Source organism: Phaseolus vulgaris, chromosome 6, assembly GCF_000499845.2.
Source record: "Phaseolus vulgaris cultivar G19833 chromosome 6, P. vulgaris v2.0, whole genome shotgun sequence".
Taxonomy (NCBI): domain Eukaryota; kingdom Viridiplantae; phylum Streptophyta; class Magnoliopsida; order Fabales; family Fabaceae; genus Phaseolus; species Phaseolus vulgaris.
Window position 1 is genome coordinate 11289224 of NC_023754.2, and position 72089 is coordinate 11361312.

Here is a 72089-nt window from a genome sequence, read left to right on the forward strand (position 1 = left end):
GACATCAGAGGTGACAATTGTGGCAGAGGCATTACATACTTTCGTTGCCTGGCCTAGACATCTCGTCAGACCTATAGACTCTATGGTATATATTTGCACTAATACTAATACAATTATGATATATTACATTCTAACTAATTTAAGTATTTTTTGTTTTGATGAGTAGCAGGAACCTAAGACAAATTTGCCTCTGGGAAAGAAGAAAATAGTCTCCATTGATGATCCTCTGGCGGCATTGGTGGAAGTTGCTACAGCTTTAGATACAACCGTCTTAGAGGTTCCATGGAATGCCAATGTTTTTGGAAGGCATAGTAATCTACCGTTGTACGTTCACATGTCTGATTTGTTGGACCTTGCATCCGGAGATCAAGAGATTAACATAACAGTTCTGCAATTATGGATGATGTAAGTTCAAATTTTAAATTCTTTATACTTTTGATTTATTAAATATATTAGTACTAACTTATTGAAATTTAGGTATCTTTCTGGATTATGCTTTGATGAGGGGAAACATAATATATATGGGTTTTTAGACCCTCAAATCACTCAATCAATTGGAAACAAGAAGTCGGAAACACAAACATACATCACCACTGCCTTAAAGAATGGTGGAAAACACATTTATTTTGCTCCGTACATCCATGAGTAAGTTCTTATTTATTAAATAAGTTTTAATAAATTATTGAAATAAGAGAAACTAATTAACTGATTTGTTATACAGGCGTCATTGGCAACTATTGATCATATCTGTTCAAGATCATACCGCTGCATGGTTTTGCTCCTTGCATAAAAAACCTCCTGCCTATTTTAAAAACATTATAGATAGGTACAACAGTTTCATTTAACATTGATTATTACTTATATATTATATAATGTTATGTATTCTAACATGAAATCTTATTATTTTAGTGCTTACTCTGGATATAATATGTTGTGTGGGAGGAGAACTTCAAACGCACAAAAACTCACTTGGATGTACCTTAAGGTATTTAAAGTATATTTCTTCACTTAATTTAATGTGTTTCACTCATTCATTTAATACATTTATTTTCACATGCAGTCCAACAGGCAACCTCAAAATTATGAGTGCGGTTATTATGTTATGCAGTGGATGTTGACTATTTTGCAAGCTGAAATTAAGAAAGGTTGGGATAAGGTAATACTTCAATACAATAAACACTTTAAAATTTGAGATTTATTAATCATGCACTAATTCAAAATATTTCAAATGTCACAGTTGTTCAACGACCAACACCCGCTAGATTTAGAAGCATTGGAGTGTGCCAGAACAACATGGTCAAAGTATTTTGTAACCATGTATAACACTCTAGTATAGATAAATCATTACAATGACAAATTTTTTCATATATTACCAAACTTTTTTGTATTATGTTATAATTTGTTGTATGTAATTTTTATATTTAAATTATGATTTGAAATGTTTTTATTTTCTGAAATTGAAAACTTTATGCAGGTTATTTGAGATTTTTTTAAAAATAAAATTTTTTATTTTTTTTTAATCAATACATATAACGACGGTTCCACTTGGAACCGTCTTTAAAAGGCACACTTATAACGACGGTTCCTAGAGGAGGAACCGTCTTTGAATGTCGCGTAAATTTTTTTTTGGAAAACAGAAACCTCCTTTAACGACGGTACCCGTCGTTATAAGTCCATACCTTTTAACGACGGTTCCCAGAACTGTCGTTAAAAATTCATACCTTTTAACGACGCCTGTAATAACGACGGTTCTGGAACCGTCTTTAAATGTCGATTTTAACCGTCGTTAATTTACCTTTTTGTACTAGTGAAACCTAGGGCAAAACCGCGGAGACTCCGTTTGCGTTCTCACGGTGGCACGCTGCTCAAGCTCAAGCGTTAACGGTGACTACTCCCCTCTCTATATGGACAACAGTGGCACGCTGCTCACGCTCAAGCTAAAGGCTATGAACGACGATGACTTCTCCCGTATCAAATGCAATCCTCTGAAAAAGGTTTAAATTTTTTTCAAAATATTCAAAACCTTAATAATTAAGAATTTTCAAATAAACAAAAATTAATTGTTTGCGTGGGTTTCACCTTTAGAATTTAATTCTTTATTTAAATTTAATTTAAAATGTTTAGCGTGGGCTAAACCTTCAAACTTTTAAATTTTTATTATTTTTATATTTTCAATAGTGGTCGTTTCAGCCACGCAACTTTTTTTTTAAAGTTTGCGTGGGTATAACCCACGCTTTCTCACATTTTATTTAAATTTTGTGAATAACGTAGGCTTATTTGACACTATTTAGTGTCGACCTAAGACCTTCGTTTTTTTTTTTTTGCAGCTAAATAAGTAATTTCTTGTAGTGCTTTTTCGTTAGTATTAGAGTCAAATGTTTTGAGATCTTCTCTTGATTCTTTCTGACAAAGATAAATAGTCTCTCATATTTCTTTAGCACTCGTTAATACAATAACTTTGGATAGTTCATTTTCAAACAATGCCCACAAAAAAATATGCCTAACTTTGGCATTAAGTTGATATTTGTTCTTTTGATGTTCGTTCCAAGATTCTTTTTGTAGCAGTTCTCCATAGGAGTTAAGTAGAGAAGAAAGGCCTTCTTCAATAATAAACAACATATCTTCATCCATGTATTTTAGGAAATCAATCATTTCACTTTTAAAAAATGATACTTCTCTCATTTGAACAAGGGTGGCATGTTGATGATTCTTGTCACAAACTCAATTGAGTTCACCAAGATCATGCCTCAAGTCCTGTTAAGAATTAACCCTTGAGGTTAGCTCTAATACTAATTGAAGGTACAATTGCCTCCAAAAGGGGGTTTAATGGAGCCTAACTCAATTTGTGGAGTATCAAACCATTAAAAATAGCATCTAAACAAGAGTAGAGTGAGAAAAGTAGACAGAGATTTACACTGGTTCACCCACTCATTAGGGCTACTTCCAATCCCCTCAAGAAACCCGCTTAAGATCCTTTTATTAACACAATTATTCTCCATCTCTCTAGGTTCACAAGTATTCTTACAACTCTTCAGGTTCAGAAATATTCTTACACCTTTTTGGGTCACAAAGTATTCTCTACCTCTCAAAGCAACCAATCCCAATGTCCTTCTAAGATCAATACCTCTTAACAAGAAGAGAAACCTCTTTACAGAGAAAACAATGAAATCTTACAACATATGCTTCACAAAGTGAAGGATTTACGAAAGCTTAAGCACAACACCCAATCTCACAATTTGCTCTACAATAACATATGTAAGTTGTATAAGCATTATTTTAATCACACAACTGAATATCACTTGATAATTGCATTTCTTTCTCATTCTATGTACATTCATTGTTGTGCTATTCATCTTTAAGGTCTTTATATGGCCTTCAAAAATGTAACCGTTGAAGCTTTGCGTTCTTTATTTTTCAATATAGTCATTAAACGCTCAATATAGAAACTTCGACTCTGATTGATCTTTGTGCGTCTTTGAATTGTGAGACATTTCAAATTCTTTCTTTATATTCTTCATATATAAACCTTGTAGCTTTAATCCTCTTTACTTCAATATCTTGATTAATCTGCCACATTGACCTTTTTCTTCAATGAGTTAAAAACTAGAAATGGAAACTTTAGCTCTGATGCATTATTCGCATCTTTTAACAATTTCTTGCTCCTCAAATACTTTCTTTATCTATAATAAATTGAACGTTGAATCTTGAATAATCTTAATTCAACTTATGAGATTTGCCACATTGCTCTTCCTTTATTTGTAGTACGCTCAAAAATAGAAATAATGGTGTTGATGTAATCTTCGTGTCCTTAAACATATATTTACTCTTCGAAAAATCTATTTATCTGAATGGACAGTCAATGTTGATGCATTAGCAATTTTGGACTACAATCTTTCCTTTTTTGTACTGTTCATCTTCTTCTTTGTATAAGACTCTCAATATGGAATGTTCAAATATGAAGCTTCATTGCGTCAAATCATTTGTTTATTATTGGAATCTTCTTTCTCTTTATAAATCTTCATTCGTAGCTGCTTGATTACTTGAATCTTCATCTGTGTGAATCTCGCTCTTTGAATCATTGTTTTCTCATTAGACGCTTGATAAGGAAACTTTGACTATCAACTTTATTTGCATCTTTATGATCATTTGATAATTTATGGAAATAATAATAGTTAGTGAACATTATAGTTAACCGAATAAATCATAGGTATCACTGAAATAATATCTTATAAAAGAATTGAAGTTATTGAGATCTTCTAATCTCACATATTTCACTTTAAATATATTTTCAAATTCGTTTATGTTAACACAAGATTTAAACGTTGTAGCATAGTCATATTTTAACGAGGATATCTTTTCACCAAACATATTTCGAAGAACTATTTTATATGAAAAATGTGTGAGCTCTGTTTTTCGAAAACTTTCTAGTTAAAGCACCGTTCATTTGAGAAACTTTCCAATACATGTTTAAACTTAATTGTGATTGCATAATTGTATTCGAAACCATTTATAATCAATATGGAAAGTATTTTTCATCCACCAAATATTAAAGCACATGATATTTGAGATTTCCAGTTTTTTCTATGTTAGTTCTCAAACAGGAAAACTTTCCAAAAGTATTTAATCATTTATCTTATTTGAAAATAGTATTTTGAATTAAAAATATCAAATAAGATTCGAAAATATTAGAGCAATGTCAGAAAACATTTTAAGAATGTGAATGTTAAGTATGGACATTTCCCTAATGTAGTAATTGTTTGATGGGTAGAAGATAATAAGATCGTCTGATATGTTCAACCTTTAGTGACCTGATGTTTTCATAAGCACTGTTTAGTTGGGCTTTTCACATGCTTTGAGATCGTCTGCCTTGTGATGTATAAAGGAACCGTTTAGCAAGATCTTATGATATACCCATGAGCACTAGGATCGTCTATAAAGACCTTCTAGCAAGATTGTTTGGTCCAATTCTTTGAGATCTTCTAATGAGACCTTCTTATTAAGATCGTCTGGTCCATTTCTTTTGAGATTTCTGACGAGACCTTCATATAAATATCACTTGATCCCTTTTGTTTGGACGACTTTCCTTCTTTAAGTGTTATCTATATAAGTTATTTGATATTTGTTCAACATTGAGATCAATGTTAGATTGTCTGATGTATCTTTACTAGACTGTCTAACCGATATTTTCACTGTAAGATCGTCCAACGAGTCTTCTTCAATAAGATCTTTTGATGAAATCTTCTAAGTGTTGTAGGATCGTCTGATATGTTTAAGATAACACTTCTTTTTGACACATCATACTTAAAAATCATCTAGTGTTGAATGTTTGTCAAGATTTTCTATATTTAAGTCTTCAAAAGTTGTCTTAGACTATAGACCTTCTAACATGTTAAATCTTAGGGAATGTCCTGATAAACCATCTGATGTATTTTATTTACCAGTATCGTCTAACACTTAATACAAAGCTTGATCGTTTGATAAACTTAAGCAACTTAGAACATTTGATGGGTATATAACTAAATATGCACACTTAGTAGCTTCGTTGGTCATCTTAACACACCTTATAGTATTTGTTATCATGAAAATATATAGATGGTCGTGTTACGAGACTATCTGATGAGGTGATAATGTCTTGCGTCTTAACAATATAAGTGTTATATTTTTAGATTAACCACAATGTCGTTTTATATTAATCACAAAATTTCACATTTCTAAACACGTGGAAACAAGTAAGCAAGATGACTAGACAAGATAACATTCTACCAAGGAACCGTCACCAACACATTTCCATGAAAACAATAAAAGTTATTTGTTATTTTACATTAACGATAAAGTCATATTATATTAACTACAAAGCCTCAAATTTTTTAACACATGAAGACAAGTAAGATAAAGAGATAAGATAACAATCACATAACTCAGTTAATGAAAAAATTAAACGATAGGAACTCAATTGAAAATATAAAAAATTCGAGTACTCAGTAGACCAAAAAAGTTTAATATATAGTCAATTGAAAATACTCAAATTTATGAAGAAATTGAAACTTGATTAAGCCTAAAATTATTTTTCAATGTACAAGTAGTGTCAATAAAATGATCTAGAACCATTGAATAAAAATAAAATGAATAAGAATAATAAGAAATTAAGAGCAAATATAAAACTTAACTGCTTTGCAAGTAAATCAGCTCTGGTCTATATATTTATAAATATTAAAAAAAGTTTATACAATAAGTTCAGATTCGCATGGCAAGCAATGCGAGGTTCATATGAACATGGGTAGGGTTAACCTATACATTTTCTTCAAAAAGTTTCTCTAAGCAAATTATTTTACTGTCTCTTTGCCAATGTCTTCCTCAAGCCTTTGATAATCTTCGCAAACCAAACCAAGTTCATAACTGATAGCACCACTGGCACAGCAACAACTAGTATCTGCCCAAAGGGCTGCATCTGCTCTACCTGTTGAATAATTCGACTAAGCTGTAATTCTTACTCTTACTAACCACATTGTTTTTACCAGAAATAAGATAAAAATTGTTTTCACCTGTCTCCAGATACAAAAAAGGGGCCATTTATTTTTATTTTTATTTCCTGTTCTCACTTTTTGATTATAAGAATGTCATTTTATTTTCAATTTGGTTCCTGTTTTCTAAGATTTTTACTAGAAACATTGAAAGCAGCTTTTTTTCCTTAAATTTGCTGTTTCCTAAGAAATCTTTGTAAATAGACATAAAATGTAAGTGAACACTCCCTAAGTTATCCAACAAGGTTCCAAAAAACCTAAATTCATTACACCAACTTTACCATTTGGCCTCATTAGATTCAACAATCCTCCTTCTCTCCAAATGGAAAGCGTAATTACAATTTTAGTTGATAATGACAAGTAGAGTTTAGAAATTATCAATGTGAAACAAATAGATCCATGATGAAGGCCAGTAATCATCCAAGACAATAATGTGCAGACATATTTTGAGTTTTAAAAGGCCAAGAATTGAATGTCAAAATCTGCTACCAAGAAAGCACTACACAGCAGATTCAGGGTGCCAACAGTTATTATTACCTGATGAAAGTGCAAGTAGACGTGGTAAAACATGTATATGAACAGAAGTATTCTGGCAACCTGCAGATGAACCATTTTGGTAAGCAACCCAATAAGACAAGAACATGAATTCTACCAAACCTTAATAAATGTGATGCCAATGTAAAAACTTTTACTGTTAGTATACTTTAATGAATATGTGTTTCAAACTATTGACTCACCAGCCAAGCAATGAATATTACAATCCCATTGATAAGATAAGCTCTGGACTTTTTCATTCCAGCTACATCAAGATACCTTCGTAAACACCACAACGTTAACAAAGAAAAATAATTGAGTTACTAGAATTCAATTAAAAGAGAAAAATTTACCATCTCAAATTGATCCCTGGAGTAGTTGTCTCAGAGATCAGGACCATGAACGTGTAAAGCTGTCCTTCCCCACTAAACATTGCGTATGCTACTGCTACTAAAGACAACAGATGATGAATCACCTGAACCAATGTTAATATGAAGTCAGGTTAAATCCCGACCATAATCATCTCCACCATGGTTCCTATCAAGTGAAATATCTTAAAATTTGAATAAGATAGTTCAACTTTATAAGACAGGTTGGATGAAACTTTGCACGTCAAAAAGATATTATCCTTACATACTCATATCCACCAAGAGAAGGAAAAAACCATAATATCATCCCTAGATCAGAAACGAAGTACCCAACAGAAGCCTGTTACAATAATAAATATCAAACATAAGAAATAACGACTTCACCAGATAAAACAAAGTGATGCAGATCACAAAATGGTTATTGAATGTATCAGGATAACCAAGAAGATAACAATTCCAAAGGTCGATCTCAATCATTTCAAGTATAAAATATAATGAATATCTGAAAAGGGAAATATTAGGAGAATACTAACACCAAGAAACTGAGAAGAGCTACGCAAAAGAGACTATAGAAAAGACAGAATAGTAAAAAGAATATGTCTCACAGGCTTCTTATTGCATGATTAGTTATGTAACAAATGTATAGAACCATAGCAGGAATGCTGTGTTCCATTGCCAAAGTTTATTTCTCTTTGGATTTGGACTTGCAATTATAAATAAACCTTCTCCAACACTTCCTGTGACGGGGGTTTGGAAATTGCACATATATGAAATTAGGCAAAAATCTTGTTAATCTGGACAAACAATGAATTTGGAGTTCTCTTGTTACATTTTCTATTTGACATTCAATAAATTTTGTTAAGAATGTTTTCTAAGCATAATAAACTTATAGTATCTCCATCCAATAAAAACCTTTAGGAGGAGGAATACGCTGGCAGCTAGGAATCAATGGGCATCATTCAGTGTAACTGAACAGAATATTAGCTATAGTTATTCAGGTAACAAACTAGAGGGGAGTTTGTTATAAAAGAGAGGAAAACAATGAGAGAAGAGTAGCTTATATTTTGAGAATTCATTGGTAGGGCAGCGGTCAAGGTCTCTCAATTTCCTGGAAGCTTACTATCTTGAGAATTATACCCTATTGAGTCTCTATTCAGTATCACATTTATAATAAGAGAAGAAATTTCTGAAATGAAGGTTTCCAATGTGTTTCTGAACTAGCATCTATTACAAACCATTTATATTGATTGGTAATCTGTGGTCTTTAGATGTTATGTGTTGTTCTTTTGTGCCTTTAGATGTTCTGTCATGGAGCAAGCTTTTCTTGTATATGAAACCAAGGTCCGTCATTGGAGAAGCTGCTAAATAAACTGTGCTTGAACGTGTGGCTTCATTGATGCAACATGCATTATTTTCTCAGCTATAGAATGCGACTTCTTTATCATCTCAGGATGAGATTCTTTTGTTTTTTTTCCCACCATGTGAATTTACAATATTTGAATCTGCACTCCAAGTTACTAACCAAAATGTTAGACACGATTGTTTAAATTTCCATGGAAAAAAAATGCTAATCAACTGATTCTAATTATGTACAATTCTGTTGGTCATATAGATTAAAATCAAACTAAACTATATCCTTGTTCTATTCATTACTAAAATTACCTTCAAATTGACATAACCTCAAGGCCTTATACATTATCATAAGTCAGACTTGTAGTGGTAAATTGCATATATTTAATAGACAATCTACCATTAATCTTAACAAATCCTTCTTTATAGAGAATTTAGTTTTTTCTTTTACTATCACAATCAAGCTATATATAAAGCTCACCAAGTGAAGTAGTTTTTTTTGTGTGTGGAGTGGAAAGAAGTCAGTAGCTTGTCTGCTTTTCACTTTACTAATTCTGTAACCTCGAAACTTAATGAAAAGCAAAAGTTACACTGGACTCAACTCAAATACTTGTACGTACAAAATCACTTGAAATGATCCGATGCCCATAAAACAAATATATATAGTTTCTAAACAAAGCCCCATCTAAAGATATGAAGGAATAAGAATATAGATTCCATAGTTCAACTCTGATACCACAATAGTAGGAAAAGAAATTCAGATTGCTCATACCCCCAGTGCAAAAGTTGACAATGAAGAGCTTCGAACAGTAATAAATTCAGGAGAATGGCTGTCCCAAAACAGATTTGAGCAAAACACAAAGTACAATGATATAGTTGTTATAAAAATGGCATGCGTAGTTGATGCAGCACTGCACAAAGAACAAAATTTTATTAACATCATGTTTCACTGAGCAAAGAAGAAGAGCTTTTCTACTCTATAGTATCCAATCACCGGTTATTCCACTCAATACGTTGGACTTTGGAGAAGCTGGAATAGATCTTAAAGTAATTAGAACCAATAAGCTGAGTAAGATCGAAGACCTGAAACACAGGAAAGGAAATTATTAAAGATAATGAAACCATGATTACTTTAATGTGTCTGACATTGTTGAAGAAATCAGAATGACAACATTTTACAAAAGTAGATACCATCTTGCAAACTAACATGCCACTGATAATAGAAGTATATGGAATCAGAGAGTCTGCTAGTAAATATTCCTTCACAAACAAATTAGCCCTGTTCTGGTATAATTTGAATGTCATGTTTTCTTCGGAAGCCATTGCAACACTACTCTTTGATTGAGAAGCCTCTTCAAAAGAGTATACGCTTTCTTCTTTCCACCTCCACTCACCTATTACATGAACAAATGCAGTTTGAAGACAAGATATTGAAAATAGGATACATCAAAACATGGAGGTTAAGGATCACAACAAGCTCCAGAAAAGTTATCAGTGTCCATGGAAAAAGACAAATGAAAACAGGAGAGTGGCACGTGGTTAAGCACTGGAAGAGCTTTAGACACGTCACAATTCTTTCAAAACATATTTTTTCACAAAAATGACAATTTGTAATTTTAAACATGGCCTCCCCAAGATTCCACAAGATTTTTTCTTTTCTACTCTCGCACTGATAGAAAATTTCTACTTACAAGTTACAAATCTGTCTAAAGACACCAATTAAGTGATTACTTAGAAAAAGCTTAAGTTTTTTCTAGATGAAATAAGGTAAGCAGGGAATAACAGGATAAGGTATCCTCACTATAGAAAACAACCAGAAAAATTAGCATTAGTGAGAAAGAGCTTTACAATATCTCTCAGCCTGCTTAACAAGGTGATTCCCAGGACGAAACCACCCAAGCACATCAAAGAGAATAAGCCATGAAAACTATCTTCTCCTTGATCCTGACTGTCTGTACACAATAAATTTTCACCAAAAGATCAAATATCTAAATTCCATTTTCCAAATGCAGCTGCTCAGCATTGTGAAAATAAATAACAAAAACTAACAGCAACAATATCACTAATCCTCCAACTAACAAAAGCATAGGAAAACCATTAAAATCTCATTGCAAGAGAATGAATTATTCATTTTGAGATGCTAGAAGGAAAAGGAGACTCTAATGTGCTTCAATCATGAACTCAGTTTATAAAAAAACAAAAATCAAGTATGATTAGTCACCACTCCAAATAACTACGCCCATAAATGAATCAAGCTAGTGCTCTGAACATCAGTTAATAGTAAACTATGCAAAGCAGATAATTCAAAAATGAATAAATAACAAAAATGATCCACTCAAAGTTACGGAACCATGGAAAAAAGATAAATACATGTTCAAATCAATAAATCTCAAGGCCAAAAAATCATATAGTAATAAAACTTCAACGTTTTAAATTGACATTTTGCAATTAATAAAATCGTAAAGAAATAAATCACAAACAAAATCGACCTTTTAAACTACAGCATTACTCTCCAATTTAAAACCCTTTTAGGATTCCATTATATTCCAACAACTTGCACCATCTGAATGTCCCAATCAACAGAACATGAAATGTGAAATTTCTGCATTTGGAACAAGGATCAAAACATCGTACCCTGTGGAACGATGCTGTGCAGTGGAGGAACCCAAGCTATGGAAGAATCGAGATCTTATACTGCGTGTTTTGAGATTCATTCAGAAACGCGTAAATTAATTTGGGGAATTATAGAAACCCTAGAAAGACGAACATGATCAAGTTATTAGATTGAGATGCCCAACAGAATCGTTACATAACCGCCAACCGTTATTTTTGTGTTTTTTTTAATATTTTCGAGAATAATAGAATACTAAATTACTAAGGCATTTTTATTTATTTATTTTAATCCCTAATTTTTAGTTTTACCCATTTTAGTATTTTTTTAGAGCAAAATGACCTTTGCCCTAATGATAGGTTTATATATAGTTTGATGCAGAATTGGAATATAATATAAGGTTGAATATTACATATTACAATTGTTAATAAGCATTGTTTCTACCAAAATAGAATAAAATTACATTTAAGATTGAAAAGGACTAGTCAATCAAAAGATATTTTATTTTTGTTTGAGTTTAATATGATCATTGTAGTAAGATCATAATTGGATATTGCTAGATCTTTCCATTATCACAGTGTGATCACTGAACATAGTAAAGCTATAAATAAAAGTAAAATCATATGTGTTGGCTTAAATATTTGTATATTATTAATCAGAAACTATTTTAATCATATTTATCCAAACTAGTTAATATAAAATTCAATAAACTAAACTAATATTAATTAATTATAAACTCTAATATTAATTATAAAATTTTATTAATTCTAATTATAAACCCTAATATTAATTATTAAATTTTATTAATCTTAATTATATAACTAAAATAATATTAATTGTAAATCCTAATATTAATTATAAAATTTCATTAGTATATTAATTAATAATATAACTAAAATAATACAAATTATGAATTCTAAAAAAATTCTAAAAATATTTCAACATTAATTATAAAATTAAATAAATAAAAACTAACGTGGTAGAGTGCAAACACATAATAACGAGGAGGGCAAGAACGGAGAAATCAAGGATAGTAACGGAGGAACCAATGACCGCGGAGGAAATAAAAAAATAAAGAATTATGAAGTTTTAACTAGAGATAAACAACCTATGACAACTAAAACACAATATTAGTAAAAAAATTGAAAGAAAAAACAAATAAGCGCAGCAAATGAGTGGCAAAGGGTGTACCACCAGCGACGGATCAAAACTCAAAAAACCAGTGAAAATATAGGGAAAGATGAATTCAGAGGGTGAATAAAAAAGTTCATAGACTACGATTGTCCACTAAAATGATCGTGTCTTTAGTGGTGACGATTCCCTTTATAACTATTGTCTATGCCCCTCAAATAGGTGATGGTTCTCTCATATAATCGTTGTTTATTCTCTCTCGCTTAATATAGATGATTGTCCTCTCCACAATCGTCACCTATATATTCACATTATTTACAATACTGCAGTTTTTGGACGACATATGGCTTTAAACATTTATATTGTCAGAATACATTATCTAATCATCAATTATTACTTATTGTACATGTGTGGTCTAATTTCACACAAATACCTAGTCATCAAATTGTTTATACCCTAATTCATTGATATATGACTTACTTAAGTTATAACTGAAGTTTACATATATCATTATCAAAATATTCTTCTAAAACTCAATACCACATTATACTTTATTAATCATAGCTCTTGATAATAGTTATTTCAACAAATAATTCTAATTATTTCATATCACTATCATCATCATTATTTCTCACCTTTTTTTTCATCTATATTCATATTATTATAGAAATTTATTATAATGAAAATGGAATAACATGAGAATTACTTGTTCAAAAGACTAAAACAAGTAAAACAATGTTTTAAACATGGAAGAACATGGCTTGAGCGACATCTTTCTACGTGAAAGAAAATTGATATGTCTACAAGGAGATATCATTTGAACGACAAGACTTATCACTCACTACAAGAAAATCATGAAATAAAAACCAATCTTTAGAGACAAAAAATAATTAGTTGTTATAGTGACTAAATTAGAAACCATTTTAGAGATTAAAAAATTTTTAGTTTCTAAATTAGTTTTTATTACTGTTAAATGGTTTCTAAACTGGTGTTTAATTAGCAACCAAGGTTTTTGCTACTAAATTTAGAATCTAAATAATTGGTAGCAAAAACCTTGGTTGTTAATTAGACACCTATTTAGAAACCATTTAATAATAATAGAAACTAATTTAGAAACCAAAATTTTTTTAGTCTCTAAAATGGTTTCTAATTTAGTCACTATAGCAACTAATTATTTTTTGTCTCTAAAAATTGGTTTTTATTTCATGATTTTCTTGTAGTGACTTTATCAAAATTTTAGCACATGAATGTGGTATTCCTAGAAAAAAAAAAAGCAATTGACTTTCATCGTTTAAAAGACCAATATGTTATTTGAGTAATCACACCAATATGTCATTTGATCAATGACACTATAAAAGGAGAAATAATTTATATAACTTATTTCTCACTTAAACTAACATTTGGTTGCTTAAGCCGGGGAGGTTTGGGTAATTGACCTCTTACAATGTGTTAAATGTAATCACATAGGTTTAGTTACACCAAACATAACAAACTAGAAATAATATATTCAACTAAACCAAGACTTATAATTTTATTCAAAACATATATATCATGATCATTTTATAAAAAAATTCTAATAATTTCTTCTTTAATAAAAGATTAATTTGATTTTAAATGAAGTTACTTAAATTTACAATTAATTATAACTCAAACAAAGTTTCAATCATTCAACCCAACTCAATTATTAAATTCAAACTTCACATTGTTAAAACATCATATGAAATAGAAATACTCTAATAAAATTGTCAATATAAATTAGGGTTTGTCGTTTACTTGTTATTGTTACACCAATTAAGATAAACGTGAGTTAGATTTATAGACCTAAAAGTAACTTGCTTCATAAGGAATCTACTCTAAAACACTACAAAAAAGTATGTATTTGTGGTGGTTATTTTTGTATAAAGTGATGTTTATAACTGGCACAAAGTATAATATGACGGTCTATTTTAAACCGCCACAACACACGTCATATAATACCTTGTATAAAGTGAAAATTTCAAACGAGTAATATATGTTAGTTATAAATGTCGTAATTTTCTAACGTAAAATAAAGAGCTTTTAAGCACTACTTTATACGTTATAGTACAATGTTTGTAAGCACCAGTATTATATTTATTGAAGATGAGAAGCTTTGATGTGCCAAATTCAAGTGAAGCCTGAAGCTATGTGATGTTTTAGGTTTAGGTTTTGCTTTGGGGTTTAGAATCTTTGTAAGATCAGTTTTGAATCTCAGACAAAGCTCATTTTAAACTGTTTTTAAAGATTAAAGTGTTTTTCCATGCAAAGGGAAAAACAACTGATTAAAGTGTCGAGATAATTAGTTGTTTGTAACTTAGCTAGCAAAGAAGGTTTTGAAACTATTTTATAACTAACAAGAGCATTAAACCAGTTAATTCGTGGTTTTAACCGATTAAATGTGTGTCCTTGTAAACAGCATTTTGAAAATCTGTTTTAACTGATTTGATTGTTTAGATTTTCTTTAACGTTAGCATTTCAAGGATTATAAATATGTTTTTGATTCAAACATTTAAAGATTGATGAAACAGAAACATTTGAAACTCTGAGTTGAGATTGATTTGAGAGATTACAAAACTGCATGTGAAAGGTTTTTAGCAAGATTGCTTTGTGCTTTGCTGTCTTTCAAAGAACTGATCAATAGGGTGTTGGTGTATTGTGTTTTACCAGGTGTTTTCTAATCTTGTTCAAGTTCTTGTATGTTCATATAACATTTTGTATAACTGTGTGAAATCCTGTAAAGTCAGTGTGATTCTGGCTTGAGGTGGTTCTTGTGTACAAGGAGGGTGAGTAGGCTTTGTGGGATTCAAAGTCACTTTCTTGTGTGTGGTGTTTGTGTAATCTGTGATTGGTTGCATAGTGAAAACTCAGTGGTTTGACTGAGGACTGGATGTAGCTGTGTGATAGAGTGAACTAGTATAATGCCTGTGTGTGACTCTCTCTATCCCTTCTCTCTATATCTGTTTGTATTTTTTTCACTGTCATAAACAACCGGTTAAACTGCTATTTTAACCGATGATAATTATGCTTCTGTTTCTGTTTGATAATTTGATTAGCTTTCTGAATTGCTTTTCTGGATTGATTGAAAAAGTTTTATTCTAAGCCAAGTATTTGTGAAAATAGTTTGAAAACAATTCACCCCCCCTCTTGTTGTAGCCATCAAATCTAACAATTGGCATCAAGAGCAAGGTTCTTGAAAGTTATTCAAGTTTTTTTATTTCTGGTTTTTGAAAATTTTGATGGCTGATAAAAGTTTTTTTTGGGGAAGGTGCCTCTTTGAACAAACCACCTTTGTTCTGTGGTCAAAACTATCCTATTTGGTGCATAAGAATGAAATTCTTTATTCAATCCTTAGATAAGAATATTTGGAATGTTATTTCAAATAATTCCTAAGTGCATATGCCTGAAATTAATTAATCTTCTAAAGAACATCTTGATTGTGTGGCACAACATATTATTGTGTCTGCTCTAGACTCTGATGTACTGCTCAAGATTTCAGAATGCACTACAGCTAAAGGAATGTGGGACAGACTTGAGGAATTGCACACAAATCCAAGGAGTGACTTGGTAGATAAAGAAGAGTCATTTGCTGGCTCAATCTCTTCTGAAAATAAAGTGGAAGTCTGCTTAATGACCAAGGGAGAATCAGAATCAAGTCAAGTACGTACAACCTCTTCTAATAAGTGTGAAAGTTATTTTCAATTGCTTGATGCTTTCCCAGAAATACATGAAGAAGCTAAGAGATTAACTTTTTCAAATAACCGATTGAAATGTGAAAACAACAAGTTGAAAATGAAAATCACAATTTTGGAAAAAGACTTGAATCAATCAAAAACTGATTTAGAAAATTCTAATTTGATGCATGAAAAATCCTTTTGCAAATGTGATTCAAATTTTTGCAAAAACTGTGAGTCTCTTCAAGAAAAAGTTTTATATCTTGTGAAAACGGTTGATGCTATTTTGAAAGGAAAAACAAATTTTGAAAATGTGTTGGCATCCCAAACATGTGTCTTTGAAAAATCTGGCTTGGGTTTTAACCCCCAAAGCAAACAAAGTGGGTGCACAAAACCTTTTTCAACCTTCACTCAAAAACAATCGGTTAAAGCATCGAAACAACCGGTTGTTTGTTGTTTCTATTGCATGAAAAAGGGATATTCTGTTAGGTTTTGCAGAATCTGAAATTTTTCTGTACCTAAGGGTATTCTGAAATGGGTTCCTAAAGAGACTAATGATTCTTGGAAACACATTAACACCTATGGGCCCAAATTCACAAGGGGACCAGATTTGGCAACTGGATTTTGTTTCTTTTGTAGGGATGTTTGGAGAGAAAACAACACCTATGGTATCTAGACAGTGGTTGTTCAAAACATATGACAGATGATGCATCCAGGTTCATCATCATTTCTCTTAAACCAGATGGTCATGTAACCTACGGTGACAATAACAAGGGAAGAATTCTTGGCAAAGGTACAATCGGTAACGAAGGTAGTTTGCTTATTCATGATGTGCTCTATGTTGAAGGTTTGAAGCACAACTTGCTTAGCATAAGTCAGCTTTGTGATAGAGGTTATCAAGTGACCTTTAGGACCAACTCATGTGAAATTCGCTTACCTAATTCAAAGGATGTTCTTCTCATGGGTAAGAGATCTGACAACATTTATCTACTTGATATATCTAGTCATGCTTCATTAGATTGTTTCCTATCAAAGCATGAAGAATATTGGTTGTGGCATAGAAGGTTTGCTCATATTCATATGAATCATCTAAATAAGCTTGTATCAAATGAATTGATTTATTGCTTACCCAAACTCATATTTGAAAAAGAACATATGTGTGAAGCATGTCAAAAGGGGAAACAAACTAGAAAATCTTTTCCTTTGAAAAGCTGTGTTTCAACTTCAAAACCCCTTGAACTTTTGCACATGGATCTTTTCGGTCCTTCTAGGACTATGAGTCTTGGAGGAAATCTATATGGTCTTGTTGTTGTAGATGACTATTCCAAGTACACTTGGACACTCTTTCTACATACAAAGAAGGATGCATATTCAGAGTTTAAGAAGCTTGCAAGGAAACTTCACAATACATGCTGCAGCAACATAGGAGCTATAAGAAGTGATCATGGAGGGGAGTTTCAAAATGAAAAGTTCATTAGCTTCTGCAACAAATTGGGGATTTCTCATAACTTCTCTGCACCAAGAACACCCCAACAAGGAAGAACAGGTCTCTATAGGAGCTTGCAAGGACATTCTAAATGATTCTGGTATACCGAAAATGCTCCTGGGCTGATGCTGTGAGCACTGCATGTTACATGATGAATAAAGTGTTGATTCGACCTATACTGAAGAAAACACCTTATGAGTTGCTGAATGGGAGAAAGCCAAATGTGAGCCACCTAAAAGTCTTTGGTTGTAAGTGTTATGTCCTTAACAATGGCAAAGAAAGCTTAGGTAAGTTTGATGCTAAATCAGATAATGGTATATTTCTGGGTTACTCTCTTAATATCCATGCTTATAGAGTCTTCAATAAAAAGCTTATTGCTGTGGAAGAATCCATTCATGTTATTTTTAATGAGACTAAAAATTGTGAACAAGTTGCAGCTAAGATCAATATAGAGGAGGATGATCAAAACTTATTTTTAAAGAATCTTGACAACATCACAGAAATTCAACCGATTGAATCCTCGATTCAACCAATTGAAACTCTGCAGCAGGAAGATCTACCAAAAGATTGGAAGGTTCCTAAGGATCTGTCCATTGACTACATCATAGGTCAAATCGACCGAGGAGTTTCAACCAGAAGGCATGTAGCAAAGTTCTACAATCACTCTGCATTTGTTTCAAAGATTGAACCTCAATCAGTGTGTGAAGCTTTGAAGGATGAATTCTGGACAACAGCTATGCAAGAAGAGTTAAATCAGTTTGTAAGGAATGAAGTCTGGACTCTTGTTCCGAGAACCAATCAAATGAATGTGATCGGTACCAAGTGGGTTTTGAGAAACAAATATGATGACTCGGGCGTCATTACAAGAAACAAAGCGAGACTAGTGGCCAAAGGATACAATCAAGCTGAAGGCATCAACCTGTTGGAAGTGGGGGAGTTCGAAATGTCAATGATGGGAGAACTCTCATTCTTTCTCGGCCTACAAGTTAAGGAATCTGAAGGAAGGAATCTTCATATGCCAATCAAAGTATTGCAAAGAAATCCTTAAGAAGTTCGAGATGGAAGCTTGCAAAGCAACATCAACTCCAAATGTCAACTAACTGCTACTTAGAAGCTGATGAAGCTGGACTAGAGGTTAATCAAACCATGTACAGGGGTTTAATAGGTTTACTTCTTTATCTAACTGCAAGGAGACCAAATATTATGTTTGTTGTGTGTCTATGTGCTAGATTTCAGTCTTGCCCCAAGGAATCACATCTCAAGGCTGCAAAGAGGATCCTGAAATATATGAAAGGCACAATATCCATGGGCTTATGGTATCCCTCTCTTTCTCCTATACATTTAGTAGGTTATTCTGATTCAGATTTTGCAGGTTGCAAATTAGATAGGAAGAGTACAAGTGGAACATGCCACTTGCTTGGTTCATGCCTCATTTCATGGCATAGTAAGAAACAAGCGTGTGTAGCCTTATCCATTGTTGAAGCTGAATACATAGCAGCTGGTAGCTGTTGTGCGCAGATTCTATGGATCAAACAACAACTTGAGGATTTTGGAGTAAAGATGAGTAAAGTTCCTCTTCTATGTGACAATACAAGTGCCATTAACTTGACAAAGAATCATATTCAACACTCGAGGACAAAGCACATTGAAATAAGACACCATTTCATTCGTGATCATATAGCCAATGGAGACTGTGAGGTCAAGTTTGTTTCCACAAAAAGGCAACTGACTGCTATCTTCACCAAGCCTTTATCCAAGGATAGGTTACACTCTTTACGAAATGAATTGGGAATTCTTGATATGCATGCTTTATCCTAGTTATATTCTATTATGTTTTGTCTATTTGATGAGATAAATAGGGGGAGAAGAGTTGAGAAAGGTTGTTGGAGCTGTAATGTTCTTCTGCTATTGTATTCTGGTTTTCAGTAGAATTTCAACCGGTTATCTCTGTATTATTACTGTACCGACCAGTACTTGAGCATTGTTGACCACTGGTAATGTTGGTACCACGTAAGCGGGTCCCATGAGCGGCGTGGGCCAGTATCTCGCAAAGAACGTGCGCCAAGGAGCCAAGAGTGGTCAGACATCGGTCATCAGGATGTACCGACATGCCACTAGACAGTGTGGAGAGATCGGACATCGGAAACCCAAATAGTAGAGCTGGGCCACGAGAGGTGGACCCCAGATCACACGCCAGTTATCAGTAAGGGAGAAGCTTAGATCACGAGGGCCCATGCGTGTAGAGTGGATGACGCATTCAGGCGTAACACAAAGTGTAGAGCCACTAGAAAGATATGACCTATGAGGGTCACGTCCAGGGGTGAGCTGCATGCACGGCACGTGAACAGCTAGGGCACTCCCAGAGGCGAGTGACCTTAAAGATCAGGTGCACGAGGAGGCACCCAGGTGGCCATCCCGTCAGAGGTTGCACTCCAGTTAGGGAACCCACGTGCTAGGTTATCCTGAGAGTAAGGTAACAACATTGTTGGGCCCGCCCCATCAGAAAAGCCCATTTCGGGTAAAGAGGAAACCCTAGTTTCAGTTTATAAATAACAAGGTAACAAACTTGACAAGAGACAATTCCCTTGCGTCGCTAAACACACACACAGTAACAGTTACACAGTTTTGGTGTTTCCTAGCCCTAGTACTAACTTGAGTGTCGGAGTGCAAACGACCTCTAGGGCGCCCTTTTTCTTTGTGTTTTCAGGTGTTCATCACAAGAAAGGCACGTGCAAACACAAGGATTCTGGACGTAGGAATGACGTAGGCGCACGAAGGCGTTTCGAGTCAACCGGCAGGAACAATTACCGATTGTCCTTATGCAGTTTTTGCTTATTTTGAAATCTGATATATAGTGCATATCTTTTTGGACTAGTCTATTCTATGTTTGTTCAGTGTTTGCAGGTTTTAACAGATTCTAAACAAGGAACATTTCTAAAAGCATCCCAGGGATTTGTCTCAATCAAATAGGGGGAGATTTTTGAAGATGAGAAGCTTTGATGTGCCAAATCCAAGTGAAGTCTGAAGCTGTGTGATGTTTTAGGTTTAGGTTTTGCTTTGGGGTTTAGAATCTTTGTAAGATCAGTTTTGAATCTCAGACAAAGCTCCTTTTAAACTGTTTTAAAGTTTAAAGTGTTTTTCCATGCAAAGGGAAAAACAACCGATTAAAGTGTCGAGATAATTAGTTGTTTGTAACTTAGTTGGCAAAGAAGGTTTTGAAACTGTTTTATAACTAACAAGAGCATTAAACCAGTTAATTCGTGGTTTTAACCGATTAAATGTGTGTCCTTGTAACAGCTTTTTGAAAATCTGTTTTAACTGATTTGATTGTTTAGATTTGCTTTAACGTTAGCATTTCAAGGATTATAAATATGTTTTTGATTCAAAGGTTTAAAGATTGATTAAACAGAAACATTTGAAACTCTGAGTTGAGATTCATTTGAGAGATTACAAAACTGCTTGTGAAAAGGTTTCTACCAAGTTTTTAGCAAGATTGCTTTGTGCTTTGCTGTCTTTCAAAGAATTGATCAATAGGGTACTAGTGTATTGTGTTTTACCATGTGTTTTCTAATCCTGTTCAAGTTCTTGTAATTGTTCATATAACATTCTGGATAATTGTGTGAAATCCTGTAAAGTCAGTATGATTCTGGCTTTAGGTGGTTGTTGTGTGCAAGGAGGGTGAGTAGGCTTTGTGGGATTCAAAGTCACCTTCTTGTGTGTGGTGTTTGTGTAATCTGTGATTGGTTGCATAGTGAAAACTCAGTGGTTTGAGTGAGGACTGGATGCAGCTCTGTGATAGAGTGAACCAGTATAATGCCTGTGTGATTCTCTTTATCCCTTCTCTCTATATCTGTTTGTATTTTTTCCGCTGTCATAAACAACCGGTTAAACTGCTATTTTAACCGATTATAATTCTGCTTCTGTTTCTGTTTGATAATTTGATTAGCTTTATAACTTGCTTTTCTGAGTTGATTGAAAAAGTTTTATTCTAAGCCAATTATTTGTGAAAATAGTTTGAAAATAATTCACCCCTATTGTTGTAACCATCAAATCTAACAATATCAAATTATGAATTATTGTACATTAGTTATAATTGTCAAAATTCAAGTATTAAATATTATAATTTTTAATATTTATTGAACTTGTTTTTATAATTTAATTAAACTTGTTTTCATAATATAATTAAACATGTTCTCATATAATTAACCATGTTTTCATAATATAATTAAACTTCATAAATGTTAATAATTGAGTAATATAAACAAATTTATAATCAAAACAAGACTTCATTCATTTATTGATATATCACTACAAGAAAATCATGAAATAGAAACTCATTTTTAGAGACCAAAATAATTAGTTGCAATAGTAACTAAATTAGAGACCATTTTAGAAACTAAAAAAAAATTGGTTTCTAAATTATTTTTTATTATTGTTAAATAGTTTCTAAATTGGTATCTAATTAGCAACCAAGGTTTTAACTACCAATTATTTAGTTTCTAAATTTGGTAGCAAAAACCTTGGTTGCTAATTAGATACCAATTTAGAAACTATTTAACAATAATAGAAACTAATTTAGAATTCATTTTTTTTAGTTTCTAAAATGGTCTCTAATTTAGTTACTATTGCAACTAATTATTTGGTATCTAAAAATTGGTTTATAGTTCATGATTTTCTTGTAGTGTATCAAAGTTCATATGTCATATCAAATATATGAAACTACAAGTTCATGAAAATGATAACTTCAAATTTTCAAAATAACAATTGTTCCATATTGGGCATAGTACAAGCACATCTTAATTTGTCTTGCTCCCTTTGCTTGATTAATGTGAGTTGATTTTAGGATTGCACATTTTAGAGGTTTCACTTTTGTTTGAGTTTGAGATTATCAATTATGCTGAGAAACCCAAAGAAGATTCCCACTTGACACGAACTTAACCAAGTGGTTTAAGTAAGTTTGAAAGTTCACTTCTAAAGGGCAAAGAGAAAAACACAAATATAGGGACAATGATGAAGATAACTTGCAGAAATAAATGAACACAAAGATGAAGATAACAAGATAATGACCGAAATTAAAGGACATGAGTTTATGTAATGTGAATTAATGAGCTGAAAATATTATGATGTCATTGTAAAGTTCATTGATATTTTTAGAAGAAAAAACAAACATCTCTTCAAAAACTGAATTTCCAAAATACTATACTCAAGAAAGTCAATAGAATAACATGACAAGGAAATGAAAGTTTAAATAAAATAGATACTCAACAAAGTTGCTCTGTTTGAACTAAATAATACACAAATAATTTATAGAAACTCTTGAAATATGTTTGTTATTATGGTTAAATATAGAAAAACTAATGCAGAGAAAATTCTGACAATGTGTTTAATTGTTTTATTTATTACTATATATCTGTGTGTGAGTGTGTATGTTTAAGAACATGCACTCACTTTTTCTTTTCACCAATCCATATGAGATCTGAAAATCCTAATGTAAAATATAAATATTCCCAGTTCCTAAAATCACCCAAGAAAACATATCAGAAATGCATAAGCACGATCCGTCATATCCAATCTCCATAAGCTCAAATTTTTCAACAATTAATATACACAAGTTATGTTATTCATATTATGATCTATTTAAATTTTCTACATTAAAAAATATGTGAATAGAGAAGAAAGAACAAAACAAATTATCAAAATTTCCTTTCCTTTTTATCACTGGTTTCAATTTAGAAACCTATGGATTATGGGTTTAGGGTTTAGGATTTAGCATTTAACGTACTTGCAACTACCAAAATCTCAAAAGCATACTTTCTTTGACATATATGGATACCTTTCTTAGTTCTAGCTACTTCTAATGCTAAGAAGAAAGGTCTTTGATTTCAAAAGCATCATTTGGAGAACTTTTCACTTTATTGACCTCATTCATATCATTTCCAGCAATAAGAATATCATCAACATATATGAGGAGAGCCATAAAGGAGGTTTCAGTGTTTTTTTATAAACATTGAACTATCAGCTTTTGAATGAACAAAATTAATGGTAAGAAGAAAGGAAATGAGTTTATTGTACCACTGTTTATTAGCTTGTTTAAAGCCATATAAAGACTTGGTTAGCCGACAAACCTGATGAAATTTCTTAGTGATGACTCCAGGGGATTATTCCATATATACTTCTTCTTGTAGATCACCGTGTATGAAGGCATTGTTTACATCTAACGGTTCTAGATGCCAATCCATGATAGATGCAATAGCTAAAATACTTCGTATGGTAGTAAGTCTAGTTACTGGTGAGTATGCTCCATATAATCAGTTCCTTCACGATGCGTATATCCTTTCGTTACAAGCCTTGACTTGTATCTCTCGATGTGTCCATTAGCTCTTCGTTTAATTTTATATACCCATTTGCAACCGATGAGCGTTTCATTAAGAGGAAGATCCATGGTTTCCCAGGTCTTGTTGACTTCTAGTGCCTTAATTTCCATCTCCATAGCTTTCATCCATTCAGGGAATTCTTTAGCTTCTTCATAACATCGTGGCTTAGTTTGTGTTGAAATAGATAAAGTATACTTTAGTTTCCATTTTGACAGTTTTTAATAAGAAATAATAGAACTGAGTGGGTAGAGTACCTGATGTGATTCCACTAGCCATATAGAGAATGATTCTTGACATTCTTAGGAATCACCTTGAGTTGGACATTATAGAGGCACTTTTCTTAGAGTTGGATCATTGTTCTAAGACAAGAACTCACCAAAAACTAGTACCAAATCCCAAACTCATTTGGATGTTCCACATATTGTCAAATTGAACCAACAAAAAGAGGTAACACTAAGAAGTACCGAACAGAATTGCATAAGAACACATTTGAACCGAACAAAGTGAAAATTAAAAGGCAAGAACAGAAAATAGGTGCTGGAAAAACAGAATAGCCGAACCAAACAACAAGACAACAAGCTTAGAACAAAGAATTAACAAAGAAGAAAGGAAGGAGAGAAGAAATGCTCATGAAGATGGAAGGATGATGGATGATCTCGCCACTAGAAGTGTGGAATGCTCCTAGATGAGAGTGATGCCGCCACTTGAGGACTCCATTGATCCATCAAGATAAGACTAGAGAAGAAGGCTCAAAGCTCTCCAAAGTTCACTCAAAATTTGAGTAGAGTTTTCTTAGATTAATTCCAATATGAAATTTACAAAGAGAGCACCTCTATTTATAGCCTAAGGTGCTGAAATGTAAGCTACACAAATTCAAAAACTCCCTCCCAAAAAGCTTCTAGAATTTGCGCCTAAAACAAAGCATGAGGAAGGTGTGATCCTTTCTCTCACTTTGGCACCTCCTTATTTACTCCTACACCTATCTACTAACACACCCCCCCCCCAAGACTCTTAACTAAAGACTAAAAGATGCTTTAACAATAGAGGTTTCTAATGTTTCCCTCTAAGCACCTTTCTAAACAATATTTATTTAAAACTTGGCCTTGCCCTTCATGGGATGGTCTTTGGGCTTTTGTGGGCTTTGGCCTTCTTGGGCTTGGGCTTGGGCTTTATCTTTGGCAAAGATTAACAAGAAAAACTTTAAATGTGAAGGCGAATGATCTTGTTCTTCATTATAAAAAGCCACCTTTAGTTGATTCTCATCAGTACCTTATCATTGTTTCTGAGAGTCTTGTAGCATGGTGTTGCCATGATTTGATGATGGTAATCTTCCATATATGTAGGTGTTTTTCTTTCTCTCGTAGATCGTCTCAGAGTCTCATGTTCAACTTGTTCTTGGCTTTGTCTTTGTTCTTCTTGTTCTTTTAAGTTCTTCTCAATTGCAATCTTCTCAGGATCATCACAGTGATACCTCATTGGATCATTGGTATCTTGTTCAATGACTTGCTTATCCCTTTCTTTTAAATCATAAAAGTAAGTCTAAAAAAAAATCACATTTCTTGATATAAAGGTTTCTCTGGAATGCACATCCTTGACAATATAACCTTTTGTTCCTTGTTTGTAACCAAGAAAGATGCACTTTTGTGCTAGGATCAAGTTTGCTTTTTGTTTTGTTCAAGAGTTGAAGCAAAACACAAACAACTAAACACTTTAATATCAAAAAGATCAGGCACACAGTTATACAGAAGCTTGTAAGGACAAATATTTTGAATAACAAGTGAGGGTAAACTTTTTATTAAATGGACAACATGCACAACAACAAAGGACCAAAAAGCACTAAGCAAATTCGATTAAAACAGTATGCAATGAGTAACATTAAGAACATGCTGGTGTTTTCTTTCAATAGTAGACTTTTGTTGTGGCGTTTCATTACATGAAGTTTGATGCATTTTGTCATGCTTATCTTAGAAATCCTTCTAGCAAAATTCTTTTTCGTTATCAGTCCAAATAGTTTTAATATCTTTATTAAATTGACTCTTAGCATAAATGACAAAACGTTGCATATGCTCTCTAGTTTCACTTTTGCTTTTCATTAAGTGTATCCACGTGTATCTGCTAAAATCATCTACTATAGTTAAGAAGTACATGTGTCGGTGTATGGAGGAAACACCTAGAGGACCCCATATGTCTATGTTCACAAGATAAAAAAACGCATTGGCTACCAGTTTTGCTAAGAGGGAAAGGAAGCTTATGTTAGAATATATGGCCTTAAACGAGACGGGGGTGAATGGTTTAAGAGGGGTTTTTGAAAACTGTTTCAGGTTTAACAAAATTCTTTGTGTAAATCCAGAACAGGAATCAAGTTATCCAAGAATTTAAGCAATTATACAGCAAAGCAACAAAAAAACAATCAGTTGTTTATTCGAAACAATCGGTTGTTTATATTAGCAAAGCTTAAAACAAAATTTAAATGAGTTCAGGGTAAGAGAGAAATACACCAACAGTTTATACTGGTTCACTCTTAAGCCAAGAGCTACATCCAGTCCCCAAAATACCACTGGGTAATCCACTAAGCAATCAAACCAGATTACAAAACACAAACCACCAATGTAGTGTGACCTTGAACCCTTCAAGAAACACACTATCTTTGGCAAACCACACCAAGAGTATTGATCTTGAACACCTCAAGAGCACGCAATACTCCTTGGCAACACAACACCAGAAATACAATAGGTTTAGAAAGGATTACACCTGATCACAGTACAAACTGAATTGAATACAATTGCAATCATATTCCATTCTCTCTTGAAAACCCAAAGCTTGATGTGAATCTTGAAATCTTAGAATCAAATCTCTCAAACTGAATTTCTCAAAACTGTTTTCTTTCTTGTTTGAAAACATAAACAAACTATTTATATTTTCTAAAGATTGGTCAAAGCAATTAATGAAGGAGCGTATTCAGTTGAAAAACATTTAAAGCAAATTCACCATTCAAAACATAATTCTATTAGGATTTTCAAAGAAACAATCGGTTGAAACCACGAAACAACAGATTGTTTGGCTTGATAGTTAAGTCAACCAAACCAAAACAGTTTTCAACCTTTTCAAAACTCCTAAGAGTAAAACAACCGGTTTATTCAACAAAACAACATGTTGTTTTTCACTTAGTTGGAAAAATACTTGATTTCAAAAAGGTTTTTAATCACATCAGTTTTAGATTCAACAAAGGAGTGGATCACACTTTATTCTACCCAGATCCCACCCAAACACAGCAGCAACACCGACCTTTCATCAAAAACCTTGGATTTGGATTCTTCAAAGCACTTGATCACTCTTGATCAACAATCTCCCCCTATTTGATCAAGACAAATCCCTAGTTCCTTGTGTTGATCCTGATTGAATCTGAAACATCACCTGCAAAACAAAAAGCTATGCAATCCAGAGCATCTCTCATAGCAGGTTATGATCATACATCAACTAGTTTTCTGCATAAATCCAAAAGCAGAAAAACCAGCCAAAACTAAACAAAAATCAGCTCCATACAAACCAATAATGCAGTAGAAACTTAAAACAAAAATATAGCAGAGTTATAACAGTTTGTAGGACAACACAAAAACCATATTCTCCCCCTATTTGTCTTCACAAATAGACTTTAGGAAGAGATGAAAACAGAATAGTCCAAAATAAAGCAATACACACATAGAAAGAACAATAAAGACTTGACTTCCAAGCTTTTCAATCTGTTGTTTTGTGATATCAATCGATTGTTTTTCTTCAATCTTCTTTCCCATACTGCAACTCAAAAATCTGATTCTGAACAACTTCAATAAGTTAATCAAAGGTCAGAAAACGTGTATCCATGCTTTGAAATTTGTTGTCAAAGTTCTGAAAATTTGTAACACAAAGATCATGAAGATTCCTTTGGTTTTCAACAAAGCTATCTAGCCTATTGACCATGTAACTCTCAAAGGAAAACATTGAAGGAGTCCTATTTCCTTGATGTCCAACACTTGTTCCAGCACCTAAGTCAGTAGCAGGTTGATCTTCATTTTGAACATTCATATCAGCACCTTCAGCAACTTCTTGATCTTCTTCATCATGTTTGGCATGAGCACCACTTGAGAAACCACCATAATCACCATCCTTACTTACCCATCTTCCATTGATCTTGGTAAAACCCATCTTGCTTAGTGACCCATTGTTCACTTCATGTGTTGATTTCACCAACTCAGATGTTTCATCATCAAGATTCACTTCAAAATAGTTTAAGAATTTAGAAATCAAGATAGCATAAGGATAATAATAATCACTTAACCTCATAAATTTTTGCATGTGTTCCTTGATGATATGGATCCAATTGATCTTGACTTTGCTCATTATGCAGTATATGTAGACAAGATCTTCCTCAGTGAAAATAGAATGGTTGCTCCCTCTTGGTGTTAGAATCCAAGTGACAATGAGAGCCAACAATCTTTCATTCAATTTCAACCCTCCAACCGAACAAGTTCTTACTTGTGCATGAGGATTCTTCAAACAACTTTTGTAATATTGAATTTTGTTGAAGTCTTCCACCACACCATTGTTCCCTTAGTGGATTCTCAAACCAGCATACTTTAGGCCAGTCTCAATAGCCCACACTTCATGAGTGATCTCCATATCCACACTTGTGAAATGAGAGGCAAGATTGTTACCTTCAAACTTTAAGTTGGTGTAGAAAACCCGAATAAGATCCGGATAGATGTTCCCTTTCATGTCTAAGAACCTCTTCAACAGTTGTTCTTTCAGAAGACTTCTCACATCAGCCAACTTTTGACTCTTCAACCAGCTAAAAGAGACAACTTTTGGATTGTTTATCACTTTTCTACTTGTTTCAAAGCGATATTTCTCAATCAATTCATTGTCTCCTGAAAACCAGCCTTCAAAACGTCCTCTTGATCTTACAACTCCGGTTTTAATCCTTTTTTATGATGGAGGAGTAGGATCCATGAAACCAAAATGTGAGAAATCAGAAAAACAGAGGAAGATATGAGATGCAGCAAGAGATATGCCAATGGGTTGTTTTTGTGTAGAAAAACTGTTGTAAAGGGTTTTATAGCAAAACAGAAATCCTCTTTCATCCTTTGGTTACAGTGGGTTTCAGTCTTCAAGAAGAGGAATCTAGTCCAATCTTTGCACAGAACCACGTCAGCCCTTACCAGAAAATCACATGGTCAGCACATGTGGATTTGACTAGTCATAAAGGCACTTGAATTTCCTAGATATGGAATATATTCCTTTTATGACAAGAAGCAACTTTCTCCTTAACCAAATCAAACCTCATGACTGCTTTATTGACTCATAATCCCTTTAGAAAATAAATTTGTAACAGATAAAATTCATAAATAAATTAAATCAATTTTATGCAGTGCTGTCAGAGAAGAAACAATCGGTTGTTTCGAGAAAACAATCGGTTGTTTTTCTGCAACAGCAACAGTGTTTGAGATTTAAAACAAAACACTATGAAGAATCAAAATGTAATTGTACATATACACATAGATGAAGATTTTAGCATGAGTTTATAAGAAAAAACAAAGACAAAGAAAGTCTTATCCTTTTGTCATGAAGTCCCTTCAATGAGTCATTATTTATGATCAAGAATGCTTCTTTTGGCTTTCAAGACACCTTGAGCTGGTACAAAACCTTAATTTAGTTCTAGAAAAAATCATTTTCTTTCAAAAGCTTGATCAGATAACTCAAGACCCCATGCTTCTTTTAGTATCCCTGCAACACAATGAATTCAAGCAACAAGATTTGGTCCCCTTACAAATGTGGGTCCTTTGGATTCAGTTTTATTATTGGAAACATCAGAGTCTTTGGGAATCCATCTCATAATACCTTTAGGAACAAAATATTTCCTAATTTTACAAAATCTAACTGAGTGGCCTTTCTTCATGCAATAAAAGCGTGTAACAACCGGTTGTTTCGATCTTTCAATCGGTTGTTTTTCTGGCACTTTTGAAAAAGGCTTTGAAATCCCATTTTTCTTGTTTTGAGGATTAAACCCCAAACCAAATTTTCCAAAAACACATTTTTGGGATGCTAAGAAAGTTTCAAAGTTGGATTTACCCTTTGAAAGTTTATCCACAGTTCTTACAAGATAGTGGACCTTACTCTCAAGAGTTTTACAATTTTCACAAGCTATAGAGTCATACAAGTGAGAAGAATTTTTGCAATGCATTTCAAGATTTTCAAAATCTGTTTTTGACTTTTCCAATTCTTTTTCAAGAGTTTTGACTCTATTTTCAAGCCAGTTATTCAACCCTTTCAATCAGTTGTTTGAGAGAGTCAATCGGTTAGCTTCTTCATGAGTTTCTTTAAAAGCTTGAAGTAATTTACTATAGTTTTCAGCATTTAAGGAGGCACAAGAACTTACACTGCCTGAGCTGCTTGAATCGTCATCTCCTTCAGCAATCAAACACAGATTGGCTTTTTCATCTTCACTTGATGAGGAGCTTGATGAAGAGACTTCATTTTCATCCCAAGCAATATAGGCTCTTTTTGACTTCCCTTTCTTTTCTTTATTGCTTGACTTCTTTTCCTTGCCTTCTTTATTTGGGCAATCAACTTTTATATAACCAAGTGTAATTGTTAGAATTGAAATCACTAGTTTTCTTGTTTCCATACCTTTCTTTTTTGGATTTCTTGTTGCAATTTCTCTTCAAGAATTTGCTGTACTTTTTGGACAGCAAGCTAAGATTTTCTTCCTCACTTTCATCACTTGAGTCTTGCTTATTCTTATGCTTGGCAGCTTTCAAAACAATGTTCCTTACATACTTGTCTTCACTTTCTTGAACATTGAGTCTATTCATCTCTAATTCATGTTCTCTAAGCTTTCCAAACAAGGAGGTTGTAGTCAAAGATGTCAAGTCCTTTGATTCCGAGATAGTCGTGACTTTAGGTTGCCATGATCTATCAAGACACTTAAGAATCTTGATGTTCAACTCCTCTTTGTCAAAGGTTTTTCCAAGACTCATTAGATGGTTGATAATGTGAATGAATCTCTTTTGTACTTCAGTAATTGATTCTCCCTTGAGCATTCTGAACATTTCATACTCTTGTATTAGAGTATGTTTCCTTGCTCTCTTCACATCATTTGTTCCTTCATGGGTGACCTCTAGAGTATCCCACATTTCCTTAGCAGATGCACATTGTGAGATCCAGAAAAATTCATCCGAGTTCAAAGCAGAAGTTATGATATTTTTGGCAATGCAATCAAACTTGGCTTTTTTATTTTCAGCATCAGTCCATTGGGACCATGGTTTTTCAATAGAAGATCCATACTTTTCAAATTTAGGAATAAAATTGTCATTTTCAATTGCATCCCAAATTCCTTTATCAAGAGATTCAACAAAGATTTTCATTCTAACTTTCCAAAACTAATAATTCAAACCACAAAACAAAGGTGGCCTGTTAATTGAGGCACCCTCCCCCAAAGGTAGTTTTTCAGCCATAGAAAAAAGATTTTAGGATCAGACTTGAATATTTTTCAAGTACCAAGCTCTTGATGCCAATTGTTAGAATATATGGCCTTAAACGAGAGGGGGTTGAATTGTTTAAGAGAGGTTTTCGAAAAGTTTTTCAGGTTTAACAAAATTCTTTGTGTAAATCCAGAATAGGAATCAAGTTAGCCAATAATTTAAGCAATTATACAACAAAGCAAAAAAAAAACAATCGGTTGTTTCTTCGAAACAATCGGTTGTTTATATCAGCAAAGCTTAAAACAGAATTTAAATGAGTTCATGGTAAGAGAGAAATACACAATAGTTTATACTGGTTCACTCTTAAGCCAAGAGTTAAATCCAGTCCCCAGAATACCACTAGGTAATCCATTAAGCAATCAAACCATATTACAAAACACAAACCACTAAAGTAGTGACCTTGAACCCTTCAAGAAACACACTATCTTTGGAAAACCACACCAAGAGTATTGATCTTGAACACCTCAAGAGCACACAATACTCCTTGGCAACACAACACCAGAAATACAATAGGTTTAGAAAGGATTACACATAATCACAGTACAAACGGAATTGAATACAATTGCAATCCCATTCCACTCTCTCTTGAAAACCCAAAGCTTGATGTGAATCTTGATATCTTAGAATCAAATCTCTCAAACTGAATTTCTCAAAACTGCTTTCTTTCTTATTTGAAAACATAAACAAACCATTTATAAATTCCAAAGATTGGTCAAAGCAATTAATGAAGGAGCGTATTCAGTTGAAAAACATTTAAAGCATATTCACCATTCAAAACAGAATTTTGTTAGGATTTTCAAAGAAACAATCGGTTGAAACCACGAAACAATCGATTGTTTGGCTTGACAGTTAAGTCAACCAAACCAAAATAGTTTTCAACCTTTTCAAAACTCCTAAGAGTAAAACAACCGGTTGATTCGACAAAACAACAGGTTGTTTTTCACTTAGTTGGAAAAACACTTGATTTCAAAAAGGTTTTTAATCACATCAGTTTTAGATTCAACCTAAGAGTGTATGCCTCTCTTACCTATACTATTTTTTTTTATGGAAAACGAATCACCTATGGTTTTTTTATCACCTTATCTCTGTTCTTTGAATCTTGAATCATATTTATCAGATGTTGAATTTGCCTCGATCCAAAAGCTTAAAAAATTTGCTCATTGAGAGTTTCATTGTGTGTTGGTTTTCCTATCTCAGTCACCAAATCTCCCTCCTTCTCAAGAGCTTTTGCAGTGTAATTCATCTTCTGCTTCATCCAAGGTGGAAACTTGTGTTTTTATAACATTCGTCAGCAGTGTGATTCATCTTGTGATAGTAAGAACACTGTTTCCCATAATTTTTTCCTCTTCCTCTTCCATATCTACATCAGCCTTGATTGGTGTTGTTGGTCTTGTTGTTGATTCTTTGATTGGCACTGTTAATCGTTATCTTTGTATCCAACCCCATGCCTTCATTCAAGTGACGTTATTGTTGAAGAACCAAAGAGAAGACCCGGTTGATTCCTGGTAGAGGTTCTGTCAAAAGAATTTGTGTTTTAATAGCATTATACATTTCTCCCAATCCTTTCAAGAAGCACATTACCCGTTCAGAGTCCTTGTAGTTGGACATGGTCTTCATCATGTTAGAAATGAACTTTACTTTAGAGATACAAGTAGGTAGTAAGGGTTACTGATCAAGAGTTATCAAGTGCTTTGAAGAATTCAAATCCAAAGTGTTTGACGAAAGGTTGGTGTTGCTGCTGTGTTTGGGTGGGATCTGGGTAGAATAGAATGTGATCCACTCCTTTGTTGAATCTAAAACTGATGTGATTTAAAACCTTTTTGAAATCAAGTGCTTTTCCAACTAAGTGAAAAACAAACTGTTGTTTTGTCGAATCAACCTGTTGTTTTGTCGAATCAACCGGTTGTTTTACTCTTAGGAGTTTTGAAAAGGTTGAAAGTTGTTTTAGTTTGGTTGACTTAACTGTCAAGCCAAACAATCGGTTGTTTCGTGGTTTCAACCGATTGTTTCTTTAAAAATCCTAAAAGAATTCAGTTTTGAATGTTGAATTTGCTTTAAATGTTTTTCAACTGAATACGCTCCTTCATTAATTGTTTTAACCAATCTTTGGGAAATATAAATGGTTTGTTTATGTTTTCAAACAAGTAAGAGAAATAGATTTGAGTTTTTGAGTTGTGTCAAAGTTGATTCTAATTTTTGAACATTCATATCAAGCTTTAGGTTTTCAAAGAGAGTGGAATAGGATTGCAATTGTATTGATTTCAGTTTGTACTGTGAACAAGTGTAATCCCTTCAAAACCTACTGTATTTCAACAATATTGGCTCAATAAGAAGTGATCATGGAGGGGAATTTCAAAATGAGAAATTCAGCAAATTCTGTGAGAAGACAGGGATCTTGCACAATTTGTCTGCACCAAGAACTCCTCAACAGAATGGTGTAGTGGATAGAAAGAACAGATCTCTTGAGGAGTTAGCAAGAACCATGCTAAGTGAATCCTCCCTACCCAAGTATTTTTGGGCTGATGTTTTTAGCACTTCTTGCTATGTGATGAATAGAGTGCTAATAAGGCCAATTTTAAAGAAAACACCATATGAACTCTTCAATTGAAGGAAACCAAACATTAGTCACCTAAGAGTGTTTGGATGTAGTTGTTTTGTTCTGAATAATGGGAAAGAAAATCAGGGAAAGTTTGATGAAAAAGCGGACAATGACATCTTCATTGGATATTCCTCAAATAATCATGCTTATAGAGTCTACAACAAGAGGCTCATGATTGTAGAAGAATTTGTTCATGTGGTATTTGATGAAGTTGATCACAAAGTCTTAAAACTTTCAAAGAACAGCACTGAAAAGGATGAACAGAACCTCATTATGCAGAAACTGGATTGTTGTCTAGAAAAACAACTGATTGATTCATCGAAACAACCGGTTGAAATTCTGCAGCAAGATGAGTTGCCTAAAGAATGGAGAATTCCAAGAGATCTGTCAGTGGAGAACATCATTGGGCAGATAAAGGAGGGTGTTTCTACATGTAGTTCTATCTCAAACTTCTGCAGGCACACTGCTTTTGTATCTCAAGTTGAACCAAAGTTAATTGAATAAGCTCTTAAAGATGAAAAATGGGTGGATGCAATGCATGAAGAGCTGAATCAGTTTGCAAGGAATGATGTGTGGTTTCTTGTCCCCAAGACAGATGAGATGAACATCATTGGATCTAAATGGGTATTTAGAAACAAGTTAGATGAGGCTGGTGTGATTACTAGAAACAAGGCAAGACTAGTTTCCAAAGGTTACAATCAAGAAGAAGGAATTGATTATGGTGAAACCTTTGCCCCTGTTGCAAGATTCGAAGTTGTAAGGCTGTTGCTGGCTTTTGCTTGTATGAGTAGATTCAAACTATTTCAAATGGACGTGAAGAGTACCTTTCTCAATGGAATTATCAGTGAAGAAGTGTATGTTGAGCAACCATCGGGCTTTGAAGATCATCAACATCCCAATCATGTTTTTAAGTTGAAAAAGGCATTGTATGGGCTTAAGCAAGCTCCAAGGTAGTGATATGAGAGGCTTAATAACTTTATTTTATCTCATGGCTATGAGAGAGGAATGATTGACAAAACTCTTTTCACCAAGAAAGCAAATTCTGAAATTATTTTGGTCCAAATCTATGTTGATGACATCATTTTTGGTGCTACCAAAGATAGTTTATGTGAGGAGTTTGTAGCTGTTATGCAAGGTGAGTTTGAAATGTCCATGATGGGAGAGCTTTCATTCTTTCTTGGACTGCAGGTTAAGCAATCAAAGGATGGAATTTTCCTATGCCAATCAAAGTATTGCAAAGAAATCCTCAAGAAATTTGAGATGGAAAGTTGCAAAGAAGCAAGCACACCTATGCCTTCAAGCTGCTACATGGATGCAGATGTTGTTGGAAAAGGAGTTGATCAAACAAAATATAGAGGTTTAATTGGTTCTTTACTCTATCTCACAGCAAGTAGATCAGATATCATGTTTGTCGTATGTCTTTGTGCAAGGTATCAAGCAAATCCAAAGGAATCCCACCTCAAGGCTGCAAAAAGGATTCTCAAATATATCAAAGGATCAACCAATGTTGGTGTATGGTATCCTTCTTACTCTCCTATGAACTTAATTGGATATTCAGATTCTGATTTTGCAGGGTGTAAGCTGGACCGAAAAAGCACAAGAGGCACTTGTCATCTTCTTGGATCAAGTCTCATTTCTTGGCATAGTAAGAAACAAGCTTATGTAGCTTTTTCTACTGCAGAAGCCGAATACATTGCTGCTGGGAGCTGTTGTGCACAAATTCTTTGGCTTAAACAGCAGCTTGCAGATTTTGGTTTGAAGATCAGCAAGGTTCCTTTGCTTTGTGACAACACAAGTGTTATAAATCTCACAAAATATCAGATTCAGCACTCAAGAACAAAGCACATTGAGATTCTTCATCACTTCATAAGAGATCATGTGAACAATGGAGATTGTGAGATGAAATTCATTTAAACAAAAACTACAACTTGCTGATATATTTACAAAACCTTTGCCAAAAGACAGGTTTTTCTTTTTAAGAAATGACTTAGGCATTCTTGACTCTCAAAATCTCTTTTAAACTGTTTTCTCTGCATAAAGTCTATTTGTGAAGACAAATAGGGGGAGAATATGGTTTTTGTGTTGCTCTACAAACTGTTATAACTCTTTAATTTCTGTTTATAAGTTGTTTTTGCTTCTGCTGATAAAAACATCCGATTGAATGGAGGGAAACAACCGATTGTTTTTATGATATAGTTGTTTGTTTTGGCTGGTTTTCTGCTTCTTCATTTATGCTGAAAACTAGTTGATGTATGATCATAACCTCCTATGATAGATGCTCTGGATTACATAGTTTTTTGTTTTGCAGGTATAGTTTCAGATTCAATCAAGATCAACACAAGCAACCAAGGATTTCTCTTCATCAAATAGGGGGAGATTTTTTATCAAGAGTGATCAAGTGCTTTGAAGAATTCAAATCCAAAGTGTTTGATGAAATTCTGGTGTTGCTGTTGTGTTTGGGTGGGATCTGGGTAGAATAGAATGTGATCCACTCCTTTGTTGAATCTAAAACTGATGTGATTTAAAACTTTTTTGAAATCAAGTGTTTTTCCAACTAAGTGAAAAACAACCTGTTGTTTTGTCGAATCAACCGGTTGTTTTATTCTTAGGAGTTTTGAAAAGGTTGAAAGTTGTTTTAGTTTGGTTGACTTAACTGTCAAGCCAAACAATCGGTTGTTTCGTGGTTTGAACTGATTATTTCTTTGAAAATCCTAAAAGAATTCAGTTTTAAATGTTGAATCTGCTTTAAATGTTTTTCAACTGAATACGCTCCTTCATTAATTGCTTTGACCAATCTTTGGAAAATATAAATGGTTTGTTTATGTTTTCAAACAAGTAAAAGAAATAGATTTGAGTTTTTGATTTGTGTCAAAGTTGATTCTAATTTTTGAACATTCATATCAAGCTTTGGGTTTTCAAAGAGAGTGGAATAGGATTGCAATTGTATTGATTTCAGTTTGTACTTTGAACAAGTGTAATCCCTTCAAAACCTACTGTATTTCTGGTGTTGTGTTGCTAAGGAGTGTTGTGTGTTCTTGAGGTGATCAAGATCAATACTCTTGGTGTGTTTTGCCAAAGGGAGTGTGTTTCTTGAAAGGTTCAATGTCACTACTTTGGTGATTTGTGTTTTGTAATATGGTTTGATTGCTTAGTGGATTACCCAGTGGTTTTCTTAGGACTAGATGTAGGTCTTGGCTTAAGAGTGAACCAGTATAAACTGTTGGTGTATCTCTCTCTTACTCTGAACTCATTTAAATTATGTTTTAAGTTTTGCTGATATAAACAACTGATTGTTTCGAAGAAATAACCGATTGTTTTTCTGTTTCTTTGCTGTTTAATTGCTTATATTATTGGCTAACTTAATTTCTGTTCTGGATTCACATAAAGAATTTTGTTAAACCTGAAAAAGTTTTCAAAACCCCCTTGATAGCTGTCGTTTTGCTGTCAAATTAATACGATTCTAGCGTAGACTTGTCTAACACTAGAGAGATGATAGTATAATTGTGGACAAATGACCCCAAGTCGTCTCCCAACGAATCCAATAGTAAAATCAGTTGATCAGGGTTTAAAATCTATCTGCAAGCAATAAAAGTTAGCAATAACAATAAAGATAAAAAAAAGGGGGGTTTGAGATAGTTGTGCAGAAAATATAAAAGAGAATAAAATAGCAAATAAAAAGCGGTTGATCCCAAGTTCTTCCACCATTGAATTCTTCACAGGTTCTCTAAGAATAATCTTTTCTCAATCCTCCAACAGAGCTAAACCAGATTGAACATGCGTCGATCTGATTCAACTGAAACTCACCAATAAAGCATGCGTCTACTGGTTTAATCCATACCCACTTTGTTCCATGCGTATACTCCATGGGAATGCTTACCTCCTCTCCCTTGAATCATGCGCCCAAGAAATTAATTAGAACAATGCGAACTAACTAAGAAACCAAAGTTTAAGATAAGGAAGACTCTCAATCATGCGTTCAAGTACAACCTCTCACAAAAACTAGTTTTCCAGAAGATTAGACAATAAAAACAACTGTTATAGAGAATTAAAAATCGAAACTTTTATTGAACAAAACCTCAGAACTCAATGGGAAATTACAAAGGAATCAACAAAAAAGGTTTAGCCTTCCATGCGGAGGCAAAACAAAAGAATTACTAAGAAGAAAATAAACTAAGAAAACCCTATGAAGCTCTCTCTCTTCTCCTTGATGCTTGTGTCCTTTTATAGGGCTTTTCTGCTCCAAGGATCTTGGAAAAATATTGCAGTTTAGATTTTGTAAACAATTTCCACTTTCCATAATTCTTTTTATTTTGCAGAAAATTTGCTTCCAATTGTGTTTCTGGAATCTTGTAGCTTTTATTTTCTCTTTCTTCTCCTCAGAATATTTTTTCTGTTTTGGTTCAAGAAGCAACTTGGACTTTTGCATATTTGGCCCATTCACAAAGGTAGATGCTTCCTCTGGATAATTTACTCTAAAAACACAAAATTAACAATAATAATAGTTAAGGCCCAAATAAACCCAATTATAAGAATATTAATTAAAACAATGGATTTATTTATTATTATAGTCCAATAATCTATGAATAAGGCTAGTGAGTGTGAATAAATATATGCTCATCTTAAACAATTCAACCCCCCTCTCGTTTAAGGCCATATATTCTTACAAGGGCCTCAATGCGTCAAGCTCTTCCCACAACGTCTTAGAGTGATTATAATATTTCGTAATTCTTCTCTCCCCTTGTTTTATATTGATTGTCGCTACGAGATGGCTCTGGTATATCTCCATTGACGAACTTGAATTTATTCTTGAAAAGAAAAGCCCTTTTCACCGCTCTGCTCCAGGAGTGGTAATTTGAACCATCCAATGGTGGTGTGACCAAAACCATCCCTGGGTTTTTTCTCAGATGTAGATAATACATGCTAGCGGGATTTTGTTGTTCATTCTTGAAAGAACTTTCCTAGGTTTCAGCCATGGAAACAGATCTAAGGAAAAAAAACGAAAAAAGAAAATAAAGATAAGTAAGGAAAGGGAAACATAACCATTGGCAGCAGAGAGAGAAGCAGGTTATACCCGCTCTGATACCATCTTGAGTTTTTGAAGGTTATACATGTTTCTAACTTGTGGAAGATGATGTGCGGTGGTAAAGGGCAAAGAGAAAAGACAGGCACAAATATTAATCATAAAAATTTTCTATCAAATTGAGTGTGTAAAACATTAGAAAAGGGTACATGATAAATACACTATGAAGATACATTTGGGTTTGGCCCATACAAAACATAAAAGGCCCAGAAAGATAAAATTACCCTCTTTTTTTTTCTATGCCAATTTGGGTAACTCATATTTTAAGGGGCACGAACCTCACCATTTTCACCCGCATCTTCATCCTTGTGACCACCTTTATACTATATAGTATATATCCATGGATATTTCATATGTAAAGTAGATATATGGCAGTGTTATGATTATTTAAGATTCTGAAATATCTAACTGAAAATAAGTACATTGACATGATAATAAATAAAATTAAATGAGAAAACAATCAAAGTTACTCAGTTCAACAGAAACAAGTAATTGAGAGGTGAAAAACACATTAATTACAAATATAACTAGAAGTCACCCAATCACCACAGCTTCATCATTAATAGATTTTGATTTTTCCCCTTGATTCTACAATTTGATTTAGTGATGGAGTACCACTTCTAACATCTGATGCGTGAAATAAATAAAAAATAATTGTAAGTTACTCATTTTCAATGTATATAAAATAAACAAAGAAAACAATATTATAATAAAAATACTAAGATAGAATAATTTAATGAAATCTATTTAATTTTTGTTTTATTTTGCCATAATGTTCACTAATATACACTAGATAATTTAACGGGTTGGTAAAACAAACAAATGAAACCAATGGAGATGTAGGGAGAACTTTACAGGCAAATTTGGGAACCTAATTTCACCTTCTCGTTCACACCCACAAAGAAAGAGATAAACCATATATCTTAGTGTGATCTTAAACCCACTAATGTATTATGAAATTTGGTTCCAAACATGGTTTACTAAAGAATTCTTTTGTTTTATTTTTATAAGTCAAACTTTCTTTTAAGGGGTCAATAGTTATAATTACAAGCTTTTTGTAGTATAATTTAATTTTGAATTGTTGTGTATTATATAGCTATTAGTTTTTGTAAAGTTATTTCAAAAAATATATCTAGGAAATAGTTGACAGTACTCACATAATGTATTAAAATTAAATTCCTAATGGAGACTTTAAAAACAAATATTTCACTTCAATTTACTTGTTGTACCAAAAATAAAAGATATTTTAGTTTATCTTTACTCATTATAACATGATTTTGTTGGATGAAAAATATATAAATTATTAGAATAAAAATATATTATCATGTAGAAGTTTATGTAATGTGAGTTATGATGAACTGCAAAAGGTTATGATGTCATTGTAAAGTTCATTGATGTTTTCATAAGGAAAAAGAAACATCTTCTCTTCAAAAATTGAATTTCCAAATTACTATAATCAAGAAAGTCAATAGAAGATAACAAGGAAATGAAAGTTTAAAATGAAAGTTTGAATAAAATAGATGCTCAACAAAGTTGTTCTGTTTCAGCCAAATAATACAAAAATAATTTAGAGAAACTCTTGAAATATGCTTGTTACTACTGAAAAATATAGAAAAACTAATTGAGAGAAAATCTTGATACTACAATAAAAAATTAGTTTCAGTAACAAAAAAAATTAGTGATAAATATAAAATTTATTACTATTTATATATTATTTATGATTTTTTTTTTACTGACATTGTTTACAATAATGACAAAACTACAAAAATATTACAATAAATATATTAGAAAATTAAGAACACATATCATAAATAATTACTAAAAAGTGATATAATAAAAATATTTTTTTTAAATAAAAATATAGTTAATATAAAAGTTATTAAATATTTATAAATTAACAATTATTTATTATGAATGACAAACTATTAATTATTAGTTTGTTAAAATATCTCATAAATTTAATTTTATATATTTAATAAAACAAGATTACAATTTTATATATATATATATATAATATATATTTATATTAGTAATAAAAAATAATTGTTCTACTTTAGGTTTGAACTTAGGACTCTTAATAAGGTAAAAAGATAATTTTAACACTCCCACTATACCACTTTAGAATCACTATGAAATTTGTGTCAATAATAATTTATCATAAGTTTATTTTTACGTGTATAATAGAAAATTTAGACATATATATTTATTTAAGTGACAAAAAAAATTATTAAATTTATATTATTTTATATTTGAATTTATGATCTTTCTTTTTATATGTAAACATTATTTTTATTTTTTGATAATCTATACATATATATAAAGGGAATTCCTCTCTTTAACTTTTCTCAATTTTTTTCCTATTTTATCCTTATATCAGTATTTGATTTTATTTCATTACTATGGTCATTGCGTCATTTCCTATTTTTTCTAAAACATTTGGTATATGTTTCCCTATTTTTTAAATATTTACTAAATAACTAATTATTCTTATGAAAAATTGAAAACTGCTTTAAAAAGAAAAACTAATATACTGTCATCTTGTAAAAGGCAGTTATCAATTTTAAATTTTAAACGTGGAGTAGTTTGTTCGAAACCGTCGTGGACATTCTCATAACATGAAACAATTTTTTATTTTATTTTTTATATCTTCATCTCTCTTAAAAATTATAATTTTTATCTCTTCTTATTATTTGGTTTAATTGACATCTTTTATTTAATTTTTAATATTAAACATAATTATATATAAATGATAAAAATAAAAAATACGAATACGCTATTTGGGTTTAATTGACATCTTTTATTTAATTTTTAATATTAAACATAACTATATATAAATGATAAAAATAAAAAAGTGGATGCATAGGCACAACAACGTTTGTGTTTCTGCTAGTGTAATTAATAGTGATATATATAAAAATTTGTCAATATTTGTATATTAGTTGTGAGAATATTTTAATTTGTCACTATTTGTATATTAGTTGTGAGAATATTTTAATTTGTCACTATTTGTATATTAGTTGTGAGAATATTTTAATTTTCACTATTTGTATATTGGTTGTGACTATCTTTAATTTACCACAAATAATTCTTCATTAATATAAAATATCATATGATAAATTTATTTTTCTTTAGATAAAAATATAATTAATATTTTTTTAATTCTTATAAAGTAATAAGGATCATATAATATTAATTTTCATTATTATTATTATATCACTAGTAATTGTTAAAAAAACATTATTTTTTTCTACTTGAAATTTGAATATGATTTTCTATTCAAGAAACAATTTTACTTCCTTTGTGACACTTTACAATTGCAATACTTATTTTGATACTTTTATTCATATATTCATACTTTTATACATTTATGCTTTTTATTATGATATTCATTTCAAATTTAAATTCAACATATAAAATTTAAATCGTCTAAATTATATGTAACAATGATAATGATAAGTATAAAAATTGTTACTATTTTTTTAATTTTTCATAAAATGTTACAAAACAATTGTTCTACTTTAGATTTGAACTCAAAACCCTTTAATGAAAAAATTCATTATTTCCACTATACCACTTTAGAATTACTACAATATTTGTATCAATAATAATATGTCATAAATTCATTCTTACAAAAAAATTATTATATTTGTGTTATTTTTTATTCAAATGTATAATATTAATATTATTTTTATTTTGTAATAATGAAATTAATAGTGTTATATATAAAATTTGTCACTATTTGTATATTAGTTGTAACTAAATTGTTGTCATTATTTGTATATTACTTGTGACTATTTTTAAGTTGTCACTAAATTTTTATTAAAAATAAAAAATATACATGTTATAAATAATTATTTATTAATATAAAATACCCTATGATAAATTTATTTTTCTTTTAATAAAAATATAATTAATAAAAAATTTATTGAATGTTTATAAATTAATAATGATTATATAACATAAAATATCATATAATAATAATTTTATTATTATTATATCACTAGTAATTGTTAAAAAAATATTAAATCTTTTCTACTTTAAATTTGAACCCATGATACCAACAACTAGGACTACAAGTCGAAGAATACAAGATTGAGCCTCCACTGATCTTAGTAAGTCCAAGCTACTCTTGATATACGCCAACTCTATAGAAAGTATGACATTTAAGCCTTGTATTTGAGACAAATAGAGTAGGTGTTTGGGATTGTTATTTGGTCCTTTTGTAGATTAGTGTTAAGGTAGACTAAATATGGTTTCATAGCTTAGCTAAGGTTTCAATTGAGTTCATTCAAGCCTAAGAGAAACCTTAGGCTAGGGTTAGCTTGGGAGAAGCACTTGAACCACTTCATGTGCCACCTTTCTAGGAAATCCAAATTTGAATTTCCCTCTTCTTCTTCCTCCCAATAGCCAATTAAGAAGGTCATAATTAGGCAATTGATGCATTGTAAGAACTTTTAAATTAGTAGATTTATGATGCATAAATTTGATGAATTTTTACGATAAGTGTACCGTGTTGGTCAGAAGTAATAATTGTCCTTAAAGACGGATATCGATCCCACAAGGAACAATAAATTATCAAGTACAATAATCGCTAAATATCAAACAAAACAATAAAAGAAAGTGTTGAAATTGGTTGTGTTGGCAATGATCAATGAGAAAACAGACAAAGAATTGGTTGCTTCAAGTTGGAAAAATAAGGATTAGGTTTCATCTTTCTCACCCTCATGTATTTTGATTAGCATGTCAATATTAAATTCTTTGATTGAAATTAATGCCCGTAGAAGTTTCATTATTATCGATCTCTCGCATATAAATTTCTTAAGAATGTTTCCTAAATATTGATATCTCGCATACTTATAAAAACAACTTCACACTCAGACGTTGATGACAATTAACATTTCAAGTCTATCTCTAGCACTCAAATATGTTAAGTATTGTTGTTTAGGTCAGAACCCTAAAAATACCTCTCGGTCAGATTTAAGATTCTCAATTTGTCACTAAAATTTAGAAACAAAACAACAATACCAATAATTAATCAAGCACAAAATATTATATCATATTAAATATCACCTAAATACATAAAAGTTCGACCAAATTACTCCCAATCCCAAATGATAGAATTAGCCAGATATACTTCTAGTACCTTTCATTCTCCCAATTGGGTTACAACTCACTCAATGGCGTTTTCCTTTCAATCTTGCACACTAGGGTTGAGCCTCTAACCCTCTATTTAACCTAATTTTCTAAGTTTAGGTCGTTTCCTATGTTGTGTTGATGGGCTATGTGATAAAATATAAAAAAGGCCCAATCTGTCTTACGCATTCTCGCTCAAGCAAGGAATTCTCGCTTGAGCGAGAAACACGTCAATTTTTGAAAACTATCCTGGAGCATTCTCGCTCAAGCGAAATACTCATATTGCAACATTAGCTTTTTCGGTGCTTTTCTCCATTCTGAGACCTTCCAACTTTCTCTTTTTAGCTTAAATCATTACTCTATAATCCAAATCTCCAATCTTCCCTAGAAACCTACAATTAACACCAAAGTTGGGAATAAAATGCTCTTATTCAAATAAAGATCATAAAAATTGCAAAAAGATATAAATTCATAAATTAGGGATTATTTTATATGTAAATTAGCAATAAATTCTCATAAGTGTGTATATTTTAATATGAAATATTTATGAAATTAGGCACTTATCAAAATTGCAACTCACTTGTTCTTGAGTTTCTCCAGGATAGTCTCTCTCTCTCTCTCTCTATTTTAGCCATTTCTTGTCTTCTTCGTTGAGAGTTGGTGATGGAGATCTCCTTGGCTCCATGCAACGTTCTTCGGTGCTAATGGAAAAGGAGATGGTTTGACAACAGAAATGGGGTGTAATTGAGTGAGCAATGAGTCAGAATAGTGGTAAACGTAGAAGATTGGTGTACAATGAAAAGGTTATGCCAACTTCAAGCACAATCCTTCTAAATCACTTTCAAGTGGTAGCAAAGAATAAAGATACTTGGAAGAGGAACACAAAACCATTTTGGTAGAAATTCTATACTCAATTCCAAGTTTATATTTACGAGAGGAAAACTCTATTTCTAGGAAGAATAGAGGGTAAGAAGCATGTGGTGCAAGCTACTCATACCCTGACATACATTGCAAGTTAGGATTAGGGTTTGAAAACCCTGTTACTGCCCAAGGGAGCTTGTACAAACCCTAAGTTGTATTGGAAGGTATGGTTTCTTAGAAAAGGTGTGCCATCTTTCTCTCTTAGGGTTAGAGTTTATGACCTAACTCTTCCTTTGAGATTCTGACACCTAACCTATTCTACTCAACTCATAATACAAACCTGCAAAATGTTCAGCCAATATACAAGGTTGTAAAATGTACACTACTCTATACAAGTATTTACAAGGCTTAAGAGGATGAATTTATTTCTCTCTACTTCATTTGCGTCATTCCTCTCAGCCTAAGTTGGTGGTGGTTTGAATTTTGTGTCTTATTTAGCTTAAGAAACATAGTAGTATGACTGAATAGACAAGATTTTCTAGTTTATGTTCTCCGCCTAATAAGTTTTTGCTTGGACACATGGTAAACATAATTTGTCTGAGAGATGTAATCTTGAGCATTTCATGGTACACGTCAAACTTATAAATGTTTATTTTATGCTTGTAGAGAATGTTCAATTATTCATTCTTTCAAGAGGATCTCTCAACATTTTTGTCAACATCAAGATCCCTTAAAGAACAAGTTGAAAGCTGCTCCACACAAACAACTTTTCTGAAAAAGGCAGGATGTTAGGGCTATGGAGTAAGCCAACTATATATGGTTTTGCACTTTACTCAAAGATGGAAAGAAACTACCTACAACATGCATCATAAGTCATGTCGTGTATAAGATGAGTTACACAAAGAAGCCACATACATTTAATGCTAAATTAAGAGCATTTAATACATTTCTAATCTCCAGCCTTCAAACGTGGATAGACGCAAAATGAAAAAGAAGAATTACAATTTGTCTCAAACAACTCCAAAGAATTTGCAACAACTCTTTCCTTCTTAACTCTATTTACAGACCTTTGTGAAGAAGGAAGATTGTCAAAACTCTTACAGCAAGAATTAGAACAAGCTCTTGTAATCTTAAGCAATCCTTTGTGTTGTATTTATGAGCAAGAACATTGTTTGTGTTCGAGAGCAACCTAAAAGAGTTTTTATCATCTTGTATCTATCTTAGGACGTTACCCTCTTTTAGTTAACAACCTTGTAATCTTTTGATCACAATTCTTTGTAATCTAAGTCTTAGTCAGGAGTAATTGTGTTTCTAAAAATATTCAATGTTTAGCTAGGAGTGGTTATATATAAATAATACTCGTGTTTAGTTATGAGAGATTGGTTCCAAAGAATATTTGGTCTTAGCCAAGAGTGATTGTGTTCCAAATAATACTTGATCTTAACTAAAAGTGGTTGTGTTCCAAATGATACTCATGTGTTAGCCAAGAGTGGTTGTGTTCTAAAGAATATTCGATCCCAATCAAGAGTAATTGTGTTCTAAATAATACTCATGTTTAGCTTGGAGTGACGGACTCCAAAGAATACTCGTGTTTAGCCATAAGTGATTAGATTCAAATAATACTTGTTTTTTAATTTACATCGTTAGTATGTCCTAGTAGAACCTTGATCATGTTGATCAAGAATTGGACAGTTTGGATTATCAGACAAATCAGTAATATCTCCCAAGTCTAACCTATGGAAGAGAGTTTTGCAAAAGCAAAACTTAAAAAATGTTTTTCACAAGGCATTTAAGTTATGTCTAACGTTTTTTCATAAGCATAATCTCTTAAAGAAAATTGCATGAAAATGCATACATATATCAAGTATAAAATTTATTTGTTAGTGTTCATTAGACAAAGATTTACCAAAAAATTTAAAAAGTTTTAATACACAATCCAACCCTTTCTTATTTTAATTTTAGCCATTTTTACATATTTACTTTAAATTATACAAGAATTGTGTAAAAAAAATTATATCATGTTTACTTATTACCTACATTTTTTTGTTAGATGGATTCTGAATGTAAGAATTAATTTGTAATTTATGCCACAGTATCAAATATCAAGCACCAGATGAAAATAAGCATAAAAAGACTAAATTGACCATTCTAATCCAACTAATAACCACAATAATTAATTATCACGGTCATGCACTTTAATATCAGGTTAATTCATATGTAAATCTTAAATATGTTCTTAATTTATGTAAAATTAAGAAATTTTATTTCATTTCAGGTAATAAAAAATTCTTTAATTTTCATCCTCAAAAAATATAATTTTTATTAATGATGCCTGTTATAAGTAACACTCATTAAGAACTTGCATAATTTTTTAAAAGTGTGTCACTAGTGTATCTGATACAGTGTCAACATTTAATATTTCCAAAAAAAATCTATATCTCTAAAATAATTTTTATTTATTTACTTTAAAATGAAATTTAGAGACAAAAATAATAATTTCATATTTTAGAGGAACTAAAATAAAAACATATTTTACAATAAACAAAACCAAAATTTACTCACTTTATGAGAACTAAAACTATTAGTTTTAAAATTTTAAGGGACAAAATGAAAAGGAAAGTTACAGGAACCAAATCAAAACATGCTCATTTCTCATCAACTTAAAACATATTTAAGTCATTTGACAAATGGAAAACAATAATCTCTATTAATAAAAGCTAGCAATGAAGTTTCCATGTACAAAAATTGAAGCTTTATGAACAAATATTACCATTCTGAGCAACTGAACCAGATCAAACTACTTTAACTGGGAGAGTATTACCCTCTAGAGTATCAGAGGGCTTCTCAAAGAGCAGCAGATAAAAAATATTGGTAGCAAAACTGTGCCAAAGCTAGAGCAGGTGCTTTATTGAATTATTGAATTTCACCCCTAACAAGGATTGATAAGGCAAGTTAAAACATACATTTCTTCAAATAAACTTCAGAATTAAAACAACTGAGTGTTGGTGCTCCCAAATTCTAAAGGATAATCTAGTCTCATAAATAGTTCAAAGTGTAATATCATCATCATCAAGTAAAAGACAACAGTTGTCTTACAGGTATATACTATACAATCATTCTTAATAGTAATTGGACTAAGTGTGATACTACTAAAAAACATATACAATACGAGAAGCAAGGTTTAACTTGTTACACTCTAGCATATACTAATTAGAGACCCTCACATTTGCTACAAATAAACTGATTCCATTTGTCAGATAACAAGACAACAACTGATAAAGATTGTTATTATGCATATTATGTACAGAAGTTAAAATCCAGTTAGTATATTGGGTTATTGTCAACACATAACAAAGGAAAGAAACTTTCAGCTAATAGAGTTGTATGTCAAACTTGAAGATTATTATACCATAAATTGTGAGATGGAGAATGGTATAAGGATTAGATAGAGACATAATACTTACAAGGAAATGCAGACATGGTCTTTGGCCTCCTTTGAAGGCCTTAATAAGAGATTAGATACCATCTGCTGATGACATTTACAAGTTAAGTGCACAACTATTCAGATTCACATGTGTTAAAACAAATTCTTCTCTTCACAGTTAAAGTGCAGAGAGAAGAAAACAATTCATCAATCTTACGAATCTTTATTTAATGTTCTCTGCCTATTCAAATTAAACAAAACAACCACAATCTGTAAGTGGTGTAACATAACATATGGCGAAAAATGAAAGGCAGATAAAATTAAAAGGAAATTTTTGGTATCAAGTACAGTCAATTAAAATGTTTCAAGCCTAAAGTATATCCAGATGATCAATTTGACTTCTGACCTTTGTATGCAGCCAATACTAGTGGCTCATAACTCTGAAATCGAGTGACATATTTCTCCAAAAACACTTTCTCACTGATCTTAATAAAGGTACTTATTTTCAAATCACTCTTAATCAAACCCTTTCTCTTCAAAATTTTAATAACTGCAAATCTGGGGATAACTGTCTTCTCCAAGTTGCATTTAAGAAGAGCAGGGCATCTAGCGATCTCTTCAGGGGCCAAACCCACATCCTTCGTCAAAAAGCTCATTATTTTAAGAATCTTGCTTTCTGATGAGACCATAAACTGGGGATGCTTTTTGAAAGCTAAAAGAGAGATATCACTGGACCAGCCACATTTCTCCAAAACTTCTAACTTCGATTTCCATGATGCTTCACTTATATCTGCAAAAGCTTTAAGGGCCATAACAAAACTTGTTTTCAAAGGATCAAACCCCATTTCCTTCACTTTCTCCACAGCCTCAACAAATCCTGCATGCTTCATAAATGTGACACTAGGAAAATTGGCTACCAGGAGAGAAATGGAACCTTGAGGCAGGCCAAGCTGTCTCAAAGCCTCTATGTTTGGAAGTGAATTATTCACCACATTTCTGCTGTTAAAGTGCCACAGCCCATTCTTTAAAGTGGAAACTACTTCCTTATCACAGCGAACTAGACTTCTGATTACCACATAACAAGGGCGAATGGTTTTCTCCAAGCTTGATTTCAGAAATGTAGGTTTCCTAACGAGGAATGTAGGAAGGTCAGTGGGTGAAAACCCAATAGAACGAAAGAACTTGAGTTTTGGCAAAAGGGTCTTGTCTGGATTTGACAAAAGCACGGAAGGGAGTTTCTTTACAAGGCTACATAACTGGGTCTCCGAGAACCCATAGTTCCCGAGAAGATCAATTACAGCATTTGCCCCATCTGGGTTTTTCAATTCCAACCTTTTGGAGAATTCCAGGGCCGTTTTAGGGGACAACCCACATGAATTGATGATGCTAAATGAATTAAAGGTGTCACCTTTGTGATGCTTTGTGTTTGATACAGATAAAGTACGTGAATTGAAGAAAAGAATGGCATTGTGACAAAGAACACCAAAGTGGGGGCTCCTAGTTGTTAATCTAGCAAGCAGAAAATGGTGCATTTGTAATGAATAATAATATTTTATCAATGACTCACCTACTTGTTACCACTTTGCAGTATTATGCTTCCCAGCTTCACTGCTTCAAATTGATTCAATTCAACAACCTCGAGTGATAACATGAGCGTGAGAATAAAAGAACATGAGCATTTCAGTTCAGAACACCAAAACGATGTCGTTTAGTCCGATAAGAAAAAAGGAAACAAGTTGACTTGTTAATTTATGGAAAAAGATTCTTTTGAGACTCCAAAGAGTAAAACACTCTCATTCGACAACTTATTAAAATAAAATAAATATAATTAAAATATTAATTTAATGAATCGTTAAATATGTCATTTTACTATCAGGAGTTTCAATGTATCATCATTCTTAATTTATTGACTACTTTAAGTTCATTTTGCATAGTTTGTATAGGCTAGTCATATAGCAGAACGGATATGTAATATTTATTTCTTTAATTTAATGTTATATAATTCAATTTTAAAAAAATAATTATATTTTTTACGTCAATAAGATTATAGTTAATTATTATAATTTTTAAATAATTTAAAAAATATTTACTTTTATGTTTTTTTATGAAAAACATAATTTTAAAATATTTTTTATGTAGACGTTAATCTTAAGTTTATTTAATTCTTAATTTTATTGTAAAAATAAATTTTTGGAACACGATAAACATTAAAATAAAATATATTTATATCTATTTATTTTAAAATAAATTCTTATTATCTACATGTATTTTCTATAAATATCTGGCGAGCAACAAGACGCACAAAAAACGATTTTTTTTAATAGAGTGAATAATTATTAAATGAATATAGGATAACTAAAATTTATTAGTATTAAAATTACGAAAAATAAAATAGAAAATCAAATTCATAAAAGAATGATAACAAGGGGTAAAATATCCAATAACTTAAAATTAAATGTCGTAAAAGCTTTTGAGTTGATATAGATTTATTTGGAGTAAAAAATGTTGAATCAAGTGGTGTTCAAGTTTTGAAGAATCCAAATCCTTTGAAGAATGTTGAAGTCTCTGCTATGCTTGATGTTGTTGTGCTGGTTTAGCTTAGTTCTGGGGTAGTTTGGATGTTGTAATCCACCCTTTGATTAAATCTAAAGCATTAGCATTCTCAATCTTTGTGAAAGGAAAATATTTTCAAACCAAGTTAAAACAACCGATTGTTTTATCGAAACAACCGATTGTTTATACTTAGGTGTTTTGAGAAAAAGATTAAAAACTGTTTTTAAAATGGTTTAACTGTTAAGTACCAAAACAACCGATTGATTCGAGGAAACAACCGATTGTTTGTTTTGGGACCATAACAGAAAAACTGTTTTCTATTTGACTGAGCTTTAAACGATTTAACTGCTTACGCTCCAGTCATTAAATGTTTTGACCAATCTTTTAATGCAATTTAAGAGTTTGTTAAGATTTGATAACAACTACATCTTTGAATATTTTCAGAAAAACAGATTTGAGATTTAAGAATCTTTGACAAGTTTTTCTTAAGAGTTTTTGAGTTTTTCAAAGAGCTGAGATTGCTAAGAGTTTGTGATTGATCAAAGTGTATGGAATAGGATTCTGCTTGTATTGATTTCAGATTATCTTCTGTAACAAGTGTAATCCTTGTACTCTGTTGAACAAGTATTCGTTTCTGTGTTTTGCTGAGATTGGCTGTGTGTTCTTGAGGGGATCAAGATCAACAATCTTAGTGTTGGTGTGTTGACCAAGGAGAGTGTGTTTCTTAAGGTGTTCAAGGTCATTCTCTTGGTTGTTGTGTAAGTGATCAAGGTGTGATTGCTTAGTGGATTTCCTCAGGGTTCTGAGAAGACTGGATGTAGCTCTGGGTTTGGAGTGAACCAGTATAAACAACTGTGTACAATTTCTCTATCCCTATCTCTTTAAATTTAGTTTTGTCAATTGATAACTGGTATAAACAACCGATTGTTTCGGTAAAACAACCGATTGTTTTTCCAGTATTGTGTTTTTGCTTTATGTTTTGAAAAACTGAATTCTTAATCAAGGTTTTCTTGAAGTATTTTTCATTCTAAGCTTAAAAGTTTGCGAAAATCTTTCTTAAACAATTCACCCCCCCCCCCCTTCATTTAAGGCCATATATTCTAACAATTGGCATCAAGAGCTTGGTTCTAGAAAGTTATTCAAGTTGATCAAAAAAAATTTTTCTATGGCTGGAAAACTATCTTTTGAGGAAGGTGCTTCAATCTAGAAACCACCTTTATTCAGTGGATTGAATTATAAGTTTTGGGAAGCAAGAATGAAAATCTTCATTGAATCTATTAATAAAAGAATTTGGGATTCAATTGAGAATGGTCTTTACATTCCAAAGTTCAAAAAGGATAATTCTTTCATTGCAAAACCTTTGTCCAAATGGACAAATGATGAATGTAAGATGGCCCAGCTTGATCGGTCTGCTCAAAACATTATAGCTTCTGCACTAGATACTAATGAATTTTTCAGAATATCAAAGTGCAAAACTGCTAAGGAAATGTGGGAGACACTCAAGGCTGCTCATGAACCAAAGGAAGCAATGACAAATAGTCAAGCAAGAAGGAAAAGAAGGCAAAATAAGAAAAGCCTAAATCTTTGCTTCATGGCCAGAAGGGAGGATGACTCAAGTAGTGTAAGTTCATCAAACTCTGAAAATTATGGTCAATTGCTTCAAGCCTTTCAAGAAACGCATGAAGAAGCCAACCGATTGGCTCTCTTGAACAATCGGTTAAAAGAAAAGAATAGCTGGCTTGAAAACAGAGTAAAGACACTGGAAGAGGATTTAGAACATTCAAAAACAGATTTTGAAAATCTGGAAATCATTTACAAAAACTCCTCTTGCAAGTGTGATACTCTAGTTTGTGAAAATTGCGAAAATCTTGAAAAGAAGGTCCACTATCTTGTTAAAACAGTGGATAAGCTTTCTAAAGGCCAATCCAACTTTGAGAGTGTTCTAGCATCTCAAAACTGTGTTTTTGGAAAATCTGGATTAGGTTTTAATCCACAAAACAAACAAGATAGATTTTCAAAATCATTTTCGAAAATGCCAGAAAAACAATCGATTGGACCATCGAAACAACCGATTGTTACATGCTTCTATTGCATGAAAAGAGGTCATTCTATGAGGTTCTGTAAAATCAGAAAACATGTTGTTCCTAAAGGGCTTATGAAGTGGATTCCTAAGGGAAATAAAGCTTTAATTGATAAGTATAAACCAGATGGACCCACATTCATAAGGGGACCAAATCTTTGTACTTGAAAATCTCTTTTGTAGGAAATCTTGGAGGAGAGCAAGCAACTATGGTACTTGGATAGTGGATGCTCCAAGCATATGACAGGGGACAAATCAAAGTTCCTGAGTATCTCCTTTAAGCAAGAGGGTCATGTCACCTATGGAGACAACAACAAAGGAAGAATCCTTGGGAGAGGATCCATAGGAGATGAGAACATCTTGGTAATCCATGATGTGCTTTTTGTTGAAGGCCTAAAGCATAATCTGGTGAGCATTAGCCAACTTTGTGACAAGGGATATCAAGTGATGTTCAAGTCAAACACATGTGAAATCTGTCTACCCAACATCAGTCACCTCAAAGTCTTTGGCTGCAGCTGTTTCGTTCTCAACAATGGAAAGGAAAGCTTGGGAAAGTTTGATGAGAAAGCGGACCTTGGTATCTTCATTGGTTATTCACTCACAAGTCATGCATATAGAGTCTACAACAAGAGGTTGATGACTGTAGAAGAATCAGTTCACGTTGTCTTTGATGAGGTAGATCGCAGAATCAATCAAATCCCAAAGACCAGTGCTGAAGAAGATGAACAGAGCATCAGTTTGGAGAAGCTGGAAATCTGTGCAGAAAAACAACCGGTTGATTCGCAGAAACAACCGATTGAAATTCTGCAACAGAGTGAGCTGCCCAAGGAGTGGAGGATTCCTAGGGATCTGTCGGTGGAAAACATCATAGGGCAGATAAAGGAAGGTGTCTCCACACGTAGCTCCATCTCAAACTTCTGCAGGCACACAGCTTTTGTCTCTTAAATTGAACCAAAGTCAATTGAGGAAGCTCTCAAGGATGAGAAGTGGGTTGAAGCTATGCATGAAGAGCTAAATCAGTTTGAAAGGAATGAGGTATGGTTTCTTGTCCCTAAAACTAATGAAATGAATATTATTGGTTCGAAATGGGTTTTTAGGAACAAGCTAGATGAGGATGGTGTGATCACGAGGAACAAGGCAAGGCTAGTTGCAAAAGGTTACAATCAAGAAGAGGGCATAGATTATGGTGAAACCTTTGCTCCTGTTGCTAGATTGAAGGTTGTGAGGCTGCTGCTGGCTTTTGCGTGTATGAGTGGTTTTAAACTCTTCCAAATGGATGTCAAGAATGCCTTCTTGAATGGCTACATCAATGAGGAAGTCTATGTAGATCAACCACCGGGATTTGAACATCACAAGTATCCCAACCATGTCTTCAAGTTTAAGAAAGCTTTGTATGGTCTGAAACAAGCTCCAAGGCAGTGGTATGAGAGGCTTAGCAACTTTCTGCTATCTCATGGATATGAAAGAGGAATGGTAGACAAGACTCTCTTCATCAAGAAGTCAAATGCAGAAATAATTCTTGTGCAAATCTATGTTGATGATATCATCTTTGGTGCTACATAAGATAGATTGTGTGAAGAATTTGTAGCTGCAATGAAAGGTGAGTTTGAAATGTCTATGATGGGAGAACTATCTTTCTTTCTTGGATTGCAGGTTAAGCAAACTAAGGATGGGATCTTCTTGAGTCAATCAAAGTATTGCAAAGAAATTCTCAAGAAATTCGAAATGGAGAATTGCAAAGAAGTAAGCACTCCAATGCCATCAAGCTGTTACATGGATGTTGATGCTGCTGGAAAGAGAGTAGATCAAACAAAATACAGAGGATTGATTGGATCTTTGCTATATTGATGGAAACCAAGTAGAGGACGCCCAAGCCCATGAAGCCCAAGCCCAACAAGGGGCCCAAGCCGAACGAATCACTAGGAGCATGGCAAGAGCTTTGGGACAAGAGTATCAAAAGATGACTCTTCTTATTTCTATTGTATAGAGTAGGGGTGCGGATATTAAATAAATAGGTGTGAATGTATTAGAGAGAGTTAGGGGGGTGTAGGTGTCATATAGGAGGTGCCAAAACTAGGAAGGAAGTCACACCTTCCTCATGCTCTAGTTGGCGCCATTTTAGTGTCATTTAGAAGGGAATTTGAATTTGATTTAGCTTCTCATTTCAGCACCTCTTAGGCTATAAATAAGGTGCTTGCCTTTGTAATTTTCAGAATTGGAAATTAGATGTAGAGAAACTATACTCAAGTTTAGAGAGAAATTGTGAGTTTTGTTGTCTCCTTCTTCCTTTGCCTTATCTTGTGTGCCAATGGAGAGCTTCAAGTGGCGGCAACCTTTCACTTATCTTGGAACAAGACTCCAAGTGGCGTGATGCAGTTCCAAATTCTCAAATCCAGCAAGCTTCATCCAATAAGTGTTCATTCTTTCATCTCTTGCAATTTCAATCGGTAGTTTGATTTGTTTTAGTGATCTTCATCCTTTCCACCGTTTGGTTTTGTGTTTCTTAGCTTGTTCTTCAATTTCTGTTCGGTTCTTGTGTTTTCTGTATTCAATTGCGTTTTATATCTTGTTCCATGGTTGTGAACAAGGAAATAACACTCTTAATGAGTTTGGATCATCATTTTGGAAGGCTATGACTCCATTGATGACTCCTTAAGCTTCCTTGATTCCATTTCTGTTTTCAGCTTGTTGTTTTGTGGTCTTAATTTCGTTTCCTTTGTTTTAAGCACTCTTTGATCCTTAAATTGTTGTTATCCTTCTCCTATAATGTTGTTTTCAAGAGTTTTAAAGTGTCTATGTTTAATTCAACTCATATCATATATCTAACAGCTAGTAGGTCGGACATCATGTTTGCAGTGTGTCTATGTGCAAGATATCAAGCAAATCCTAAAGAGTCACATTTCAAAGCTGCAAAAAGAATTCTGAAATATCTCAAAGGAACATCATCTGTAGGATTATGGTATCCTTCTCATTCTCCAATACATTTAATTGGTTATTCAGATTCTGACTTTGCAGGTTGTAAGCTAGATAGAAAGAGCACAAGTGGCACTTGTCACCTTCTTGGCTCAAGCCTAATCTCATGGCATAGCAAGACGCAAGCATGTGTTGCTCTCTCTACTGCTGAGGCTGAATATATAGCTGCTGGTAGCTGTTGTGCACAGATTCTATGGCTCAAACAACAACTTGCAGATTTTGGTTTACAAATAAGCAAGGTTCCTTTGATGTGTGATAACACAAGTGCCATCAATCTTACCAAAAATCAGATTCAACACTCGAGGACCAAACATATTGAGATAAGGTATCATTTCATCAGGGATCATGTACAAAATGGGAACTGTGAAGTGAAGTTTGTGGAGACCAAACTGCAGTTAGCTGACATCTTCACAAAACCTTTACCAAAAGAGAGGTTTTTCTTCTTAAGAAATGAGTTAGGTATCCTTGATCCTAATAATCTCTCCTAAATTTGTTTTTGATACATGCAAAAGTCTATTTGTGAAGACAAATAGGGGGAGAATTAATTGGTTCTTGTATATCTTTGTCTGATACTGTATAAAATGTTAAAATCTCTGATATGAAAGTGTTTTCTGCTGCTGCTGATAGAAACAACCGATTGTTTCGTGTAAACAACCGATTGTTTATCATGTTTTATGCTTTGAATGAGTAATAAACTGACTTGCTGCTGTAAGAATCTTTGGACAGTATAAATGCTATTTTTGCAGGAACTGCTTCAGATATAATCAGATCAAACACAAGCACCAGGGATTTGTCTTCATCAAATAGAGGGAGATTGTTAAACCAAGTGGTGTTCAAGTTTTGAAGAATCCAAATCCTTTGAAGGATGTTGAAGCCAATGCTATGCTTGATGTTGCTGTGCTGGTTTAGCTTAGTTCTCGGGTAGTTTGGATGTTGTAATCCACCCTTTGATTAAATCTAAAGCATTAGCATTCTCAATCTTTGTGAAAGGAAAATATTTTCAAACTAAGTTAAAACAACCGATTGTTTTATCGAAACAACCGATTGTTTATACTTAGGTGTTTTGAGAAAAAGATTGAAAACTGTTTTTAAAATGGTTTAACTGTTAAGTACCAAAACAACCGATTGATTTGAGGAAACAACCGATTATTTGTTTTGGGACCATAACAGAAAAACTGTTTTCTGTTTGACTGAGCTTTAAATGATTTAACTGCTTATGCTCTAGTCATTAAATGTTTTGACCAATCTTTTAATGCAATTTAAGAGTTTGTTAAGATTTGATAACAAACTACATCTCTGAATATTTTCAGAAAAGCAGATATGAGATTTAAGAATCTTTGACAAGTTTTTCTTAAGAGTTTTTGAGTTTTTCAAAGAGCTGAGATTGCTAAGAGTTTGTGATTGATCAAAGTGTATGGAATAGGATTCTGCTTGTATTGATTTCAGATTATCTTCTGTAACAAGTGTAATCCTTGTACTCTGTTGAACAAGTATTCGTTTCTGTGTTTTGCTGAGATTGGCTGTGTGTTCTTGAGGGGATCAAGATCAACAATCTTAGTGTTGGTGTGTTGACCAAGGAGAGTGTGTTTCTTAAGGTGTTCAAGGTCATTCTCTTGGTTGTTGTGTAAGTGATCAAGGTGTGATTGCTTAGTGGATTTCCTCAGGGTTCTGAGAAGACTGGATGTAGCTCTGGGGTTGGAGTGAACCAGTATAAACAACTGTGTACAATTTCTCTATCCCTATCTCTTTAAATTCAGTTTTGTCAATTGATAACTGGTATAAACAACCGATTGTTTCGGTAAAACAACCGATTGTTTTTCCAGTATTGTGTTTTTGCTTTATGTTTTGAAAAATTGAATTCTTAATCAAGGTTTTCTTGAAGTATTTTTCATTCTAAGCTTAAAAGTTTGCGAAAATCTTTCTTAAACAATTCACTCCCTCTCGTTTAAGGCCATATATTCTACCAAAAAAAACCTAAGTTTATTACAACTAATGAACCTAACAAAGTCAACATAAAATAGTGGTGCTTAAAAAACCCATAAATTTGGATATGCTATATTATTAAACTAATTCAATCCATTACAGGGACAAGTAATTTATATTGAAACGATTATCGTCGGTTAACTTTTTTGTCGATTGACTTGAGTGGAAAGCTCTGCTTCTAACCTATCTCCTATAAATCATGTTCTGCGTCTTCTCGTTGTACTGGAACGTGACTCTGTTATGTTAAAACAGAGAGGGCTTCACCTGTTGATGACACTCTGGCGATCAAGACAATGAGAGCTTACGAAAATATATAAGTATTTAGTTTCAGTCTAGTATTCGGAAACAACGTACATTTATCTGGGGTCCCAAGCCCCTTTTATAGCTTACTCGTTTAACAACTTTCACTCATGAGAATCTAATCTCAACTAAAAGAATAGGTAATAGAAAAACATATTGTTCATGGGCACCTTCACTCACGGTGCTACAACAAAAAGTAATCTTATGCACCTTTGTTCTCGGGTGCTTTCTACTTATTAACAACTTTATCTTTTCAATTATCAGCTTTATGCATATGTCTATTTAGTTAACAACTACAAATATATTGATGTGTACACTTATCTATTAACACACTAACACGCACACACATATATATATAACAACCTCTTGTTAATATATGATACAACTCATTATTTTAATTATTCTTCATCGGGTTTACCAATATAACTAGGTCAAACTCATGACCTACCCTTTGAGCTCAACAGCTAAGCTGACCTACCCACATGCCTAGACCGAGGTCTCGAGATTCCGAGCACTCCTACCCGGTACACAAGCCCCCAGGCTCAAGTTGAGCTTGGCTAAGCAAAGAGGCTTTCGAGTGCTTTGGCAGCTGACCTAACGATTTCTCAGTGGGTAGGTGTGGCGTGGTGCACGAAGCGTTTCTGAGGTGACGTCTCACCATACTCAATCCAAAGCGTACACGTGGCATCCTTATCAACGGTGGGAAAGTGTTACCACTTGGCATTCCCAACATTCGAAAGCTTATTCTCATTTTACTGTTTCATTTCCCCAAAACCTCTAAAACCCTCTCCTCCTGTCTTCTCCCTTACACAATCTTTCATTTTTCAGAAAACTCCTCGCACTCTCAAAACTTCTTCCTAGAGCTTTCCTTTTCCTTTTGCACCATCAAGATCTTCTACAACAAAGGAACTTCTTTCTCTTACCCACTTACCACAACAGGTATTTCCTCTTTACCATTCTCCATCATCGAGCATTCAACTTGTCGATTATACTACTTGTTGATTGCATTGTAGGGACTTAGAACATGCCCTCATTTTACTATGAATTTGCTCCTACTGCTTGGTCTGAAAAATGTTTGCATTTATTTTGCGTTTATGTTTTAGATATAATCTACAATGGATTACAAAGCCTTGTATCCCTGAGCACCCCAAAACCTTTTAGATGAAACCTCCTATTACACCTCGCATGAACTTATCGTAACCTTAAGAAAGAGCGATTGTCGTTTTGGTAAAGAGGATGATAGGTTGAACATAGTTCCATGTAGGGAGGATGAGACAATATGTTGTGATGAGTCATCGGACCCAAAGGGCCCATTTTGTTTCTTTTACGCAACTGTTTTCAAGAAAGTTCTTTTGCGCCTCCCTCTAACCATTTTCGAAAAAGAGCTGTTGACTGAGTTGAATGTGACTCTTGCCCAACTACACCCAAATAGTTGGGCATTTATTCGTGCCTTCTCCATTCTTTGCTCCCAACTTGGCATTTTGCCTACTGTTGGAAGTTTTTATCTACTTTTCAGAGGCCAAACACTTGGGCCGCCAATTGTGGGTGTCTTTCAATGGTGTATCTGAAAGAGCTTTGCTCACCCTCTTCCAGTCTTCATACAAAAACTTTAAAAGTAAATTTCTAAAATTTTGATGTAACTAAAGGAATGTAACCCTTGTGGACGGGTTCCCTTTATATTGGACCAAAGAGCCACGATTCCAGGGTGTTCGGTGCCTGGAAGACCTGCCCCCATCAGATCAAGAGGTCTGCAAGTTTCTGTCGAGCCTGAAGGTTGTCTTTGACACAACCTTCCTTCTAAGCAATGAGTTCACTCCTGGTGCTCTAAGCAAAGAGAAGGAAAGGCTTATGGCTCACGACGAAAACCACTTGGTTCGTGAAGCCATAAGACAATTTGGCCAAGCCCTTGCCACAAGCTGCTTGGCTGCTACCAAAATGCTAAAGCTACATCGCAGAGGACTTGAAGGCCCAGGAGATATCTGAGCTCCACAAAAAGATGGAACTCCTGCAAAGTCAGCTCTAGCATACCAAAAATTTGCAACAAGAAGCTGAGCGACACTTGGTTGAGAAGACTAAGGAGGCTACAAACCAAGCCCAAGAGGCTGCTGCAGAAAGGAGCAGAATCTTGGATGAGGTCGATCAACTCAAAGGAGAGTTGGCTCGAAGATGAAGAACTTGCCAAAGAAACTGAAGCCTGCAAGCAAGACGTCGCCCAAGCCTACCTTGTAGGATTTGAGGCGACCATCGAACAAGCATCAGGACTCTACCCTGACATTGACTATTCCCAACTCGTCCTGGGTAAAACCGTGGTTGATGGTCAATTAAAGGATGAGTAGTCTGTTTGAAAATCTTTTAATATTTTTGAACAATGCAACACTTTATATTTATCAACGCCTTTACTTTCTATCCCTTAATTACCTTGTCATGTATAGATGGCAACTTTGCGAATGCATGCCATAATATACTTCGACTAGCTTAAGCCAGTGCATACCTTGTTATTTAACTTAGTAAACTTCGACTAGCCTATAACAACTATTGTTTACATATCAATTTAACACTTAGGCTAACTTTCTGAGCTTGAAATAATAAAAATAACAAGAACTCAATGCACAAAGTGAGCATGAGAAATCACGAGGTTCTCAAAGACCTAACAGTTTGATGAACTAAATCCCATAGCCGCAACGAGCCAATGCTCATTCTCAACGTACATAGATGTATTTCATAGATTTTGGCATGGATCACCTACCTTGACCTTGCCAAGCATTGCTTTGCATAACGCATACTCAAATAGTTGCACCTTTCTAAGCTTGGTCGTCTCATCCTTTCCTTGAGCCAAACAACTTTAGTCATAGCAAATCAAATTGCAAAGTGCCTGAACTCGGGTGGTCATACTTGACACCGGGCTAGGTTGTCTTACCTGCCAATAGATAATCAATTTACACACAGGGCGCCTACTCGGATAATCTTACCGAGACAGGTCGTCTTACCTGACAATGGATAATTAATCTACATACAGGGCGCCTACTCAGATAATCTTACCGAGACAGATCGTCTTACTTGACAACAGATAATCAATTTACACACAGGGTACCAAATCGGATAATCTTATCGAGACAGGTCGTCTTACCTAACAATGGGTAACCAATTTACACACAGGGCGCCTACTCGGAGAATCTTACCGAGATAGGTCGTCTTACCTGACAATAGATAATCAATTTACACACAGAGCGCCTACTCGGATAATCTTACTAAGACAAGTTGTCTTACTTGACAATGGGTAATCAATTTATACACAGGGCGCTTACTCGGAGAATCTTACCGAGACAGGTCATCTTACCTGACAATAGATAATCAATTTACGCACAGGGTGACTACTCGGATAATGTTACCGAGACCAGTCGTCTTACCTGACAACAGATAATCAATTTACACACAGGGCGCCTACTCAAATAATCTTACCGATATAAGTTGTCTTACCATGTACTAACTCTAAACAAATAAACAAAACCAATGCATCATCTTTCAAGAACAAACATATCATTAGATGTCATCGTTAAAAAACCCCTTTAAGGAAAAAAGAGCATCACATTAATCATCACATTGCTCATAAAGAAAAAACATTAAAACAAAATGTTTTAATTGAAATAAAACTTGAGGTTTGCCGCGTTCCACATTCGAGGAATGACTTCCCCCTCTAGGGTTTCTAACTTGTATGCTCCACTCCCGAGCACCTCGACTACGCGAAACGGGTCAGTCCATTTCGGAGTTAACTTGTGTTCTAACTAGTAAGGATGGACCTTTCACATTACCAATTCGACAACCTTGAACTGCCGAGGTCTTGTCTTAGTCTTTTGCCTTAACTTCCACCCTTCTCTTTAAGGTCTCCGAGTTAATGCGGGCATAAATTTCTTCCCTTTATTTGCCTTTCCTGAACCTCTCCAATAGGTCCAGGTCGCCTCTCATTGACGACTTCTGCCTCCGCAATCTATTTTGGCTCCCTTGCTTGAACAGTGATTACGTAAGTTCTCATATTCTTCAGGCTACTCTGGTAGCACTTTCGCGCCATCTTCTTGTCAGACTTTATGGTAATAACTCCTCCCTCATAAGAGGGTAACTTCATCTTCATATGGGTCGTTGAGGCCATCGTACCCAACCTGTTTAGGGAAGGTCTTCCTAAAAGCAAGTTATAAGCTAAAGATGTGTTAACCACAATGTACCTTACAATAATTATCTAGGCCGCGGTGCCATTAGAAAAAGTGATCCTCAACTCAATGTACCCCTGCACTTCCACTTGATCTCCCGCGAAGCCGACCAAGCACCCATTGTGCGGCCTCAGTTAGTTGGGAAATAACTGCAAACTGGTGAACGTTGACCAGAACATCACATCTGTTGAGCTCCCCCGGTCAATGAGAACTTTGTGTTCCTTCCTTCCCATGGTGACAACAGATATCACCACCGGATCATCCTCGTGCGGAACCACGTCTTCCAAGTCAGAGCTTATGAAGCAGAGATCGGGCTCTAGTGGATGGTCAGATCTGCTCGCCTCCAGGAACATCACTGCTTACGATTGGACGCAAAGTTCCCTCCTCTAGAAAATCCTCCCGAGATGGTGTTCAACTATCCATGGATTGGTATCTCATGCATTTGGTCCCTGAGGGAAACTTCTCCCTTTGGCTCTTCCCGATCAGCCTCAAGGTACTCCTTCAAGAACCCTTCCTTCACCAAGTTTGTCAGTTGGTGACCCAGAGCTATGCATCACTCGACGTTGTTCCCAAACCCCTCGTGGAACTCACACCAGACGTCCTTTCGTGGTCACAGATTCCTGTTAGTCTTATGAGGAAACTTCAGTTTGTCAGCTACCCATGGCATGCCTAGCAATACCTTGTAGGATACTCGGAACTTGGGTCAGAATATTGACTCCTCCCTGGCCTTTGAATTGGGCTCATTTCTCTTGGGTGCATATGGTGCGTACCTCAAGTCCGCCTTCTTCTCGGTTGAGGTTTCGTTAACCCTCAAAGGTTGGGCTCGGATGCTCTCCTTAGGCCTAGGCTGCCTTGAAGACGAGTTGTCATGCTTCGTGGACATAGCCTTCTCTGCATTGATATGGGCAACAACCCGTTGTCGTATCTCGGAGAATGTCTCCGCCGAATTTTTTATCAACGAATCGCTGAACGGTCCTACCGCAATCCCTTGTTTAGGTAATCCTTCAACGACTCCCCCTCCCTTTGTCTCATGTTGAAGAGGTCATACAACATTGGAGGCTTGACCTGGTTGACAGAGAGCTGTTCTCTAAACAGTTTGGAGAACTGCTCAAAAGAGGTGATGTGGCCATCGGGAAGCCTACTTAACCAATGTAGGGTTGTACTTGTAAATATGCTCATGAACATTTTGCACTGAATAGCATTTGTTCCTCCAGAAACAATCATCTGGGCATTGAATGTCGTGAGATGATTCTCAGGGTCTTCCACCCATCTAAAAACAATCTTAAGCGTGATGTAGTGCGGTGGCACAAGCTCACCCATGATCGCTTGCGAAAATGGCTTGGGACGATCTCTCAAGGGCAAATCCAACTCGCTCCTTTGTAGAGCGTCGGTCATGCTGCTGTAGATTCCTGCGCAAGTCCTGATTAGTCTTGCACAATTCCTCATTAGCTGCCCGGGAAGCCTCTATCTCTGCCATCAGCTGATCCTGAAGAAGCACTAGCTCAGCTCGGGCTTCTACTTGTAGCCTCTCTTGCTCGGCTTTAGCTTCTTGCAGTATCCGTTCCTGCTCTTGTCTGTACTGCTCATTGGCTTCCTAGAGAGCCCTCATGGTCTTCATCAGTTGCAGTAAAGTGGAGGCGTCACTTCCTTTGGACCCCAATGGTCCACGTCTAGTGTTCCTCGTCACGTTGGAAGGCTTTAAACACAAATGTGGGTTTAGGCTTTATCGGGCCCCATGGTGGGTGCCAAATGTTCTCACTGGTTGACTTTCTCGCCGAATGATTTGAGAGGAAAGCTCCGCTTCTAACCTGTCTTCTTTATATCTTATTCTGCACCTTCTCGTTGCACTAGAACGTGGCTTTGTTGGGACAGAGGGGGCTCCACCTGTTGATCACAGTCTGACGATCAAGTCAGTGAGAGCTTACGTAAATAGATAAGTATTCAGTTTCAGTCTAGTATTAAGAAACAACGTACCTTTACTTGGGGTCTCAAGTCCCTTTTATAGCTTACTCGTTTAACAACTTTCACTCACGAGAATCTAGTCTCATCTGAAAGCATACATAACATAATTTTTTTTTGTTCATGGGTACCTTTACTCACGATGTTACAACAGAAAAGAATCTTATGCACTTTTATATCTCGGGTGCTTTCTACTTATTAACAACTTTATCTTTTCAATTAACAACTTTATGCATATGTCTATTTAGTTAACAATTACAAATATACTGACACTTACACTTATTTATTAACATATATATTTAACTAAAACCTCTTATATTAATATATGACAAAACTTATTATTTTAATTATTCTCCATCGCATTTAACAATATAATTGGACTAAACTCATGGTCCACCCTTTGGGTCCAACAGCTGAGTTGGCCTACCCACATGCCTAAACCGAGGTCCCAAGATCCCGAGCACTCCTGCCTAGTAGAGAAACTAAATTCAAATTTATATTTTATTTTTATATATTTAAATCCGAATAATTATATTAGAATCCAAATCCATACTTTCTAAACAAAATAGTATAACCATTTATAAATTTGTTTACTGCTAATTTTAAAATCGATTATTTTTCAAAACTGATTGTAATTTCAAAATAATTTAAAATTAAGAATAACAAATATAATTAGTGAACACCAAACTGTATTCAACGTGATAATAGATAACATGATATTATAAAAAATTTAAAAAATTAATAGCATTTAGTGTGAAAAGTTATATATATATATATATAAATATAATTTGTTTAATATTGATTAAAAATATAAAAAAAAATATTTAAGAGAATTTATCCTATATATATTTTACCTATATCAATTTCATAATTATCAGCAATAAAATAATTATCACTAAAAAAAATCATTAAATAAAAATGAATTTTAGAGACAAAATAATTAGTTACTATATTAATTTAGATATTATTTTATAAATTAAAAAATATTGGTATCCAAAGTAGTTTCTATTGTTAATAAAAAAAATTATAAACTAGTTTCTAAATTGATATCTAACATTAGCTATCAAGGTTTTCGTTACTAACTATTTTAGATTATAAATTAGTCCATATAGTGATTAATTAAGAATCTAAAATAGTTAGTAGCTAAAACCCAATTACATGAATCTTATTTAAAACAATGAATTTATTCATAATGATAGTTCAAGAAAGTTATGATTAAGAGGTCTAAGTGTGAATAAAATTATGTTCATCAAATTTTACTATCTACAATGAGAAAACATGTGTTATTTTCAAATTTACATCTTGTATGGAAGTTATTATCTCTTTGTGACAACTATTGTGGACTAGGTTCATTATTAAGAAGCCTTTTTTTATCATAAGTAGGTATCTTTCACAAAGGTTGGAGTCCTCATTTCCATCTTAATGTTCACTAGACTCCTCACTCTCACTAGTGGATGACTCATCTTGACTAGTATATATGTCCTTGTCCCCTCGGGTGTCTTTTTGATGGGGCATTGAGATGCAATATGACATCAATCTAGAAATTTAAAACATTTGATTTCAATAGTGCGAGTGTGTGATGAATGTCTCTCCCTTTCTTTTTCTTTTTCTCTCTAGGTTCTTGAAGGATTTTTCTCTCTAGATTTATCCTTGGAATAATTTTCCCAACCTCTTGTGGTCTTTCTTAGAATAAGAGCTAGAGTCAGACAATTCTTTCTTGTAAGTGCCTTTCCTCAATCTTTTTTTCTACCTTAATATACAATTGTACCAAATCCTTCAAGTCTTAGTAAGGTAGAAGTTCCACTTTATCTCTTATTTCAAGACTCAAATCACTCATGAACCTAGCTATGGTGGTTTTCTCAACCTCCCTTATCCCAACCCTCATCATGTATAACTCCATATTTTGTTTATATTCTTCTACACTCATGTCCTTTAGATGAAGCCTTTGAAGCTTATCACGGTTATAATATGAGAGAACATGTCTCTTTCTCATTGCATTTCTTAAATCATTCCAATATTGGATTGGACGATCAATGTGGAGATGTCTTTCTCTTTCTAGGAAGGTCCATCAATACATGGAATATCCCTAAAAACTTAGGTATCTAAGGGTAATTTACTTTCCTCACTTACTTGGTGACATGCAAATTGTTGTTCTACCTTCATTTCCAATCAATGTAGACTTCTATATCATCCTTACCATAAATGTGAGGGAGGGCAACCCTAATTTCTCTAGGATTTGTTTTCCTTCTATGCCTTCTAGGGGATGGTTGATAAAATTCAGTAATCCTCAAACAATCCTCATCTTGGGTGCCCCCAATCTCTAGTGGAATTGTTTCTACTCTTTCCTCGATTTTACTTTTGTTTTGAACTTTTTCTTCTTTTTGTTTCAAAACCCTAATTTCCTTCTCAATAATGACAAGGTTAGCTTCAATTTCAATCTTTTATTTTTCTTTCATCAGAGCTTTTTCCTTTTTCCATAACTTTAGTGATTTAAGTTCTTGAGTCAAATGTGTTATACTCTTAAGAAAAGAACATGAATCACTTCCACTATGGTGGAAGGATGTCTAGACATTTTGAATTTTCAAAATTACTCACTGCTAAGACAAAGACTCTAACCTAATTCAGACTCTAAGTAACAAGACTTTGGAACTTACTAAGTTACTATGCCTACATGTGAGCTTGAAAAGAAAAAAAAAACTAGGTAATGCTTAATGATGAAAACTTGTTAGTACTTGTGAGCTTCAACACATTTTCACTGTCTACACGTGTTTCTATTACAAGGAAGTCAACACTTGGGAGATAGAAGAACACCAAAAATTCCTTCAAGACACCTAAGTTAAAGTTCGAATTACAAGAAAATTAAATAAAGCAAATTAAAAGAAGAAAGTAATGGGGTATCTCTCAACCCTCTCCAAGTGTTTAACTCTCATTGCTTCTTGGCTTGTAGAGTCTCCCAAGGATAACACTTTTTCTTTCAGTCTCACTTCCTCTAGAATGCTACCTTCAAAGGTTAGTTAATCTAAAATGGAAACACATAAATCCAAATTTGAATTCCACTTCAATAGGTCAAGGAAAGTAAATCAATAAAACTCAATTTAAAAAGCTAAAAAAGAGATGTAGATGAATTCAAAAAGTGTCCAAACAAGTAGGCAAACTAAAATTAAAGTTCACAAAGAAGTTGATACAAACCAAGTAGTTATGAAGATGACCAAGGAAGCAAAAGACAAAACACATGGCGAGCCGTCATCTCAACAAACAATTCAAGACCCCACCAAGGATCTCATGGACCCGACCAGAGGAGATGGGCATAAACGAGAGCACCAACTATTCTTCCTTTTGGTCTTCTTAAGAGATAGAATATGTTGTAAATAATTTTGGGCTCACTTTAGGGGTCCAAATAGCAAAAATAGACTAGAATAAGGTGTCTTTAGCATAATAGGGGATGTAGTCTTTTTTCCCTTTTCCCATCCTACCCCTCTTGCTTGTTTTCCAAGACTCATTCACCTATAAATAGGAGGTCTACCCATTGTATTTTACAAGTTGAATTTGAATGAAGTATCTTAGGCCTACTGATATCAATGGAGGCCTAGTCTTCTTGGATCCGTCAAACCATAGTCCTAGTTGTTGATCCCTTGACTTCAAGTCTTCCATCACCCACACTTTTTCACTTTTGTAATTTTCAATCCAAAGATAAAATACTTCATTAACTTTCCCTATTTCCTATTTATACAAGTCCTGATGAATTTCAAGTAATAGAGGACTTCACTAATGCAGGAAGAGGTCATCCACCCAAGCATTTAAAGTTCTTCCTTCTAGTCTTCTAAAAAATTAAAGAAGAATTAAATAAAGAGAGGACCAAGCCTAAAGCCAACAAGAAGACTACAAGCATTCAAGAATGAGCTCCAATTAATATCTCTCTTTATAGTTTCTTTTGTATAAATTTGTAAATAATATAGAATAGCTTTAGGATGTGCTAAAGAGAGAAACCTTAAAGACACCTCCATTGTATAGCACTTTAGGCGCTAGTTTTAGGAAAAATCTAGAAAGTTGTCTCTTCACACTCCTTTAGGTGCTAGAATAGAAGGAGTTAGAAGGTGACCTTTCAAAAGCTTCTCTTGTAAGCTTCTCTTGTACTTTGTGACCAGCCCTCTCAATTATAAAAGGGGTGCTTAGGTCTTTGAAATAATAAGATTGATTTTTGAGAGTGAAGAACCTCTACCAAATTGGTGAGTGAGAGAGAGACTTGTGTCTTCTTCTCTTCTAGTCTTATCTTGAGTGAATTCTTGGGCTCTCAAGTGGCGGCAACAACACTCATCTTGAAGCCAACCATCCTTCAAGTGGCGTGCACATTCCAAGAGTTTCATCCACATAACTCCATTTTCCCTTCATTCCAAATTACCCATTTTTGTTCTACTTGCTTGTTTTCACTTTCAATCGGTGCAATCTCTTCCTTATGATCTCCTCTTTCATTTGTTGCACTTATATTCAATTTTAATCGGTGCAAATTGGTTGTTCTTGCTGTTTTAGTCACGTCCTCCATGGGTATAATTGTTATATGTTGTGTTCTTGAGTTTCTATCAATGGGTTTGTTGTTCAAAATGGGTTTCTATGTGAGTTTGGCTTGGTTACTTGTGTTTTGGTGAGTTCTTGAATGTTAAGAACATTGATCAAGTTCTTGAAAAGTGCCTAATCATATTCCAACTCTTGTTGAATCCATAACATCAGTGTTGTCAAGATCGCGAGTTAACTCGCCGATCTTCCGAGTTTACGATCTTTCCAGGCAAAATCGCGTCAGATCAGAGATGGGATCGGACCATCTCTGGATCGGAGCGATCCAGCGATCCAAGGGCTGGATCGGACGATTCAAGGGCCCCAGCGATCCATGACGTGGCCCAAATAGAAAACCCTAAATTAATAAAACCCTAATTTTAAAAACTGAAACCCTAATCTGAAACGAAACCCTAATTTTTCTTAACTTGTGCCGCTGATTGTGCTTGTCGTCGCAGCTCTTCTCGTTGACGCCGCCTTCGCGCACCACCGCGTACCACCGCGCACACTCTTGCTCGCCGCCGTCGCCTTCGCGAACCATCGCGAACGCTGCGTTGCGCCGCCGCCGCCTTCGCGCACCACCGCGAACGCTCCGCTTTCGTGCTCTCTCTGCTTCGCGATCGCTCCGCCTTCGTGCTCTCTCCGCTTCGCGATCGCTCCGCCACTGCCTTCCGCTCCGTCACTGCCTTTCTCTCTGCCACTGCCTTTCGTTAATTTTTGGTGATCATTTATAATGGCTAGTGGAAGAACTGATTCAGCTTGGAAGCACTGTGTGTTTGTTGATGGAAAAACAAGGAACCTAAGGTGTAAATACTCTGATAAAGTACTCACAGGAGGGGTTTACAGATTAAAACATCATTTAGCCGGGACTTCAAAGGATGTGGGGGCATGTGTATCAGTGCCTGAAGATGTTAAAAAATCAATGATGGATACTGTTGTTAATCTGCAGCAAATTTTTTTAAAAAAGTCAATCTCTAGAGAAGAGAGTTCAGTGGGACAAACAGAAAGTGGTATAAAAAGATCAATTGAAGAAGAGATTGGGAACTCATCAAATATTTTCAAGAGAAAAGGATCTCAAAGTACTATTAATGCCATTTTCAAGAAGAATGACAGAGAAGATGCATGTCAAGAGATTGCTCGGTTTTTCTACAATAATGCTATCCCTTTTAATGTAGCAAAGAGTGAAGAATTTAAGAGGATGGTTGAGTTAATTGGTAGACATGGTCCCGGATTAAAGCCACCATCCTATTATGAAATAAGAGTGAAATACTTGAAGCAAGAGGTTGAGAAGACAAATCTGATTGTAGAAGAACATAAACTTTTCTGGAAAAAATATGGATGTACAATAATGACAGATGGCTGGACCGATAGGAAGAGGAGGACTATACTGAATTTTTTGGTAAATAGTCCAAGGGAAACGGTCTTTTTGAAGTCTATTGATGCATCTGATATATGCAAGACAGCTGAAAAAATCTTCAAAATGGTGGATGATATTGTTGAAGAGGTTGGGGAAGAAGATGTCATCCAAATTGTAACGGACAATGCAGCAAATTATAAAGCAGCTGGGGAGTTGTTAATGCAAAAGAGGAAAAAGTTGTATTGGACTCCTTGTGCAACCCACTGCATTGATCTAATGTTGGAAGATTTTGAAAAGAAAATCCCACTCCATCACGACACAATCGCCAATGGGAAGAAGATTACAACCTACATCTACTCCAGAACTGGTCTTATCTCCTTGCTGCACAAATATAGTGAAGGAAAAGATTTGATAAGACCAGCCAATACTCGCTTTGCCACCTCTTATCTGACTTTAGGATGCTTGAATGATAATAGAGGATCACTTATTAAGATGTTCACATCCTTAGAGTGGCAATCTAGTCAATTTGCAAAAACTAGAGATGGAGGGTTGGTGGAAAATCTGATAATGGACAAGGGATTTTGGAAAAGCATTTTAAATTGCTTGAGGGGTGCTCTTCCCCTGATTAAAGTGTTGCGCATGGTTGATTCAGATGAGAAACCAGCCATGGGATTTATTTATGAAGAGATGGATAGGGCAAAAGAGAAGATACAAAATCTCTTCAATGGAGTTAGTAAAAGGTAATTTACCTATATTTGATTTCTAAATTAGATATACAAACTTGTTTTGGAGATTTATTTATTTGTTTTTATCTTATTTAGCTACACTCCCCTTTGGGAAATCATTGATCAGAGATGGGACAACCAATTGCATAGGCCGTTGCATGCTGCAGGCTATTATCTTAATCCCATGTTACACTATCATCCTGACTTTAAAGTTGATTATGAGGTGAAACGTGGAATGTATGAATGTTTGGAGAGGTTGGTGAGAGACCTTGATGTGATGAGTAAAATTGATTTTCAATTAGAGAGTTTCAAGAGCAAGTCTGGATTGTATGGTACTCCCTTAGCTCAACTTGGACTCAAGACTAAAACTCCATCACAATGGTGGGAATCATATGGTGATGAACATCCAGAACTACAAAGATTTTCAATTAGAGTATTGAGTTTGACTTGTAGTTCATCTGGCTGTGAGCGTAATTGGAGTGCTTTTGAAAGGGTAAGAATTTAGTTCATCTGGCTGTGATTTCATAATTATTTTTTAGATGATCATATGATGTGTTAACTACTTTTATAATTATTTAGGTTCACACTAAGAAAAGAAATCGTTTATACCAAATGACTATGAACGATGTGGTGTTTGTGATGACTAATTCAAGATTGACGAAGAAGAAAGATGTTAGAAAGACAAAAGAATATACGGTTGATGATCTTTCTTCTGATGATGAATGGACTGT

At 33.9% G+C, this 72089-nt stretch overlaps 5 protein-coding genes and 3 long non-coding RNA genes across 13 annotated transcripts in view; 3 read left to right on the forward strand and 5 right to left on the reverse strand.

Annotated features, from left to right (window-relative positions):
* Positions 1-2019, reverse strand: part of LOC137831100 (uncharacterized) — a 19341-nt gene extending 17322 nt beyond the window's left edge. The window contains exon 1 of one of the 2 annotated variants that reach the window (XR_011084337.1): positions 1815-2019. This is a non-coding gene — a long non-coding RNA (uncharacterized lncRNA). The remainder of the gene's footprint in view (positions 1-1814) is intronic. The other variant, XR_011084336.1, reaches the window with a different exon arrangement.
* LOC137833604 (uncharacterized) lies at positions 359-1139 on the forward strand. The gene is made up of 4 exons (XR_011084702.1): positions 359-645; positions 722-826; positions 910-985; positions 1061-1139. It is a non-coding gene; the product is annotated as an uncharacterized lncRNA (long non-coding RNA).
* A 4151-nt stretch (positions 2020-6170) lies between the features above and the next one.
* On the reverse strand, positions 6171-11551 carry LOC137831102 (uncharacterized). Of its 5 annotated transcripts, none has more exons than XM_068638632.1 (10): positions 11408-11551; positions 10622-10725; positions 9965-10167; positions 9768-9856; positions 9546-9684; positions 7689-7763; positions 7409-7530; positions 7259-7334; positions 7059-7118; positions 6171-6457 (listed from the first exon to the last, which is right to left on the reverse strand). In XM_068638632.1, the coding sequence occupies exons 3-10, from the start codon at positions 10094-10096 to the stop codon at positions 6329-6331; spliced, it is 822 nt and encodes a 273-aa protein (XP_068494733.1). In that variant the 5' UTR covers positions 10097-10167; positions 10622-10725; positions 11408-11551; the 3' UTR covers positions 6171-6328. The 5 variants fall into 5 exon arrangements, with proteins under 5 accessions (XP_068494733.1, XP_068494738.1, XP_068494734.1 ...); XM_068638637.1 differs by having other exon boundaries at positions 7259-7320; positions 11408-11549; XM_068638633.1 differs by having other exon boundaries at positions 11263-11473.
* Positions 11552-18779: 7228 nt separating this feature from the next.
* On the forward strand, positions 18780-19508 carry LOC137833373 (secreted RxLR effector protein 161-like). Its single transcript, XM_068641724.1, has one exon. The coding sequence runs from the start codon at positions 18780-18782 to the stop codon at positions 19506-19508; it is 729 nt and encodes a 242-aa protein (XP_068497825.1).
* A 15677-nt stretch (positions 19509-35185) lies between these two features.
* Positions 35186-36494, forward strand: LOC137833374 (uncharacterized mitochondrial protein AtMg00810-like). The gene is made up of 2 exons (XM_068641726.1): positions 35186-35950; positions 36489-36494. Exons 1-2 carry the CDS (start codon positions 35186-35188, stop codon positions 36492-36494), a joined length of 771 nt encoding a protein of 256 aa, XP_068497827.1.
* An 11373-nt stretch (positions 36495-47867) lies between these two features.
* On the reverse strand, positions 47868-50379 carry LOC137831104 (uncharacterized). The gene is made up of 3 exons (XR_011084339.1): positions 50246-50379; positions 48719-48780; positions 47868-48183 (listed from the first exon to the last, which is right to left on the reverse strand). It is a non-coding gene; the product is annotated as an uncharacterized lncRNA (long non-coding RNA).
* LOC137831103 (transcription termination factor MTEF1, chloroplastic-like) lies at positions 48882-50252 on the reverse strand. The gene has a single exon (XM_068638638.1). The coding sequence runs from the start codon at positions 50208-50210 to the stop codon at positions 49068-49070; it is 1143 nt and encodes a 380-aa protein (XP_068494739.1). The 5' UTR covers positions 50211-50252; the 3' UTR covers positions 48882-49067.
* A 17078-nt stretch (positions 50380-67457) lies between the features above and the next one.
* LOC137831105 (transcription termination factor MTERF15, mitochondrial-like) overlaps positions 67458-72089 on the reverse strand; it is a 15972-nt gene continuing 11340 nt past the window's right edge. Inside the window, exon 2 of the mRNA XM_068638641.1 lies at positions 67458-67747. Coding sequence (XP_068494742.1) covers positions 67743-67747 — 5 coding nt within the window. The 3' untranslated portion in view covers positions 67458-67742. The remainder of the gene's footprint in view (positions 67748-72089) is intronic.

Bases quoted from the DNA above. Each gene is read 5' to 3' on its own strand.
- LOC137833373 (XM_068641724.1), top strand. From the start codon at position 18,780: ATGTCAACTAACTGCTACTTAGAAGCTGATGAAGCTGGACTAGAGGTT.
- LOC137833374 (XM_068641726.1), top strand. From the start codon at position 35,186: ATGATTGACAAAACTCTTTTCACCAAGAAAGCAAATTCTGAAATTATT.
- LOC137831102 (XM_068638632.1), bottom strand. From the start codon at position 10,096: ATGGCTTCCGAAGAAAACATGACATTCAAATTATACCAGAACAGGGCT. The intron at 7,531-7,688 runs GTAAGGATAATA...ACATTGGTTCAG, and splicing joins CTCTTGGTGGATATGAGTAT to GTGATTCATCATCTGTTGTC. The intron at 7,335-7,408 runs GTAAATTTTTCT...GTGTTTACGAAG, and splicing joins CCAGGGATCAATTTGAGATG to GTATCTTGATGTAGCTGGAA.
- LOC137831103 (XM_068638638.1), bottom strand. From the start codon at position 50,210: ATGCACCATTTTCTGCTTGCTAGATTAACAACTAGGAGCCCCCACTTT.